A 50,606-nucleotide genomic window follows, 5' to 3' on the forward strand; every position below is an offset into this window, starting at 1 on the left:
ACAAGTTTGAAATATGGACAGTATATTCATAACGTCAACTACAAGAATGATACACATCTAGAGATAGCATAATTATAATCACCCAATCAGAACCTCTCCATAGACCCCATACACGACAACCTTTCTATAATATTGGCTGCAAATATAGAACAGTGGTCCCAACGGTGATCTATACAGTTACAGATTATGTCAATAACATCACAGGAGGTGACACGGCATCAGTGAGACTGATACTGGAATAGCCTCCAGTTTTGGTGTCCTCATTTGAAAAAGATGTTGTGAAATTGGAGCTGGGGCAACAAACAGCCACCAAACGTTCTGCGGGCTGGAGAAAAATGCCTTCTAGGGAGCTATTGAATGAGCTCAACCTGTTTAGCTTATCAAAATAAGATTGAAAGGTGACTTAATTGAAGTGTTGAAGGGCCTTAATCGAGAGAAAAGATTGGGTATTAAAGCAGAGAAAGGCATAACAAGCCCCAATGGCTGGAAGGTGAAAAGAGACAAATTCATATTACAACTAAGGCACAAATATTAACCAGCGAGGATGATTCACCACAGGAACAAGCTACCAAGGAAAGTGGTGGATTCTCCATCTCCTGATGTCATTTAATGAAGACTAGATGCCTTTCTGGAATGTGTTTGCCCCAAAAGTATCTCTTGTGTCATACAGGAGGCCTGTGATATGCAGTGGATCAGATTAGATGCTCTAATGGTCCCTTCTGGCCATAAAGTCGACTAATTTCTGAAATATTGAGTGTAGCATTGGGAGCAGCATCTGATGTTTTCCTGTCTCGCCGGCTTGCTTCCTAGAACGAACGCTTCTTGAGTGGGGTGATCCACAGGGAGTAGCTCAAACCTCCAAAGTGCCTGGGCAGGGGCAGGACATTAGCACAGCAAGGGAGGGGTGTGGCAGTGACATCACAAAGGCCTTTTGCAAGACCTCAGTTTATTGGTCAAAGGTGGTGGGGAGGTGGTGACCTCACAGAGAGATGCTGACATCAGCCAGGCACGACAGGGGCGAGGGGCCTGGGAAACCTCAGAGACCCCTGTGGCTTTGCTTCAGCAAGTCTCCTTCTCGAGGTCTCTTTTTGAGGACTGAGAGAGTATTCGGGTTCATGGACGTGAGCACCAGGAGGAGCCTCTTTCGACTTTTCTCCTTCCGTTTTCCTGATTTTACTAGAAAACAGCCATCCCTGTTTAGAAGGTAAGAGCCTCCTCAAGGTTTGAAACCTGTTCAGTCTGAGCCATCTGGTGACAGTTGAATTCTAGGCATGGAAAACACGAGCTTAAGGAGGCAGAATTTTATTCTGCACCTGGGATTTTGTCCCTTAGAATCACTGGGGACATTAGGGTTTGTCCTTTTGGTTTCACCTTTTCCTCCATCCATCCCTCCCTCCTTTCTCTTTGTCTCTTGCTTCTTTTGTCCTCTCTCCTGTTCCCCTCCCAAGACCAGGAGTTGTGTGTGTGCGTGTTATGGGGGAGCAGTGTGGTTTTTCCCCGTGAAGCCAGCACCAGACCTGGCACCACCCCCAGCTCTGCCCCCTTCCTGCCACTGCATCCCCATCTCACCTCCTGACCCTGGCTGGGCGCTCCTGGCCCCTCATAGCAGGGGGCTGTGCAGGGGGGTCTCCTTGCAACCATGAGTGGGTGTCTGGTGGGTGCTGTCACCTCCGCCAGAGACCCCCAAAGAAACTCACTAGCTTCCTCCGCATGCGGGGAGGGGCTCCTACTTTCTGATTTGGGTGGGGGAGATTCCGTGATGTCAGAGCCCATGGGGGGAGGGGTTCGAATCACGAGTCTGGAGTGGCAGGGCAACCCCCTCCCCCAGTCAGATTCTGCTAGGGGGCTGGGCTGGGCTCTGTCGGGAGGAAGACACAGGAAAAAGCAGCCGCCACAATGGAACCCAGGAGTCCTGGCTCCCGGCCCCCCTGCTATGACCTCTAGACCCACCTCTGCTCCCAGAGCCAGGGATAGAACCCAGAGGTCCCTGGCGCCCAGCCCCCTCCCTGCTCTGACCACTAGACACCACTCCCCTTTTAGGCTCGCTGCCTCTTCTATCCACCCACCCCACCTGTCCATCCCTTTGCTGCAGGTTTCTGGGGTGTCACCCCTGCTCTGCACTCCCCCAGTGCAGCCCAAGGCCTTTCCTCCCCCCAACCACACATCCTCTCCCCCTCGTGCTGGATCATCTGCTTGGCCCCCTGCCCCCTCTCAGGGTGCGCTGTGCGGCGTGGTTGGGGATTGTGCAATGGCCCAGCACCAGGCAACGCAGAACGTAAACCACAGGCCCTGCCCTGCCCCACCGCACTGGTGCTGCCTTCCAGGTGCATCGGAGCCCAGTGCCCTGCACCTGTGACCTCCTGCCCCACAAGGGGTGAGCTGCAGCCCCACCATGCTCTGCAGAGGGGAGAAGGGTCAAGCCAACCAGCCCATTTAGGATGGGGGAATCACCACCCTTTTTTCTGCACAGCCACTGACCATCAGCGGGATTCCTCCTTCGCCTCCCTTCTGTGCCTCATGTGACTAAATCTCCACACCTAGACAGCCGGTCCATCCGCTGCACCCCAGTCCCCCATGCCTGAGCCTCCCTGCCAAAGCCCTGCACCTGGCTACAGAGAATTAAGTCTCACATGTTGCTGGGAACTCAACTTCTGTGCCCAGAGAGTCTCAACCCCCGTCAGTAGATGACCTGAGTCTGAGAAACACAGTGTCCGTCTTCTCTAAAGAAGTACTTGGAGAAATTATATGTGGCCTAATGGATAAGGCATCTGCATTCGGATCAGGCAATTTAATGTTCAAATCCCTTTGCAGTTGTGTTTGTTCAGTTTTACCTTCGTGCTGAACATCCTGCTCCCTTCACGGCTGGAACCTCTTCTTGGCCGCTCAGGCCAATGCTCTGGCTTCAGCTAGAGCCCCGGGAAGCAGTTGGGGGGTGGGTGTCACAAAGGCTGGGGCATGAGCCCCAGGTGCTTCCAGTCTCGCCTTTGCCCTTCCTGACTTGCCAAAGAAAGTGGGCGGCTGCCCAGGCTGGAGTGTGGAGCAGTTTCCCTCTTCCAAGTGTGCGCCTGTCCCTGTGCTTGAGGGGGGTTGCTACATAGTGGCTTGGGAGCCTGGGTGTTTCTCTGCTTCTCGCCAGCTGGGGAAAAGCCTCTTGGGGAAAAATCTCCTGCCCCACTGCCAAAGTGAGCACCTGGAGTGGGAACAGTAAGAGGCCCCACCGGGGGGGCTGGCCCTGCTTTCCTACCGTCTTCTGATGTTGGCCATAGAGCATCAGCAGCCGCCCCGCATGCTGGTCTGTGGGTGGCCTTCAGTGGGTGTTTGGCATGGCAGGGAGCAGGCTGGCCAGGGGTCTTTGTCACTGTCCGCTGGCCACGCATAGGCATGGTCCTGCCCTCCTCTGAACAGCCAGAGTGAGTCTGTGCTTGAAAACAGAGACACAGGAGACTCGAGACAAGAGCGTGAGAAAGATTGAGAAAGGACCTATGCAGACAGCCCACACTACAGGGACACTGCCTGGTTAAGGGATGTGGAGGCACCAAATTGCCCCAAATTTCCTGGTGCCCTACGCAGCTGTGTACTGCTCCAGTGGTGAACTCGATCCCCCGGCTGGCTGAGCCGGCCAGGAAAGCTGCCCCTGCCCCTGCTCCAGCTCCACCTCTTCCCCACAGCCCCCCACCCCTGGTCTGCCCCCACCCCTCTCTTCCCACCCCTGCTCCACCCTATCCCCCCTGCCCCACTCTGCCCCTTCCCCTGAGCTACAGCCCGGTGGACGGCAGGAGGGATCAGGCGCACCCGGCACTCACCAGGCAGTGGGAAGTGGAATGACCTGGCCCCAGCCTGCTCTGCTCCACCAGCTCCCAGCCACGCCACTGGTGAGTGCTGGGGGGCGTTTCCCCCCCAACCCCCAACTTCGAAGGCTGGGAGCAGAGTGCAGCAGGCTGGGGCCGGATCACTCCACTTCCCGCCGCCCCCTGAGTGTGGGGTCGGGCCTGCCCTGCAATTACCGGGCGGCAGGAAGTGGAGTGACCTGGCTCCAGCCTGTTCCACTCTGCCAGCTCGGGCTGGGGGACGGGGGTGCCCTGTAGGGCACCAAAATGTCTAGGGACAAACCTGAATAGATCATTTTCCCACAGGGGCCAATGGCTGTTAGAATAGAGATATTCAGGCTGCCTGTGCAGGCCTAGACTTTAAGGACTTAGGTGCATTTTTATCACTTAGCTAGTGACAGGGGTATAAAACAAAGAACCAAAATCCCAGTCTGCCTGTGTTTGCGCCTTCTCTCCCTCAGAGAGTCTGAGCCCTTGTTTGTAGGCTAAGGCCTTTGGCTAAGCAGCAGGGGCAGCCATAAGCTGGGAAGCAAACGGTCCCATCCTCATCTCCCAAACCCATCACACTGAACAAGGTGGGGTTGGTCTGTTAGCCAGACGATCCTGTCTCGATAGTGCCCATCACCAGCAGATAACGAAACAGATCTTAAGGGAGCATCTGGTCTGCTTAAGAGAACAATCCTTTCTCAATGGTTGTGAAACCCTCATTTCTGTAGGATTTATCTTTCTGGCCCCCACTTTTCTATTGTCAATCTGTCTGGTTCTCTAATTATTTCTGTCTGCTGCAGACTAATGGAAACCAGTGCTCCAGGTGAGGCTTGAACTCACAACCTCAGCATAGCTCCTCTCAGCACTGCCCTATAAGTACTGTGCACTAACCAATTGTGCCACTGGAGCACTTGTTAGTTATCATTTTTTGAGACCTCACCTGTATCAACCTAGGGGTCTCAAGGAATCATAATTAACAGGTGTTCCAGTGGCACAATTGGTTAGGGCACAGCCCTTATAGGGCAGTGCTGAGAGGAGCTATGCTGAGGTTGTGAGTTCAAACCTTACCTGGAGCCCTGGTTTTCATTAGCTAAATGGCTTCAACCCCTCATTTGCACCTGTGGAATGTAGAGTTCCAGCCAAGGGGACCCTGAGGAGGGGAGGAGTCAATAATACCCCTTTCACTTATTACCTCCTCTCCAGAGGAGAGGTGAGAATCTACCATCCTTTCCCAGCCCCTGTGCCAGGATCCCTCAAGCAGAGCCTGGAGTCCTGCCCCTGGCGTCTGTACTATTGACACAGACTAAGTGACAGGGAGAAAACACTCAAATCCGGCCTGGTGCGGGGAGCCAGGTTTGCTCTTCAAATTCTGTCGTTGGTACATTTCCAGGTCTGGGAATGTCCCACAACAGCATTGAATGGGAAGCTGCCTGCAGAACAGTTACACTGCACAGAGCTCCTGTGGAGGAGGGGTGGGAATTAGTAACATTTTGAGGATCGTTTGGGAAATGAGCCTTTGCTGACAAAGTTTGTCTCTGTTCATATTTCACCTTCAGGTGTTATGTTGAGGGATCTTTAGTATATTTTTGTGAGGTTAATAACTATCTCCTCAACTTTATTTACTCAACTTAAAAATTGGTGTCACTTGATTTTTGCATCTCCCTGTGAAAATGCAACTGACACGTGTGGCTTTCTACAGGGGGTCATGATGTTAAAGTTGGGGAATTCAGTCTCTGTACTTCTGGGGGGTGGTGTTGCTTTTTTATAGCTGCCTCACTGCCAGGCACACCGGGCTGTTAGCTGCACCCACTGTCCTTGCCAGGGGCCCCTGCTGACCCCTGGGCGGCTGCACTGCAGTGCTGGGGTGACTCTGCAGGTGGAGAAGCTGCTGTGGAGCAATGTAGAGCAGGTACAGGAAGCAGATGGAGTCACTATTCACGTTCTGAACTGCACAGTTTTCACTCCCAGCCCTACCGGTGCCCCTCAGTCCCGACCCGCAGCCCCCTGCTTTCCCCCCAGCTCTACCGGTGCCCCTCACTCCCAAACCGCAGCCCCCTGGGCTCCCCGCTGAGCTCCCCAGTCACTGTGCATCTGGTGCCCCTCACTCCCGACCTCCTACCCCACACAGCGTGTGCCGAGGCCTGTGCAACTCACTGCCACTGGACAGCTACCAATGAGAATGGACCTTTCCAGGAGACCAATAGACATGGCCATGGCGACAGAGGGGGCTGGGCTCCCAGGTCTGACCCAGGCTGAGACTGGTTCTGACCTAGAGGGGTCTATCCAGCAGGGGGCAGCGTGACCCACACACAAACCCACCAGAAGCGCCTTTCTTAGCGGGTCCCCCAGACCATCCCCCACCTTGCCCCAGGTTGTGTAACAAAGGGGCAGTATGAGACTCTGGGCTGTGTCACAACCCGGCCCCAGCCCCTCGCTCCCACATGCTGGTGAGTTGGGTAACTGCCGAGGGATTGCACAAGAGAGAGTCAGAGCCAGGGAGAGAACCCAGGAGTCCTGGCTCCCCCCCGACACACACCCTAACCACTGGACCCCACTCCCCTCCCAGGGCTGGAGATAGAACCCAGGAATTCTGACCACCAACCCCCCTCCCCTGCTCTGACCACTAGACCCCACACTCCCCTTTTAGATTTTAGTCTCACTGCCTCTTCTATCCACCCACCCCATCTGTCCATCCCTTTGCTGCAGGTTTTTGGGGTGTCACCCCTGCTCTGCACTCCCCCAGTGCAGCCCAAGGCTTTTCCTCCCCCCAACCACACATCCTCTCCCCCTCGTGCTGGATCGTCTGCTTGGCCCCCTGCCCCCTCTCGGGGCTCGCTCTGCGTCGTGGCTGGGGATTGTGCAATGGCCCAGCACCAGGCAACACAGAACGGACACCACATGCCCTGCCCCACCTCATCTGAGCTGCTCTCCAGGTGCATCGGAGCCCAGTGCCCCGCACCTTGGGGATGGGAAGAACCCAGGAGTCCTGGCTCCCAGCCCCACCTGTGCTAAGCTACGAGACTCCACTCTAACCCCAGCGCTGGGACTGGAACCCAGGAGTCCTGACACCCATCTTCCTTTCCTCTAACCACTAGACCCCACTCCCCCCTTTTTAGGGAGCCAGGACTCCTGGGTTCTGTCCCCAACTCTGGGGGCGGAGTGGGGTCTAGTGGTTAGAGCAGGAGGAGCCAGGAGTCCTGGGTTTTATTCTCAGTGCTGCTGTTTGACCCTGGGCCTCAGTTTCTCCTCCCACTTTTTGGGTGTGGAGCCTGTAAACTCTCTGGGGCATGGCATGTATCTTGCTGTGTCTGGGCGGTGCCTGGCCCAACAGGGCCTGATCTCAGCTGGGGCAGGGACTGTCTCTGTGTCTGTGCAGCCCCTGGCACAACGGGGGCCTTGATGCTGCCTTGTCAACGGCAGCGCAGAAAGCCCTAGTGCCAAAAGAAGATGGGGGGGTGGGGAAGCTTTGCAAAAATCGGTCACACCAATCGGAAACCAGCCCCAGCAGTTTGTGACTTAACTTCCCAAAATTCAAAACACACACACACACACAGAACCCTGCTCAAACCACCCCCTTTGCCAATGCATCACCTCACCTTGTCCAGGGCGGTCTAGGCGGGAAGCTCCGTGTGGGAGCGGTGATGGACGGCACCATCAAGGTAGGTTCTGGAGATGGTCCTCCACGTGTGGGCGTCTCGGCTCCAACTGGCACTGGGCTCATGCTGGGCTGCGTTCACTTCCTCTCTCTGGTGTGCGCCCCGGCTCCGCAAACACCCCCGCCCCCTGCTCTTTCCTTCTGGTACTAAAAATATCCTCTTCCTTCGCCCCAGAGAGAGACACCCACGGTGCTGCTCAGCACATGCCTTCCCCCCAGCTTCCCCCCATTCCCAGGAGCGTGCGGGAAGGGGGTTGGGATTGGGGAGAGCCCGTGTCCCGAGGGGAGGGTATGGGAGGGGCTTGCCCCCTCCTCGGAGCATGGGGGTGCCAATAGGCACCTATGGATGGTCCCCCCAAGCAGGGCCAGGACGGAAATGGGAGGCCTGTTCCCCCAACATGGAGAATCTGGGGTGCAACCTTACTTAACGGGTCAGTCTGTCCTTTCTCTGACTGTCCCATTCCAGCTTCAACTAGCGCTTGTGGTTCATTCGTTCTTTTTCATTCCTTTCCTTCTCTAGCTTGTATGTTCTTGCTTTCTTTTTTCCCCTCTACCTTTCATGCTCTTCCTTTCTTTCCTTTTTTTTCTCTCCCTTTATTTCTTTCTCTGCCTTTCACGTTCTTTTCACTCTGTCTCTCTCGCTGGTTATTTTTTTCACTCCCTCATTTTCCTCGCTCCTTCCAAGCCAAGCGAGTTCTCCTCGCACACAGATTTTGACGGGTTTTCCTCCTGATCAGCAAGTGGATTAAGCATGTCTTCAGTGGGGGTCTGGCATAGCAGGGATCAGGCTGGCCAGGTATCTTTGTGGCCGTCTGCAGTTCATGCATAGGCATGGTCCTCCCCGCCTCTGGCCCTGACCTCGGTTGCTCCGTAGCTTTGAAGCCTTCCCTTGGAGCTGTCAGCACCAACCCCCTCTGCTCTAGGTGCCCAGAGGAGGAGAGGTGCTGGGCTCCAACCTGGGACTCTGCCTCCCTCCTGCCTAGCCCTGGCCCTCCTTTCTTCAAGTGCCAGGTGGACAAGAGGTAACATGTGGCTGTAAGCAAAATGGCCAAACTTGTGGGCCTCATGTGAAGCAGCAAGAATCCCAACCACCTGGTCAAAGCACAGGCATCAGGGTAACAAGTTCTAGAGCCCCAACCAATTTTGGCCATTCACCGCCCAAGACCTGGCTCCAGTGGGCAAGTCACCCAGCAGGAGGGGAAAGATTTGCTCTTGCACAGCTGGAGACAGGAAAATTGAGCACTGTGAGCTCCAGGGTTTTACCACAAGCCAACACAAAGTCCCTCTGAGATTTGAACTCAGATTACAGGATTCAAAGACCTGAGTGCTGCCCATTACACCATGGGACCAGCTCATGCTGCTTTCTCTGCACAGTCATGACCCTCATGGGGCTGGCTCCTGGAAAGGACTGTTGGCCCCTTCTAAAACTTAGTGGGGTTTTTGGTTGGCTAGTTCCCAGTCCCAGTAGAAGGGGGAAGGGCCAATGGGCAATCAGGCCCCTAAGACTGACAGTCCCCAGGGGCAATGGGGAGAGGCCAAAGCTCCAAGGTAGCCGCACTGACAGGCCAGGCAGTGTAATGAGGGAGTCACCAGGCCAGGGGGTCCCATCCTCCGTGGGAGCTGGAACTGCCTGGGCCAGAGTGGGGCAGAGCTAAGGAGAGAGCAGGAGCCCGAGAAGAGCCAGGGAGCAGAGCTGCACCAGCCAGGGAGAACCAGAGCAGATCAGTGCTGGGAGCCAAGCCACAGCAGCACGAGTCGTAGAAGCTGCCCAGGGAGCAGATCTGTGCTGGGAGAAGAGTTGCAGCAAGCGGAGCCAGAGAAGCAGCCCAGGGAGCTGGAGGCAGAGCCGCAGCAGCACTGGGGCTGGAGGTGGGTGCAGTGAGCAGCGTGGGAGAGCGAGGGGGACCTTGGGCAGAAGGCCCAGTGCAAGGAGATGCCACCCGACAAGAGATCTTGCAGGCCAGACTTTTGGGGGTGGGGGGATCATATCCCCTACATGGGGGCTGACACTGGGAACAAGGGCCTGTTACCTAGAGCATGTGGCCACTGCCAAAGCAAGTGTCCAGCCCGTGGTGTCCCTGCAGCACAGCCAGGGCCTGGGGAGGAGGCCTGGGACATGTGAGGGAGAGACTGTGACCTGCCCTGACCCTCCAGAGACGCTGGTTGTGATCTCCTTGCACCACAGAACAGGGTGACGTGTTTTCCTTTCCCATCTTTCCTTATGTTTTACATTGATTGCTGAGTAATAAATGGTGTTTGCTTGAAGCACATGCAATGAGGAGTGGGTCAGGGAAGTGCCCAGAGTGGAGACACTGTAGCCCCGTTCAAGTGATCATGACACGATTGGGGGTCATCAAAACCCCCAGGATTCCTGGGCCCAGCCTTGTCGGGGTTACGAGGTCTCTTCCTCCTCCTTCCTCCTGTGCCTCAGTGCGACTAAATCTCCGCACCTAGACAGCCGGTCCGTCCGCTGCACCCCAATCCCCCAGGCCTGAGCCTCACTGCCAAAGCCCTGCACCTGGCCCCATAGAGTTAAGTCTCACGTGTCACTGGGAACTCAACTTCTTGTGCCCAGAGAGTCTCGGCCCCCTCAGCAGATGACCTGAGAAACACAATGTCCCCCTTTTCCAAAGAAGGGCTTGGAGGGGTTTTTCTCATGTGACCAGGTGGCTTAATGGATAAGGCGTCTGAGTGTAGATCAGAAAACTGAGGTTTTGAGTCCCTTGGTGGTTGTGTTTCTGCAGTTTTACTGTTGTGCTGAATGTCCTGCTCCTTTCAAGGCTGGAACCTCTTCTTGGCCGCTCAGGCCAATGCTCTGTCTTCAGCTAGAGCCCCGGGAAGGAGTTGGGGGGTGGGCGTCACAAAGGCTGGGGCATGAGTCCCATGTGCTTCCAGTCTCGCCTTTGCCATTCCTGACTTGCCAAAGAAAATGGGTGGCTACCCGGGCTAGCGTGTGCGCCTGTCCCTGTGCTGGAGGGTACTTGCTACATAGCGTCTTCGGAGCCTGGGTGTTTCTCTGCTTCTCGCCCGCTGGGGAAAAGCCTCTTGGGGAAAAATCTCCTGCCCCACTGCAAAAGTGAGCACCTTGAGTGGGAACGGTAAGAGGCGCCACCAGGGGGCCTGGCCCTGCTTTCCTACCGTCTTCTGGTGTTGGCCACAGAGCATCAGCAGCCGCCCTGCATGCTGGTGACCTTCAGTGGGTGTTTGGCATGGCAGGGAGCAGCCTGGCTGGGTGTTTTTGTGCCTGTCTGAAGGCCACACATAGGCATGGTCCTGCCCTCCTCTAGCCCTGCCCTCAGTTGCTCTTTGGCTTTTAAGTCTTCCCTTGGAGCTGTCAGCACCAGCCGCCTCTGCTCTAGGTGCCCAGAGGAGGAGAGGTGTTGCTGGGTCACTTTTACAGATGCCTCTTCCCTGCTACTGCCCTTGCTCAGCTGGGCAGAGGAGCTTCCATCCCCAATACCTGCCTGTCTCTGCCCAGCAGCCCTCTGGCACCATTCCTGAGGGCTGCTCTGCCTCACTCTCTTCCTGCCGTGTTGGGAAAGACAGCTCCCATCTCTCCTTGGTAAAGATCAGGTGGGCCAACTAGGGGCCGAAGCCCATTTTATGTTTTCCTACTGCAGAGCCCAAGCTCATGGACTCACCTTGGGTGCAGGCACTGCTGTGCTCCCAGAAAACAAGCCACCCCTGCACAAAGAGGGATGAAAGGATCTGCCAAAGCCCAGGATTGGGCCATGGATCTTTAGATCTTCAGGCTAACCCTCTCCCAACTGAGCTACTTTGGCAGCTACACAGAAGTATTTTGGCCTGTTGCTTCTCTGTCCGGGATGTTTTTGTCAGCAGTTGCACACAAAAAGGACAGGAAAACGAACGGCTGCTCCACACCCCCACCGGAGGAACCCGACACCCTTAGCTGTGGGGAGTAAGAAGTGGCTGTTGGCTGACAGGGCCTGTCCCCGAGGAGCTGGAACAGCAGCTGCCGCCTCCCCCTCGGCTCCAGGCTGTGGGAAATGCTCATTGCCTGGCTGCATGGGCGGCTGCTGCTCCGTGCTCTGGAGAGCGTCTGTATTGCTCTGCCAACCCCCCGTCTTCACTGAGCCAGTCTGGTAAGGTCCCAAGTGCCCCCTCTGGCCTGGCAGCTGAGAGTCTATGCAGACATCAGCCCCCCTGCCAGCCCCACAGGCAGCAGCAGCGCCAGCCCCCCAGTACCACAGGGGCACTCAATGCACTTCCTGTGGGGAAATGGCTCCTTGGCGTCCAGCTGCTAGAGTGAGAACCAGGAGAGAGCAGTGTCTGGCTCACCATGGGGGAGAGAAGAGACCTGGTGAGTGCGGATCTCCCTCAGCCTCCCCCGCAAGGCTGGTCAGTTGTATTGTCACTGTGATAGTCGGTGCTTCCCTTCAGGGCCGGCCCTAGAGGGGTCTGTGACAAATCCCCCCTTTCCTGCCCAGGCCCTGCCCCCACTCCACCCCTTCCCCCAAACCCCCAACCCTGTCCCATCTCTTCCCACCCTGCACCTTCCTGCCCCATTCCTCTCCCTCCCCCACCTCTTCCCGTCTCTGCTCCTCCCCATTCCCCGCCCAGCCCCTCCTGCACCCCACTGAACAGCTGATCACTGGCAGGTGGGAGGTGCTGAAGGGGAAAAGGAGGAGCTTGTCGGCAAGGCCTGTAGTGTGTGTGGGGGGAGCTGCCTGCCAGTGGGTGCTGAGCACCTATTTTTTCTATGTTGGTTCTGCAGCCCCCATGGATTCGCTGACTCAGCTCCTTTCGCACCCTAGAGAGAGGAGCAGAAACAGGGCTATGGCTGATCTATGGGGCACCAGATGAGTGGCAGAGGCTTCAGGTGCTGAGAGTTTGCCGGACCCCTCAGGGACACAGTGTGAGGGGGTGTCCCAGGGATCTCCATGAAAGGAGCAGAACAGGATTTACTTGGGGTGGGGAGAGAATTGAGAGTGTCTCAGGGGGTTGTACAGAGGTATTGCCTGGGTGAGAGACTGGCTAAAACACAGGCCTCGCTGTGAGCAGGATTCGAACCTGCGCAGGGGAACCCTATTGGATTTCAACGCCAGCACCTTAACCACTCGGCCATCACAGCTGTGAGCACAAAATTGCCCCAGTGCCAAAGAAACTGGCAAAGAATCACAATGCCCAGGCTTGAAGTCATCTGAAGTACAGAATTCCCACCGCAAACCTGGCTCCCAAAGCACAGGGGGGATTGGGGGTTTGTTCTCTTTGCTTAGCCATGTGCAGTCGCACAGAGAGCGCGTTGAAAAGTCTCCCCTCCCACAGAGCGGGAAGGGGAAATGATTCTCAACTTGAAGCCTGATGTAGGGTGACCAGACGTCCTGATTTTATCGGGACTGTCCCGATATTTGCTTGTTTGTCCCACGTCCCGACCAATGTTTGGTTGGGACACTGGACAAACAAATATTTTTGCCCTTTTCTCCGGCACACAGGCAGAGCCCGGAGGGACAGTCGCCCCTCGACTCCGCCCCCTCCTTCCCCCATTGGATCCCTCCCCAAATCCCCGCCCTGGCCCTGCCTCTTCCCCAAGCAGGCGGCATCCTCCTCCCTCCCAGGTTTGCAAACAGGCCATGGCCATGGCTGGGAGCGTAGCATGGAGGCTGCTCCAGCCCTGGAGCCTGCAGGGCAGTGCAGTGGGGCTGGGGGCAGTGCGGAGCGGGCAGGACCCATGTGGGCGGGGGGCGGAGACACACGTGGGGCAGACACGCTCCTGCTGGGAGGGCCCGGGTCCGGCTGCCTGGTTCGCCCCTTGCCCGGGAGCTGCAGGAGGGACCTGGGGCACGGCTCGGCTGCAGAGCTCGGAGCCCAGGCTGGGCCCAGGAGCGAGGGGATGGGGGAGCTGGGGGTGTATTGGGGATCGGAGCCGAGAATTGGGTGGAAACGGGGCTGTGCCACTGCCGCCTGGTGGGCGGGGCGGAGCCTCCGGCTTTTTTTTTTTGGATGTGCCGCCGGCTTTTTTTTTTTTGCTCCGCCCCCCGCGTCCTGATATTTCATCTTTGACATCTGGTCACCCCAGCTTGAGGTGAATGAGGATGTCTGGACCAAGGGGCCAGGGACTGGCCTTTGCTAGAGAAACCACTGTCAAATTTTAACCAATTAGGACAAGTCAGCAAATAAGAACAACCTCAGGTGTCAGTAACTGCTGCAGCAAAGGTAGCAAAGTCCTACAAGGAGCAGTTTCTGGCACTACACCTGCGCAGCTCTGCTCCCCGGCTCTTCTCGGGCTCCTGCTCTCTCCTTAGCTCCGCCCCACTCTGGCCCAGGCAGTTCCAGCTCCCACGGAGGATGGGACCCCCTGGCCTGGTGACTCCCTCATTACACTGCCTGGCCTGTCAGTGCGGCTAACTTGGAGCTTTGGCCTCTCCCCGTTGCCCCTGGGGACTGTCAGTCTCCGGGGCCTGATTTCCCATTGGCCCTTTCCCCTTCTATTGGTGCTGGGAACTAGCCAACCAACCCCCCCCCCCGACACACACACACTAAGTTTTAGTAAAGGGCCAAGAGCCCCCTTAGACGAGCCAGCCCCGTGACGGTCACCGATGTGCAGAGAAGGCAGCATGAGCTGGTCCCATGGTGTAACGGGCAGCCCTCAGGGCTCTGAATCCTGCAATCTGAGTTCAAATCTCAGTGGGACCTTGTGTTGGCTTGTGGTAAAGCCCTGGAGCTCCCAGTGCTCAATTTCCTTGTGTCCAGCTGTGCAAGAGCCAGTCTATCCCCTCCTGCTGGGTGACTTACACCTTGTAGAGCCAGGTCTTTGGCTGGGAAGGCCACAAAGGGTTGGGGCTGTGGAACTTGCTACCTTGATGGTTGGGCTTCACCTGCTGCCCACAAGTTTGGCCCTTATGCTTCCTGCCACACTTTTCCTCTGGCCCACATGGCGCTTGAAGAAAGGAGGGTCAGGGCTGGGATTGATAGTCAGGGCTTGGCAGGAGGGCGGAAGAGCCCCAGGCTGGAGCCTGTCACACGGTCCCTCCTCTGGGCACTGTTCTCTATTTGGTTGTCATGGTTTTTGTTGCTATGGCAACTGAGTTAGATTATTAGGGGATAGCCCAGCCTGTTTCGGCCGGTTGGGTGAGCTGTGTGTCTGTAAATAAAATGGTAGTTTTGTTAGCTGTCTGCTGTCTGGCCTCAAGTGATTTCTTCCTAAACCGGCTGCCCCCAAGGATATAACAGTAGACATCTTGGCTCAGGCTCAATACTGGGCTCTGGGAGCCCTCAAGGTAGGGAGGGAGTTTAGCAAGCAAGAAAGGTAAAATGGCAGTGGAGTGTTACCCTGGACTCGACGGCATTTCTCCATTGGTCTGTCTGCTTTGGGGCAGGGACAATAACACGTCCTGCTGCTTTTGTTATTTCAAAGGGCGGTTTAGGATTTTCAGTCTCACACACGGTGCACAAAGCAGGACTCAACCCTCGGTGCAAACTAAATGAGTTGCTCACAGATTCTGGCAGCCACAATGAGCATTTGGTGTGAGAGCCCAGACCTGCCCCTGTCCCAGAGAGAGGGGGGTCATCTGTGACAGGCTGGACCACTGACCTATCAGCTCTTAACTCCCAAACTTTCAGTAACTCTATCATCAGTGCCTGTGAGTGTAATTTAAACCATAAAAACAGCTATACTGGGCTGGACCAAAGGCCCACCCAACGCTCTGTTTTGTTCTCTGACAGTAGCTAATACCAGGTACCCCAAGAGTTACTCAACAAGGCACTACTGGTAGTTGAACCTAGGCTCTCCTATTTATAAGGCAGGTGCTTTAAGCCAGCTAAGCCATGGTGCCTGCTTATAACCGAGGCTTTGGCTACACTTGCATTTCAAAGCGCTGACGCGGCAGCGCTTTGAAGCGCTAAGTGTAGTCAAAGCGCCAGCGCTGGGAGAAAACTCACCAAACGCGGGTCAATCCATCCTCATTGTCGTAACCGCTCGTTATATTCCACACCCGAACGTAGCCCTCATATGGACAACATACCCTCCTAACTCAGTATCTGTACGTTAACCTTTTACCCCCCAGTCAGGGCTATTGTAGATTATGTATTCCTTATGCCACCCGATCTTAAACTGAATTTTGCATCCCTTGGGTAAGCTGTACGTTGTTCCCTGAGCACCAGAAACTTCTATGCCGAAACTCTGTACTGTACACTTTTTTTTTCTTTGAACGTCATCTTAATAAATAGTTGACTTTTGTTCGAGATCCCGGCTCCTGTTCCTTTGCAAGGCGTGTGCGTTTGCTCCGGGTTTTAGTCTGCTAATACAGCGGGTGGGGGGGGCGATTGAGCCAGACGCGCTTGCCTGCTGCAGACACGGATCCAAGGCTGAACCTCGTCCCCCACAAGCTTGAAAGCTTAACTGAAAACTGTTTAAGAAGTGCTCCCTTCTCCGGCACTCAGCTACCCAGCTCCCAATGGGGTCCAAACCCCAAATAGATCCCTTTTACCCTGTAGAAGCTGTAAAATCCTGTGACCAGGGTAGCTGCCTAGCAGCCTGCGCATCTGCCTGCCAGCACGAGAGCGCGTAAGGCACTAATCTGGATAGTGGTGGCTAGGTGGCAGGGGGAGGGTGTGAAAAAGCAGCAGAGTGGCGCAGCGGGAGCGTGCTGGGCCCATAACCCAGAGGTCAATGGATCGAAACCATCCTCTGCTACGCGTGCGCTTGTTTCTTTTCCCTCTGGGCCTTCAAGCGAGCCGGTGACCAGCAGAGCACCAAGAGCCTAGGCCATGAGGCAAGAGGTGGCTGAGGCGAAGCGGCCTGCCAGGGAGCTCCCCGGCACCTCTGGCTGCCTGGGCTGAAGGCAAGAGGCAGGCCTAGGCGTGGTGAGGGCCTCCTGTCCTGGAATGAGGCTCCTGTGCTTCCTGGTCCCCTTTTCCCACCAGCCCGGCAGGCGGCTGCTGCGGGAGAACACGAGGGAGGCTCTGGGGGCGCTAGGCAGCGCTGTGTGTGTGGCTGTCAGGGGAAAGAGCCGAGGCTCCGGACTCGACCTGCCATTGACTCGCGTGGCTCTGCGCGCCGTCAGCCGGGGCGGGGCGGGCCAGGCTGCGGACGTGACTCAGGCTTGGGCCGCATGGCCGTGCTTTCCTGACGAGGCATGAGGCAGGCCAAGAGCTTTGCACAGCGTACAGGGAAGTGGGAGGGAGGCGTCTTTGAGCCGGCCTGTCTCCTCCGCTTCTCCCTTGCCGCTTGGGCGGAGGCGGGAAGGGAGCGAAATGTTCCCAGCTGAAAGTTTTTGTGCTCGGCCTTGAGGATTAAGCCTGAGCCTCCGGCACGGCTGCTGGCAGATGGGTTTCTGAATGGCATCCAGCCCGCTCTTTGGACCACCAGCTGAGGGTTTTTTGCCCCACTTTTCCCCCCCCCCCCCCGGGTGTCCCTGCCTAAAAGTGGCGGCCACCAGAGTCCAAGCAGTAGCCCCACCCCTTCCACTTGAGGCCACGCCCCAGCACCCCCCCCGCCCCACGGCCCCCCGCCTACACTGCCTCATACCCCAAGAACCGTCCTCCCCCTCACTGCTCTCCGTCCCCTCCCCCCCTCACTCACCATTACGGTCTTTACAAAGTGGCAAGGCTGAGCCCTCCCATTTTTTAAAGTCCTGCGGTGTTGTTCCCCCCTGTTCCGGCACCCCTGGGGCCCTGCACTTCACACAGCTCTCCCTGATTTCAGCTGTTAGTGAGGGAGCCTCACTGCTAGTGCAGACTGGGCAGTTCCTTGCATGAGAGACACTGTCCCAAAGCAGGACTAATGCTTAGAGCTGGTTATCAGTGACTTCAGATCTGTTGGTCTGTAGCAAGACTCTCCATTGAGTCTTAATCAGCTCTGTTATTACACAGGGAAGAACAAAAGGGTCAAATGGTGCCTGGAACCCTTAAGAAGAATCCACCCCACCGAGTACAACACTTGTCGCTACCTGCTCTCAACCCCACTGAGAATGTTTTGGGGTCACCCGTCGCGTGTATCAACCTAGTGGCGCAATTGGTTAGCGCACAGTACTTATAGGGCAGTGCTGAGAGGAGTTATGCTGAGTTTGTAAGTTGAAACCTCACCTGGAGCACTGGTTTTCATTAACCAAGTGGCATCACCCCCTCATTTTCCCCTGCGTAATGTAGACTTCCAGCCCTGGGGACACTGAGGAGGGGAGGAGTCAAAAATGCCCCCTTCATTTATTACCTCCTCTCCAGAGCGCAGATGAGAATCTACCATCCTTTCTCCCCCACCAGCCCCTGTGCCAGGATCCCTCAAGCAGAGCCTGGAGTCCTGCCCATCCTTGACCCCTGAGCCTGGAGTGAGAGGAGCAAGGAGCCATTGTTACAGGGCTTTCCCTTCCCCTGCCCACTTCCCTGGCTCTTGTCACGCAGGCAGCAAGCAGCAAAAGACCAGAAGTCGCACACGCAGACAAAGGGATGTTTACAAGTTTCCAAGCAGGCAGATTCCGAAGCCCTTCACACCAGTCGGGCTTATCTCTATAGACCGACAGTCTGTTCCCCAGTGTCCCCTTTCCCAGCTCTGACACCACAGAGCGTTTACCCCACATCCCTACAGACAATTCTTTCCTGGGTGTCTGGCTGCTGAGTCCTGCCCACATGCTAAGGGTTTAGCTGATCGCCATATTTGGGGTCGGGAAGGAATTTTCCTCCAGGGCAGGTTGGCAGAGACCCTGAGGGGTTTCACCTTCCTCTGCAGCATGGGGCACGGGTCACTTGCTGGAGGATTCTCTGACCTTGAAGTCTTTAAACAACGAGTTGAGGACTTCGCTAGCTCAGACATAGGCCAGGGGTTTGTTACAGGAGTGGGTGAGTGAGAGTCTGTGGCCTGCGTTGTGCAGGAGGTCAGACTAGACGATCACAATGGTCCCTTCTGACCTTAAAGTCGATGAGTCTATGAGCTCTGACACTGCAGAGTGTTTACCCCACATCCCCCTTCCCAGCTGTGACACTGCAAAGCCTTGTCTGTGTCCCTGTTCCCCGTTCCCTATTCCCATCCCCCCGTTAGCATGATTCCAATTTCCTCTTCCACTTCCTGTCTGACCCCAGTTTATACAGTAATATTCTCAGCTAGACCTTAACCAGTCATTGTAACTAACCAATTCTAACCTATTGTAACAGAATTCTCTAACCAATTACATCCCACTCCCCTAATTAACTTACACCCAGCAAAATTAATTCTGCAGCAGACAGAAACAATTAGCGAACCAGACAGATTGACAATAGAAAAGTGAGGGCCAGAAAGATAAACCCTACAGAAATGAGGGTTTCACAACCACAACCATTGAGAAGGGATTTCTTGCCAGACCGGATGCTCCCTTAAGATCTGTTTCGTTAGCTGGTGGTGATGGGCACTATCGGGACAGGATCGTCTTCCTAACAGCCCAACCCCACCTTAGTTCAGTGTGACGGGTTTGGGAGGTGAGGATGGGACTGTTCGCTTCCCAGCTTATGGCTGCCCCTGCTGCTTAGCCGAAGGCCTTCGCCTACAAACAAGGCTCAGACTCTCCGAGGGAGAGAAGGCCCAGACGCAGGCAGACTGGGATTTTGGGTCTTTCTTTTATAGCCCTGTCACTAGCTAAGTGATAAAAATACACCTGAGTTCTTAAAGTCTAGGCCTGTACAGGCAGCCTGAATATCTCTAGTCTAAAAGCCATCGGTCCCTGTGGGAAAATGATCTATTCAGGGTTGTCCCTAGACATTTTGGTGCCCTACACGGCACCCCCCGTCCCCCAGCCCGAGCTGGCAGAGCGGAGCAGGCTGGGGCCAGGTCACTCCACTTCCCGCTGCCCGGTAATTGCAGGGCAGGCCCGACCCCACACTCACGGGGCGTCGGGAAGTGGAGTGATCCGGCCCCAGCCTGCTGCACTCTGCTCCCAGCCTTGGAAGTTGGGGGGGAAACGCCCCCCAGCACTCACCAGTGGCGCGGCTGGGAGCTAGTGGAGCAGAGCAGGCTGGGGCCAGGTCGTTCCACTTCCCACCGCCCAGTGAGTGCCGGGTGCGCCTGATCCCTCCTGCCGTCCACCGGGGTGTAGCTCAGGGAAGGGGCGGAGTGGGGATGGGGTGGAGCAGGGGTGGGAAGAGGGGGTGGGGCAGACCAGGGTGGGGGCTGTGGGAAGAGGTGGAGCAGGGGCAGGGGCAGCTTTCCTGGCCGGCTCAGCCAGCCGGGGATCGGGTTCCCGCTGAGCAGTGCACGCTGCGCAGGGCCCCGGGAAATTTGGGGCAATGTGGTGCCTCCACATCCCATAACCAGGCAGCGTCCCTGTGGTGTGGGCTGTCTGCATAGGCCCTGTCTCAATCTTTCTCACCCTCTTGTCTCCAGTCTCCTGTGTCTCTGCTTTCTAAGCACAGACTCACTCTGGCTGTTCAGAGGACGGGACGACCATGCCTATGCGTGGCCAGCAGACAGCGACAAAGACCCCCAGCCAGCCTGCTCCCTGCCATGCCAAACACCCACTGAAGGCCACCCACAGACCAGCATGCGGGGCGGCTGCTGATGCTCTGTGGCCAACATCAGAAGATGGTAGGAAAGCAGGGCCAGCCCCCCCGGTGGGGCCTCTTACCGTTCCCACTCAAGGTGCTCACTTTGGCAGTGGGGCAGGAGATTTTACCCCGAGAGGCTTTTCCCCAGCTGGCGAGAAGCAGAGAAACACCCAGGCTCCCAAGGGGCTATGTAGCAACCCCCCTCCAGCACAGGGACAGGCGCACACTTGGAAGAGGGAAACTGCTCCACACGCTAGCCCGGGCAGCCGCCCATTTTCTTTGGCAAGTCAGGAAGGGCAAAAGCGAGACTGGAAGCACCTGGGGCTCATGCCCCAGCCTTTGTGACACCCAACCCCCAACTCCTTCCCGGGGCTCTAGCTGAAGCCAGAGCATTGGCCTGAGCGGCCAAGAAGAGGTTCTAGCCCTGAAGGGAGCAGGACGTTCAGCCCAAAGGTAAAACTGCACAAGCACAAAGGGACTTGAACTCTCAACTGCCTGATTTAAAGTCAGACGCCTTATCCATTAGGCCACGTGGTCACACAAGAAAAAACTCTCCAAGTACTTCTTTAGAGAAGACGGACAGTGTGTTTCTCAGACAGGTCATCTACTGAGGGGGGTTGAGACTCTCTGGGCACAAGAAGTCGAGTTCCCAGCGAGATGTGAGACTTAATTCTCTGGAGCCAGGTGCAGGGCTTTGGCAGGGAGGCTTAGGTACGGGGGACTGGGGTGCAGCGGATGGACCGGCTGTCTAGGTGCGGAGATTTAGTTGCACTGAGGCACAGGAGGGAGGAGGAATCCCGCTGATGGTCAGTGGCTGTGCAGAAAAAAGGGTGTTGATTCCCCCATCCTAAATGGGCAGGTTGGCTTGACCCTTCTCTCTGCTGCAGAGCATGGTGGGGACTGCAGCTCACCCCTTGTGGGGCAGGAAAGCACAGCTGCAGGGCGCTGGGCTCCGATGCACCTGGAGGGCAGCTCCGGTGGGGTGGGGCAGGGCCTGTGGTTTACGTTCTGCATTGCCTGGTGCTGGGCCATTGCACAATCCCCAGCCACGCCGCACAGCGCGCCCCGAGAGGAGGTGGGGACCAAGCAGATGATCCAGCATGAGGGGAGAGGATGTGTGGTTGGGGGAAGAAAGGCCTGGGGCTGCACTGGGGGAGTGCAGAGCAGGGGTGACACCCCAGAAACCTGCAGCAAAGGGATGGACAGGTGGGCTGGGAGGATAGAAAAGGCAGTGAGCCTAAAAGGGGAGTGGGGTCTAGTGGTCAGAGCAGGGAGGGGGCTGGGTACCAGGACCTCTGGGTTCTATCCCTGGCTCTGGGAGCAGAGGGGGGTCTAGAGGTGAGAGCAGGGGGACTGGGAGCATCTTCCTAATTCACAGGGTAGTTTTCTTCCCAGCTCGTGCGAGGGCGGGAAGCGCCACCAGCCCCATTTCCTGGATAGGAGAAGAGAGGCCCAGAGAGGCTGAGTGATGTGCCCAAGGACACTCGGGAAGTCTGTGGCAGAGCACAGCATGTTTCTCCCCCTCCCGCCCCGCGGGGTCTGGCCTGCTACTGGGTGGTGCAGGGGCGGGGTCTCAGGAGAAGGAGCAGTGGGAGGGCGGGGTCTTGGGTGAATGGGTGGTGCAGGGGTGTGGTCATAGGGGGAAGGGGCAGTGTGGGGGCGGGGACTCAGGGGGAAATGGGCAGTGTGACACTGGGGACTTGGGGGAAGAGGCGGTGTGAGGGTGGGATCTTGGGGCAAAGGGGAAACATGTGGGTGGGGTCTCGGGCGATGCAGGGGCAGGGATTAGAGGGAACAGGTGGTGCAGGGGTGGGGTCTAGCGGCAATGTGAGGGGCAGAACTTTGGGGAAGGGAGGCGGGGCTTTGGGGGCAGGCACAGCGAGGGGCAGGGCTTTGGGGATGGGGACAGTGGGGGCAGGGCTTTAGGGGAAGGGGGCAGGGCAGGGGCAGTCCTTTGGGGAAGGGCACAGCGGGGGCAGGGACAGGGCTTTGGGGGCAGGCACAGCGAGGGGCAGGGCTTTGGGGATGGGGACAGCGGTGGGGCAGGGCTTTAGGGGAAGGGGGCAGGGCTTTGGGGCCAGGCACAGCGAGGGGGTCGGGGCTTTGGGGAAGGGGCAGGCACAGCGGGGGCAGGGGCAGGGCTTTGGGGCGGGCACAGCGAGGGGTCAGGGCTTTGGGGAAGGGCGGGCACAGTGAGGGGCAGAGGCAGGGGCAGGGCTTTGGGGGTGGGCACAGCGGGGCAGGGGCAGGGGCAGGGCTTTGGGGCAGGCACAGCGGGGGCAGGGGCAGGGCTTTGGGGGCAGGCACAGCGAGGTGGCGGGGCAGGGCTTTGGGGCGGACACAGCGGGGGCGGGGCAGGGCTTTGGGGTGGGCACAGCGGGGGCAGGGGCAGGGGCAGGGCTTTGGGGCAGGCACAGCGGGGGCAGGGGCAGGGCTTTGGGGGCAGGCACAGCGAGGTGGCGGGGCAGGGCTTTGGGGCGGGCACAGCAGGGGAGTGGGCTGGGGAAGGGCGGGGCAGGGGCTGGGGAAGGAGCAGGGCTCATTCAGGCCGGGCGGGTCTGTCTGGGGTGTCACTGTCCCTGCAGCGGGTGTTTAGAGCCGGGCTCCCCCCGGGAGGGGGCGGGGCCGGGGGCAGCGGGAGTCGGGGGGTGACACGTGGCCGGTGCCTGGGCCCGTCGGACCCACCCAGACCCGCTCACACCCAGCCGGGGGGGGGTTACAAGGGGCGCTGGAACAGACCAGCGGGCGGACACGGGGATCCAGTCCCCGGGCAGAGCCAGACCCGGCCCCGCCCCCGCACGGACCTGCCCCCGCCAGGGGTTGGGGAGGCTGGGCGGGGAGCTGCCCCCGCGCCCCGCCCCGCCGCTTTATGTAAGCGGGGGAATGGTCCCGCTATTGTGGGGAACTTTCCTGGCTTCTGTGTACCCCGGTGAAGTGGGCTAGCGAAAGGATCTGAGTCCTCGCTCCCACTTCCTTTACCCAGAGGCCTCCCTGCCCTTGAGGACTCTCCTGTTTGGCAGAGTTCTCGTAGCCCCAACAAGACTGGGCCCAGGATTCCTGGGGGGCTCAACCCCCAACCCTGCTGTGGCCACCTAGGACAGGGGCTAAGGTGTCCCCACTCCGGGGTACCCTCTCTGCACTGGGCACCTCCCTGACCCACTGATTATCCCATACAATTTAAAGCAAATACAAGTTGTTTACTTAACAATCAATTTAAAGAAAAGAATAAGAATAAATGGGAACGGTTACAGGGAAACACATCACCCTGCTCTGTGGCAGGGAACATTCAAACAATGTCTCTGGACATCAAAGCACTTTGCAGTCTGTTCGTTGTAGGCCCCAGGCCTCCTTCTCAGGCCCTGGCTGTGCTGCAGGGATGCTGTGGGTGGGACACTTGAAATGGTGGTGACCACACACCTCCGGGCTTTGGGTGGTGGGATCCTTCTTTCCAGTGCCAGCCCCCCGGCAGGTTAAGGTCCCCCTCCCAGCCTGGCCTGCATGGACCCTTGGCTGGAGTGTCTTTCTGCGCTGGGCCCTTTTACCAAGGTTCCCCCCTTGGCTGGCCCCAGTTGCTCACCACACTCTGGCTCTCTGGCTGCAGCTCTGCTCCCAGCACAGGATCTGCTCTCCCTGGGATGTGCCTCTGGCTCTCTGGCTGCAGCTCTGCTCCCAGCACAGGATCTGCTCTCCCTGGGCTGTGCCTCTGGCTCTCTGGCTGCAGCTCTGGCCCCTCTGGATCTGGCCTGGCTCTGTTCTCCAGCTCAGCTTAGGCCCCTGCTTCCTCCTTAGCTCGGCCCCACTCTGTCTGACTCCGGCACATTCCTGCTCACACACGGAGGACGGGACCCACACTGGCCTTCTGTCTCCCTGATTAGCCGGCCTGCCCTGTCAATCAGGCTGACCTGAAGCATTGGCCTCTTGCCATTGTTCCTGGGGACTGTCAGTCTCAGGGTCCTGATTTGCCATCAAACCCTCCCCTTTTAGTGCTGGGAGCTAGCAGCCAAAACACCCCCACTGAATGTTAGTAAGGGGGCAACAGTCCCCTTACATTCCCCCCTGCTAAAATTCTGCCACAGCCACAATAGTTACACCGGTACATCCAGTCCCCATAACAACAACATATATCCACATCATATTATATTAAAAACCCATTAACAATTACGAAAAGAACATTTAACATAGTTAACACTCCACATCTACTTCTTAATACTATACATAACAATATTCATCAACACACTACATAGAACCAATAAAATAAGTATCTCTAAGTCTAACAGGAAGTACACCTTTATTAGCCCTCTGGGACCTCCTTAAAACTGGTGGTTCGTTACCCATATTTTCTGTTTCCCTATCCTCGGGTAATACTGGGTCAGTTTGAGGATCTGGCCATTCTCGTTAGGGTTTGGGTTTGCCCCACTCTGTCCCCCTCTGTATTTGGTTTGTGGGACTAGAACCATTTCCCAACTGGTTTCAGCCTCCTCAGAGTGTACTGATCTACGCCTCCTATGGTACCTGTCTGGACTAAGAGTGCAATTTTTCAACTGGTCCCTGTGTACTACTCTCTCAGGACCTCCTCGTTCAGGCCGAATGGTGTAAACTGGTAGCTCGGGATTGGTGTGAGCAACTACAATGTGGGGCTTTGACTCCCACTTGTCCTGTATTTTATTACGCCCCCGGTGTCTATGGTTACGAACTAGTACACGGTCACCGGGCCTGATGAGAGCCCCACTGGACTTGCGATCATAAGTCCTTTTCCTACTTTGGGCAGTGTCTTTAGTTGTATTGAGAGCAACTTCACAGGCTATCTTCAGCCTGTCATGGTGACCTTTGACTTGGTCATCATAATTGGTCACCTCATCCTTAGAAAAGATTTCTTGATGTTTCTCTGGCAACGCCCTTATGTTAGCCACATGTGCAGGAATCAGCCCTTGGCGTGCCACGTGAACAGGAACTGGCAGTCTCCCATCACATCTTTCTGGAAGAAAGGTAACTCGTCCTCCCTTCTCCCTCATCATCTGCAGCTCATTTTCTGGTACACAGCGGTGTTCATCAAGGATCTTCCCTTTCCACGGAGGAATAATGGTCTTCTGTTTTCTGCCCACTTTAACATTTCCAAATGAGGGGAAATGGGGCGAAGCGGCGCAGCACGTTCCTGCGCGGGGCAGCGTCACACCCGGCACCGGGGGGTGGGGCTCCCTGGGGGGCGGGGCGGGGATGAGGAGTTGCGTTGGGGGGAGGTGTCAGGTTGACCCAGGGACCCGCCCTCACCTGGGCTGGAGAGGACGGAGGCGCCCCGGGGCAGGCTGGGAGTTGTAGTTCCTGGCTCTTCTCAGAGCGGAAGTGACGTGATGGTTGCTCAGACAACGCGCCCCCTCCCGGTGCACTCTGGGAAGCGTAGTTCTCTCTCTCTCTCTCTCTCACACGCGGCCTCTATTGGAGGAGGGGCCGTAACTCGTCACTTCGCCGCGCCCCTCCCCGCTCCCTGATTGGCGGAGAGAGCGCGGGACAGAGACTCGGCGCGTGGGGGGAGGCCCTGGGTCCCTCGCCCCGAGGCTTCGCCGCCCCCCCACTCGGGCGCGCTGCGGCCGTTGGGATTCGTATCCCGGGCTGTAGCAGCGCGGAGTGAAAGGGCTTCACCCCTCCCCCCCGCTGTGACCCTCCCGCCAGCCCCGCCCCCAGCGTCCCCTCCCCCACACTGTCCGCTCTGCCCGGCCTTTCCCTTCGCCCCCTGCCCTCAGCGCCCCGCCCCCCCCCCACCCCCATCCCCGCCCTCAGCGCCTCCCCCCAACCTCCTCCCCTCTCCCCCAGCGCCCCACCCCTAATGGCCTCCAGCCCATTTCTCCACGGCTGGGCCCCATTTTCCCATCCCCCCACTGCCCCAGTCCATCCCCAGGGTGGGGGGTTCCTCATCTCCCATCTCATAAATGATCTGGACAAAGGGGTAAACAGTGAGGTGGCAAAGTTTGCAGATGATACTAAACTGCTCAAGATAGTTTAGACCAAAGCAGCTTGTGAAGAACTTCAAAAAGATCTCACAAAACTAAGTGATTGGGCAACAAAATGGCAAATGAAATTTAATGTGGATAAATGTAACGTAATGCACATTGGAAAAAATAACCCCAACTATACATACAACATGATGGGGGCTAATTTAGCTACAACGAGTCAGGAAAAAGATCTTGGAGTTATCGTGGATAGTTCTCTGAAGATGTCCACACAGTGTGCAGAGGCGGTCAAAAAAGCAAACAGGACGTTAGGAATCATTAAAAAGGGGATAGAGAATAAGACTGAGAATATATTATTGCCCTTATATAAATCCATGGTACGCCCACACCTCGAATACTGTGTACAGATGTGGTCTCCTCACCTTAAAAAAGATATTCTAGCACTAGAAAAGGTTCAGAAAAGGGCAACTAAAATGATTAGGGGGTTAGAGAGGGTCCCATATGAGGAAAGATTAAAGAGGCTAGGACTCTTCAGTTTGGAAAAGAGAAGACTAAGGGGGGACATGATAGAGGTATATAAAATCATGAGTGATGTTGAGAAAGTGGATAAGGAAAAGTTATTTACTTATTCCCATAATACAAGAACTAGGGGTCACCAAATGAAATTAATAGGCAGCAGGTTTAAAACAAATAAAAGGAAGTTCTTCTTCACGCAGCGCACAGTCAACTTGTGGAACTCCTTACCTGAGGAGGTTGTGAAGGCTAGGACTATAACAATGTTTAAAAGGGGACTGGATAAATTCATGGTGGCTAAGTCCATAAATGGCTATTAGCCAGGATGGGTAAGAATGGTGTCCCTAGCCTCTGTTCATCAGAGGATGGAGATGGATGGCAGGAGAAAGATCACTTGATCATTGCCTGTTAGGTTCACTCCCTCAGGGGCATCTAGCATTGGCCACTGTCAGTAGACAGATACTGGGCTAGATGGACCTTTGGTCTGACCCGGTACGGCCTTTCTTATGTTCTTATGTTATGTTCTGCTACCCCCCAAACCTGCCGGGTTCCCCTTTTCAGCCACTGTGGGGTCCTCCAACCCGCCCCCACCCATCCACTCTGGGCTCTCTAAATCCCACATTCCCACAATGCACCTCGGTAACCCCACCCTCCTCTGTCCCTAATCCCCCTAGTCCCTTCCCTGGGGTCCCCCTGGACACCTCAACCCACAGTCCGGCCCCCACATACATCCCAGTCACTCATCACACGCTGAGCTAGTCCTTCAGGGGACCCCACAGCCCACCAAACTCCTCCATCCATGAGACCCCTGGGCCTGTGGCCGGGAAGTGGGGGAAGCTCCCACTTTGGCTGGGCTGGGTGTGGGTGTTAATCTTTTCCTGGCTTGTGTGTGCTGAGCTCACAAAGGCTTTTTGCTCCCTCTGTCCTCCCCTTATGCAGCCCAGGTGGGGAAAGTGACCTGGATGCAGGGAGCACTGATGTCGCTCCTTGCTCACCCCTCACAGCCCCCTAGGGGGGCACGGAGGAACATTGGGGGAGCAGTATCCGCTCATCACCGCTATCTCCCCCTTCTCTTCCCCTCCCTCCCCCCATGCTCCTATGCCAGGAGGGAGCAGGGAGAAATCTGGGCACCACCCCAAGCAGCACTCCCCTGCCAGCCAGGAGCAGTTTCTGACTTTACACCAGCAGCACACACCTCTCTGCTACCGTACAGCACCGCCCTTGACCATGGTACCCCTGGGCAATTCCCTGGTGGCACCCACCCCTAAGGCTGGCCCTGGGTATGGGCTTCAGAGGAGTGACCAGACCAGGCGGCCATGGAGAGCTCCAGCCCCTGTTCTCCCCTCCCAGCTTCTAGCAATCAGAGGCCAGGGACATGCTTCCATGCTGATGACAGGTACTGCTCAGTAACGAGCCAAAGTACATTCATATTCCTCATCTGAGTCAGATGCCACCCACCGAAGATTGATTGTCCTGTCTAGTGGTTGAGGTTCTGCAGTGTCTGCATCAGAGTGTTGCTCTTTGAGGACTTCTGACAACATGTTTCACACCTCCTCCCTCTTGGATTTTGGAAGGCTCTTCAGATTCTTAAACCTTGGGTTGAGCGCTGTAGCTATCTCTAGAAATCTCACATTATACCTTCTTTGTGTTTTGTCAAATTTGCAGTGAAAGTGTTCTTAAAGTGAACATGTGCTGGGTCATCACCCAAGACTGCCATAAAACGAAATATACGGCAGAATGCGGATAGAACCATGGAGCAGGAGACATACAGTTCTTCATCAAGGTCTTCAGTCACAAATTAATGCATTATTTTTTTAACAAGCGTTATCAGCATGGAAGCATGTCCTCTGGAATGGTGGTTGAAGTATGAAGGCATAATGATGTTAGCATATCTGACACGTTAATACCTTGCAACGCTGGCTACAAAAGTGCCATGAGAGAGCCTGTTCTCACTTTTAGGTGACGTATATAAGACACAGGCAGCATTATCTCCAGTAAATGTAAACAAACCTGTTTGTCTTAGCGATTGGCTGAACAAGAAGTAGGACTGACTGGACTCTAAAATTTTACATTGTTTTCTTTTTGAGTGCACTTCTGCAACAGCAAAAAAAATCTACATATGCAATTTGCACTTTAATGATAAAGAGATTGCACTACAGTACTTTATATTTTACAGTGTAAATATTTGTAATAAAACTATATATAGTGAGCACTGTACACTTCGTATTCTGTGTTGTAATTGAAATCAATATATTTGAAAATGTAGAAAAACAAAATTAAATTAGTATTCTATTGTTTAACGGTGCGATTAAAACAGATTAATCATGATTTTTTTAAGTTAATAGCGTAAGTTAACTGCGATTAATTGACAGCCCTAGATTTGAATGTTTCTGTCCCATGCAGGACAAGCTGGAATATCCGTGTGCAGGGAAAGAGCCTGGGGGGAATTGTGCTGTGAAATTATTTCCTGTTCTGACATGTCCCCAGTTGCCCTTTTTGCCCTAACAGGCTGCAGCGCAACATCCATGTTTTGCTCCAGCTCATTCCGTCCTCCCAGGGGCCGGGGAAGGGAAATGGCTGCGGTGGAGCCAGTTGAGGGAGGGATGATCAGGGAGTTGCTGGCGGGTTCCCTTGGCGGAGAGAAAGGGCAGTAAATACATAGGGGGTGGGAACTTCCAGGAAGGTTGGTCTGGGTGGGAGAGGGCAGGAAATCCCCAGGGTGGGGGACAGGGTGTGACAAACCTGCTGGGATTTGTTTACTGTGAGGCTCCAGCATTTCTCAAATGTGGCCACCAGGGGCTTTTATTGTGGCCACAGCCTCCTGGGCTGTAACTGAGGGAGTGCGGTGGGGCTCAGGCTTCAGGCTTCTGCTCTGGGATGGTGGGCGGCAGGCTCAGTCAAGATACATGGAACGTAGGCTGGGTGGGGAGAAGTCTGTGTAACTCATCCAGTTATTGATATACATGTGACTCAAATATTACCAATCTGTGTGTGTGTCCCCCCCCACACACAACCCCCCCCCCAACCAACCATCTCCCAAACAGACCCTCAGTCCGGAAAGCATTCATCCCTCATATTGTTAAAAAGATTCAAAGGAAACAGAAGAATCCCAGCTTTTAAAACAATCCTCTAGCAAGACAAAGAAACTCACATCTGTAGACTCGGAAAACACTCCCAAGAAATTTTAACAATATGTTGTTATGAAGAAACCAAAGTGATAAAGAAACCTGATTTTTCAACTACTTTAAAAAAATCTTCTCAAATCAGCATCTTTAAAGTAAAACTTTTTTCTGCTTTTTAACCAGACAATTCTCCCCAGAAGGAGAGGCACTGGTCCTGGAGACACTGCAATACCAGGTCAATGCATGGGGTGGACAGAGCAAGCCCTTATTCCATCCCCTTGTTTCAAAAATCAATTTAATATACAGTCCTTAAATAAAGGACCTATCAGATATTAAACTGATAAGAACAGATTTAAATTTTATTAGAGAATATTTAAAATAAACGATACAAAGTGTTTGAAGCGTCAGTTATTGTGTCATTGGGGGTAACATACAGGTTGTGGGGGGATGTTAGCGTTTCGGTGTTAGGCAGCATATACATATACACAGTCTGTCATGTCCCCAATGCGGGGTATATGGTGGGAGAGTTCAAGGTACAGCCAGCAAGCAGTGAGGGCACATCACTCATACAAACAGGTTATGGATAGTCGTGGGCGTGAGTAAATGAGCGGACTGGGTAATGGTGATAGGGTGCCCCTCACAGGGCAGAGTTCAGTTTGGTTGGTTCAGGGCTCAGGGGATAAAGTCCAACAGAGGAAGTTGACAGGTCTCTTCCCCCTTGCGGGTGCATGGAGACACGCCGGCTCACTCTTGGTATTGACGGTGGTCGGTGACGTGCTCTGTGTAAATGTCTCTGGACCACCGAATAGCGTCCGAGACCATTAGGCATCTCATGAGCCGCGCGTAGCGACGGCCCACCCCACAGGCCCGCAGTACTCGTTCATTAAGGGGGTCCCAGGCGCCCAAGGCCCCAACGATCAGAGCATCGGTGTAGACCTCGTAGCCCTTTGCTCGCAGGGTGTCAGCCAGGGGAGCGTACTTTTCGAGTTTGCGGGCTCGGGCTTGGCGGAAGGCCGCGGTCCTATTCTCGAACGGGATCGTCACGTCGACGAGGATGATCTTTTTCCGGTCCTCATCCGTGATGACGATGTCCGGGCGCAGCAGGCTGTCGGTGCCGGGGATGGCGCGATTGACAGCGATCTCTCCCAGGTGCGGGGCGATGGCCTTCACCAGGCGGTCATGGACGGCATTGTGGCGCAGCTGCCAGGCTCTGCCGTGGGGTCTGCAGCTGCACAGGACGTGGGGCAAGGTCTCCATGGCGTACCCGCACCTCCGGCAGCGTTTGTCCGGGTTCCCATGGCGGATGGCTCTGTTGAGGGGGACACAGTTCAGCCGGGCGCGGTGTATGAACCGCCAGTCGGCGAAACGGATGAAGCTGCCTGAGGGGAGGAAGTGGTTGCTGGAGTCCCACTTGCTGGTGACCTCAAAAGCCTTGCCCTGGTCCGGCTTTTTCTTCAGGGTGTCCACGTAGAGCGCGCGGGTGGCGGCCTTCAGCGACCTCTCCAGCATGCCTCTGGCTCCAGGTCTGACGATCGTGTTGTCCTCCGTCCCGATCTGCGGTATCAGGACTCCTAGCTCCCGCCGTTCCTCGCTCCATACCCAGCGGCAGCCCAGTCGCTTTCCCAGTCGGCGGGTGGCGTTGCGGGCGCGGGTCCACAGCGAGGCGACGTCGCCCCTGAACGGGCCGAATTCTCCATCCAGGGAGCCGCTCAGGAAGGTGGCCACGTCTTGGTCGGAGGGGGGTCTGCCGATTCGCCTCGCGGTGGCGGCGCGCAGGGCGGTCGTCGCGATGTTCTTTACCGTGGCGTCCGGGCACGTCAGGAGGCGGAAGGCGTGCGTGATTACCGCGATGTCGCAGAGGTCTCCCATGCGGGGGACGTTGGCGCCCCCGTGCCGGTGGGCGATGTAGACGAGCTCGTTGCTGGCTCTCTGGGGTAGGGACAGCCACTTCTTCACCAGCTGCCGGATGGTGTTGTCCGCCTTGTTGAGGGGCACCTTTGCTACGGCGGATCCTCTCAGGACGAAGGCGATGCCGGGGATCAGGAAGGTGTTGAGGGCATTGATTTTCTGCCACGGCGCCAGCAGGGATGCGTCGATCTTGGCGGCGTCCTGCAGGATCTCCCGGATGGTGTCCTCGGGGGTCTGCCGGATGCGGAAGCCCGTCGGCGTGCCGAGGTGCTGGTACGCCTGCCCCTCCGCCATGGGGACAACGGACTCGCCCTGGATAAGGAACTCCGTCGTCAGCACCGAGTCCCTCTTGTTCCCGTCAACATGGAGGGACGCGCACTTCTTGGTGTTGAAGCGGAGTCCCGTCCAGTCTGCGGCTCTCCCAATGGTGTCGAGGATGCCCTGGAGTCTCTCGGGGTCGTCCGCGATCAGGACCAGGTCATCCGCGTAGGCCAAGACGCTCACTCTCTCGCCATGTAGGTCGAAGCCGTCAGTGCTGTTGGAGATCGCCCGCAGGAGCGGCTCCATGGCGAGGTTGAAGACGATGGGGCTGAGGGGGCAGCCCTGCTTCACGCCGCTGCGGATAGGAATCTCGGCGGTCTCTCCTTCCACCGAGCGGATGGTGGTGCTGCAGCCCTCATAGAGTTCCCGGATCAGGCGAAGGAAGGTCTCCGGCATCCCGAACTCCCGTAGCGTGCTGAAGATGTGGTGGTGGGGGATGGACCCGAAGGCGTTGGCCAGATCGAGCCATGCTACCGTGCACTGCTTCCGCTCCCTCCTGGTCAACTGGAGGACGGTCTGGAGCAGGAAGTTGTGCTCATAGCACACCTCCGACGGCATGAAGCCCTTCTGGGCCGGGCTGATGGCTCCCCCCGTCGTCGCCCACTCCGTGATCCTGGCTGCCAAGCAGCTGGCGTACAGTTTGTACATCGTGGAGCAGAGGGAGATGGGTCTCCAGTTGCTGGGGTCGTCTCGCTCGCCCTTTTTGTGGATCAGGACGGTCATGGCCTTCTTCCAGGAGGTGGGCGACCGGCCGGGCGCCGACACAGGTTAAAGATGCCGGAGAGCACGAGGCAGCCGGGGTCTCGCTTCTTGAGGAGGCCGTAGGGGATGCCATCTTTTCCGGGCGGTGTTTTTGGTTCTGGAGAGCCGCGCCGACACCTCTTTGGGCGTGAAGTCGGCCTCTAGACCGTCTGCGTTGGCGACGCGGGGCAGCGGACGGAGGCACTCCGGGCGCTGCACGTCGTTCCGGGGCGGAAGCAGAGGCTGAATGAGCTCCCCCTTCACATCTAGTGAGGAGCTGTGTGAAAGACTTCAGGAACAGACCATGTTTGCATAGACACACCTACTCTGCCTAGCTATGCAGCATGATGGGGCCGCTTTCCCAAAATGACCAGTTTTGGCTGGTGGCAGGTTACAAATCACTTTAGGATTGAGTGGAATGAAATGTTGTTATCCTTCCTGCATGAGTGAAGGGCAGCAGAACATACCTAGTCGGTCCTGATGGAGGGGTAGGTGGGTGAGGAATAGCTTTCATTGGACTTCATAGAAGTGATTGAGAATGTCACCCTAAAACAGTGGTCCCCAAACATTTCACACTGTGCCCTCTTATCCAGTTGGGGAAGGGCAAAACCAGAGCTTGAGGCATTCAGCCCTGGGTGGTGGAGCTCAGACTTTTGGCTTCAGCCCCAGGCACTAATGCCAGCCCTGGCAACCCCATTAAAACAGGGTTATGACCCACTTTGGGGTCCTGACCCGCAGCTTGAGAACCACTGCTCTATGCTGAGGGGAGAGAGTTTTCATGTGGGTGCAGTTAATCCACTTCCCAAGAGGTGGCAGCTATGTCAGTGGGAGAAGCTATATCGGTGGGTGTGCAAGCTGTGGTGTTCACCACATTTAAGAAGTTTAATCAAACCCCATTTTTAAAACCACTTCTGGTCTGGGAATGGCAAAGGATCTCGAGGAAGCAGGGTCTGTCCTTCAAAGTCTTGGAGATCATGAGTCCATGGTCATGGGGGTATAGCTTAGTGGTACAGTGCTTGATGGTAGATCAAGTGATCCTTGATTCAAGCCCCAGTGTTCTCTTATAACCTTCTTTCTTTTTTTTTAAAAAAGGAAAACATTTTCATTTCCATTCTTCATTATGTTCAGGAGCTCCACTATACAGGGGTGCTTGATATGAATATAAACACTCAACATTTCACGGTCCAAATGCACAAAAACCTAGCAAAGCTGTCCATCAGCTGAAATCAGTTCGAATCCTCTAACTGTCTAGTTTATGTTTTCATCAATTAAACAAAGGTATCATATGAATGTACATTTGAAGATCCCTCTTCTCCAGGAGCTATGTTGTGCAGAAGAACAAGAGCCACATCCAGCTGCAGTTCAGGAGTCTAATGACCAAAGAGCCAATAAATGTTCTGAGGGATGGAGAAAAATGCCTTCTAGTGAGCTCAACCTGTTTCGCTTATCAAAAGAAGATTGAAAGGTGACTTCATTGAAGTGTTGAAGGGCCTTCATGGAGAGAAAAGATTGGGTATTAAAGGGCTCTTGAATCGAGCAGAGAAAGGCATAACAAGACCCAGTGGCTGGAAGGTGAAAGGAGACAAATTCATATTACAACTAAGGCACAAATATTCAACAGCGAGGATGATTCACCACAGGAACAAACTACCAAGGAAAGTGGTGGATTCGCCATCTCTTGATGTCATTTAATGAAGACTAGATGCCTTTCTGGAATGTGTTTGCCCCAAAAGTAGCTCTGGTGTCATACAGGAGGCCTGTGATATGCAGGGAGTCAGATTAGCTGCTCTAATGGTCTCTTCTGACCATAAGGTCGACTAATTTCTGAAAAACTGAGTGTAGCATTGGGAGCAGCGTCTGATGTTTCCCTGTCTAGCCGGCTTGCTGCCTAGAACGAACGCTCCTTGAGTGGGGTGATCCACAGGGAGTAGCTCAAACCTCCAAAGTGCCTGGGCAGGGGCAGGACATTAGCACAGCAAGGGAGGGGTGTGGCAGTGACATCACAAAGGCCTTTTGCAGGACCTCAGACTATTGGTCAAAGGTGGTGGGGAGGTGGTGACCTCACAGAGAGATGCTGACATCAGCCAGGCAGGACAGGGGCGAGGGGCCAGGGAAACCTCAGAGACCCCTGTGGCTTTGCTTCAGCAAGTCTCCTTCTCCAGATCTCTCTTTGAGGACTCAGAGAGTATTCGGGTTCACGTACGTGAGCGCCAGGAGGAACCTCTTTCGAGTTTGCTTCTTCCCTTTTAGTGATTTTACTAGAAAACAGACGTCCCTGTTTAGAAGGTAAGAGCCTCCTCGAGGGAAGGGGTGTCATGGCGGCGTCACAGTTCGGATGCCAGTGCCTCCCCCAATGTATGGAAGTTCCCGCCACCTTGCTCTGTGTTCGCAGAGCGGGAGAGAGCAGCATCCACGGCAGTGATTTGCTCCTGGCTGCCGGAGCAGAGCAGCAGGCTCAGCTGTCAGAACTTCCCAGAGCGATGAAAGGGGAGGGGCCCATGGCTCTGTAGCAGGAATGCAGGGCAGGCGAGTTCACGGCGGGCATTGTGGGATACTGGAGGAGGCCAGTTATGGTGATATAATGAACAGCAGCGTCTACTTTGTCACTTTAAGTTTGCTGCAAAAAGCTCTAGACCTCTCATCGAAGTCGTTTTATTTTGTCACCAAAACAGGGCAGTTTTGTCGCCAGACGTGGCATTGCACTGTGTGCACCAGCCACAAGCTGCCGACCGAGGGAGTGTTGTGTGTTTTTCACACACCTGAGCAATATAATTCTGCTGAAACAACTTTGTAGTGCAGACCTGGCCAAAGATTGACTCACACACAACTTTCAAGGAAAACCTCACCTGCTCCTCTGCTTTGCAGAATCCAAACACAAGCAAAGCTTGTCAGGCCCCTGTAAAGATGGCAGAGAGTCAGGTGTGGGCAGGGCCGGCTCTGGCTTTTTTGCCGCCCCAAGCAAAAAAAAATGGGGTGGGGCCACCGGAGCAACAAAACCGGGGGGAAAAAACGGCACGGGTGGAGCGGCAAAGCGGGGGTGTGGGGGGGGATACGGCGCGGCTGTGGTGGCAAAGCGGGGGGGGACCCGACGTGGCTGGAATGGCAAAGTGGCGGGGGACAACACAAAAACGGTGGGGCTGGAGCAGCAAAGCTGGGGGGGAGGGACACGGCACAGCTGGAGCAGCAAAGTGGGGGGTGGGGGACAACACAAAAACGGCGGGGCTGGAGCAGCAAAGCAGGGGGATGGGGGGAAAGACAACGGCGCGGCTGGCAAAGCAGGGGAAAAACAAAATAAAAAACCCACAGGGTGGCCAGAGCCAGGGGACTCCCTGTGCTGCAGAGTGCGCGCCCGGTCTAGTGGGGGGGAAGGGGAGGGAGCGGGAGAGAGAGAAGGGGGGCGGCCAGCGCTTCAGCGGGACACTCACCACGTGGCCCCGACCGCCGCGCCGCCTGGTACCCTCACTCCTTCTCTAGACTAACCAGTCCTAATATACTGTAACATGGTTATATTCCACCTCCTTCACTGGTTTACACCCAACAAAATGAATTATACAGCAGACAGAAACAATCACAGAACCAGACAGAGACCATGCAAATAAACATACAAAACAATACAGAAGGGAGGATTTCACAACTACATCTATACAGACATAAGGGTTTTCCAGCTGTGTCTATTGATAAGTGAGTTCTTGCCAGACAGGATGCTACCAAACTAAGTTTCCCTTTCTCTGGAAGTGATGGAATATCAGGGCAGGATTGTATTCCTAACAGCCCAATCGCACCTTATTTCAATGTGACTAGTTGGGAATGTGTGAATGTGACCATACACTTCCCAGCTTATGGCTGCCTTTGCTGCTTAGCCGAAGAACCAGGCCTCAGACTGTCACAGTAAGAGAAGGCCATTACACAGACAGACAGTGATTTTTTATTCTTTCTTTTATATCTTTATAACTAGCTAAGTGAAAAAAATACACCTAAATTCTGAAAGTACAGGCCTTAGCAGACTGGCCTGAATCTCTGTATCCTAACAGTCCTCGAGGTCAGGCAGCCTCTGGGTAAGGGGGTGGGGACTCAGATCCTTCCACAGGCCAATTCCACCAGGGTCATGTATAAACCAGGGAAGTTCCCCACAATAGCCAGACCAGATGCCCCCTGTACACTGTCCTCATTGCTTCTCTCTCTCCTTTCCCCCCATCTCTGCTGCTCCCCCTCTGGGCTTTCTCAGCACCTGGCCCCACAGCGCTTCCTGGCAGCCAGAGACTGCATGTTCTAGGCCTACTCCTGTGGATGTGGCCTCTCTCCTGATTGCTGAGGAAAGGAACCTTTCCAGGAAATGGCCACAGCTTCTGGGAATCCCTGTGTGGCTGTGAACAGAGTTTGGCTCCTGGCACACAAGGCAACTTAAAAGCTGAGCACCGAGACAGGGGCTTGAACCCTGGACCCTCAGGTTAAGAGCCTGATGCTCTACCAACTGAGCTACCTGGGCTTGTTAGGAAACAGCTTCACCATTCACCACAAGAGTGATTATCAGAGTGAGCAGGCAGGCAAAAGAGAGGCAAAAAAAGTCCCAGGAACCCCTCCTCTTTTTCTGCACAGCCACTGCCTGGCAGAAGGATTCCTCCTCCTCCTCAGGGAGACTAAATCTCTGTGCCTAGACAGCCGGTCCATCCGCTGCACCTCAATCCCCCATGCCCAAGCCTCCCTGCCAAAGCCCTGCACCTGGCTCCATACAATTAAGTCTCACTTGTCGCTGGGAACTTAACTTCTTGTGCCCAGAGTGTCTCAGCCCCCTCAGTAGATGACCTGAGAAACATCAGCAGCTGCCCTGCATGCCGGTCTGTGGGTGGCCTTCAGTGGGGTTCAGCACAGCAGGGAGCAGGCTGGCCCTGTGGCTGTCTGCTGGCCACACATAATCATGGTCCTCTCCTCCTCTTGCCCTGGCCTCTGTGGCTTTTAAGCCTTCCCCTGGAGCTGTCAGCACCAGCCGCCTCTGCTCCAGGTGCCCAGAGGAGGAGAGGTGCTGGGCTCCCACCTGCCCAGCCCTGCTTCCTTCAAGCACAGTGGCAAGTGCCAGACTTGTGGGCACCAGGTGAAGCCGTGAGAATCCCAACCCTCAGGTGTCAGTTCTAGAGCCCTGACCCATCCAGCAGGAGGGGAAAATATTGCTCTTGCAGAGCTGTAGACAGGGAAGTGGAGCAGTGGGAGCTCCAGGGCTTTACCACAAGGTCCCACTGAGATTTGAACTCAGAATGCAGGATTCAGAGTCCTGCCCATTACACCATGGGACCAGCTCATGCTGCTTTCTTTGGCCATCAGTGACCTTCATGGGGCCGGCTCATGTAAGGGACTGTTGGCCCCTTACTAAAGCTTAGTGGGGGTTTTGGTTGGCTAGTTCCCAGTCCCAGTAGAAGGGGAAAGGGCCAATGGGAAATCAGGCCCCTGAGACTGACAGTCCCCTGGGCAATGGGGAGAGGCCAAAGCTCCAAGTTAGCCGCACTGACAGGCCAGGCAGTGTAATGAGGGAGTCACCAGGCCAGGGGGTCCCATCCTCTGTGGGAGCTGGCCCTGCCTGGGCCAGAGTGGGGCAGAGCTAAGGAGAGAGCAGGAGCCTGAGAAGAGCCAGGGAGCAGAGCTGGGCAGGTGTAGTGCCAGAAACTGCTCCTTGTAGGATTTTGCTACCTGCAGCAGTTACTGAGACCTGAGGTTGTTCTTATTTGCTGACTTGTCCTAATTGGCTAAAAGTAGACAGTGGTGGGGGATGGAAGCATAAAGGCTTCATCCTCCAAACGACCCTGCCTGGTGTCCATCTGTATCTATTACCTCTTAATACCGAATTGTAAAAAAATAGAGTGAGGTCATTTAAGCATCATTTATTTTGCAGCTTCATTTACTGTGCTAACAATGTAGCATCCTGACACCGATACTTCTGCCCACGTGCCCTGTGGGTTGGATTCATTTTAGTGGGACACGGGACATGTGGAGGATAATTTAAACTCTTAATTTCCTTATGGTTTCCCTTTAATATACTTCTCTGCTGGTGCAATTTCTGACCATTGCACGTCTATGGTCATTGTAACTTTATTACAATAGCACAAGTAAGTCACACAAGTGACATAGTCTAGGGGCTTGGCTACACTTGCAAGTTAGAGCACATTAAAGCAGCCCCGGGCGCCCTAACTCCTGAGGTGTCCACACTCGCAAGGCACATGGAGCACCTGGGCTCTGCAGCTGGAGCGCTCCTGGTAATCCACCTCCATGAGAAGTATAAAGCTCGCTGAGCCCTGCTGAAACGCCCTTGCAGCAGTGTGGATGACGTGTTGCATCACTGCACTGTGATTGGCCTCAGGAAATGTCCCATAATCCCCTGAAGTCAAGTGCCCATTCTGGTCATTGTTTTGAAATCGGCTGCAGGCATGCGGATATCCCCTTTCAAAGCTCCGTTTCCGACAGCCGGCTGCTTATCTGCTCTAGGACAAAGCAACCATTAGTGTGGAATGCTGCTGTTGTGAGTGTGTATGAGGGGAGGTGGGGGTCTGCTGCTGTCTGAACACACAAGACAACATGCTAACACACTCTCAGCCCCCCCAAACACACTGCCACTCCCCCCACGTACACACAACACACTCCCTGTCACACTCCACCCCCGTCCCCCGTTTGAAAAGCACGTTGCAGCCACTTGCACACTGGGATAGCTAACACAGTGCACTGCTCTCTGTGGCATTGCCAGAGCTGCTAATGTGGCCACTCCAGTGCGCTTGCAGCTGTCAGTGTGAACACATGGCAGCGGTTTCCCTGCTGTGGTTTAACTCCCAGCGCTCTACATCTGCAAGTGTAGCCAAGCCCTAAATTTGCCAGACCAACCGAACTCAGTAACTGCCCTCCACCACCATGTGCAGTGAGTAGGGGCACCGTGGAGCACACGCCGCACTTACTGGCTCAGCCTTGTGCATGCTGGGGTGGCCACCTCCCCGTTGATGAGACCTGGTCCCACTGTCTCCGTGGAGCTCCAGTCTGCCCTGCTGCCATCCCTGTCTGTGTTGTCTTCTCTAGCAGTTGACTGGAAGGTGAGTACTGGCCGCATGCCATGTAGCCATGTTGTCTCCAAGGGCGAAAGCAGGAGGAATGGTGCCTTCATAGCCCACCTAATATTCCATAACCTAGTTAAGGAAAATATTTCTCAGTGAATTCTCAGTAAAAGATCAGAAGCAGCCAGTGTCCGCATCAGTCTACGAGCATTGGTATTTTCTTGAAATTTGTCAGACCAACCTAACTAACACCTAACACACATTTGAACCTCTTTTCACACTGTTGCTCATTCTCAAGGTCTGCTTTGTCTCCAGACAGATCCATTCTCTTTCAGAACAGCCTTGCTCTTTCACTGAGGTGTCGGAGTAAACACTTCCCTTCACTCTATTCTCAGACAAACACTAGTATTAAGTGATTGCTACTGATGGGTCTAGAAAGCATTTTTCAAGTGGAAGATGCTATTTCTGGGGGATTGTTCCCAAGCTGCAGTACTTTGTGTTCCAACATCTCCCAGCTTCCTTGGTGAAAATAAGACCAAGGTTTCTTTACAATATACAAGAAGGAAGGAAGTTTTCACCCCAGATGGGACTTGAACCCACAATCTCTGGCTTAGGAAGCCAATGCTTTATCCATTAGGCCACTGGGGCTCTTAATTGTGCATGAAAGAGGGATGGAAATTCCCTCTCATAATTGCACATTACTCACATTCACTCAGGAGCCAAATACCCCATTTAATGGCCTTACAGAAACGTCTGCATCCCCTGGCAGCGAGGCAACTAGGCAGGTGGCTCTCAGAGCTGAGCACCACCTTTCTGCCAGCCATCGTTAGAGAAGAACCCCACCCTAGAGTCACCCCTCCCTCCTTCAGCACCTCCACGGCTGTGGCTCTGAGTGGCAGTAGGATGATTAGGGGGCGAATCCGGGGCTGGAAAGGGGGGTAAGGTCGGCCTGTAAGGAGTAACCAGGTGGGGCAGACCCAGGGGGAGGCTGTGGGCTGCTGGTCAGTTGTTGGGATCCAAGCTCTAGATCAAAGCTGGGCAGTGACCTGACACCCAGGGTTATAGGGCCGACATAGTGACCCCCTTACTGGCCTTAGTGAACCCCAAACCCTTGTTACTAAGGGCATTGAGGAGTCTCTGTCCCTTAATAACTTCTGGGAGCTCCCCAGCAGGCTGCGGGCATCAGCCGCCTCCTGCCACACAGGTTAGACTCTTGGCGCTGTGCCAGCCGCCCCCTCGCTTGCAGGCCCAGTGTAAGAAGCAGGAGGCCTGGTGCTGGCAGAAGAGGGTTTTGATTATGGGCACAGGACACTTCCACTCAGTAGCACAGCTGGGGGGGAGCAGGGGAAGCAGCTAAAATCGGGGAGGGGAGGCTGAAGCCCCACTTCCCTCCCAAAATGATTCCCATTGGGGGACACCAGGATGGAGCGGCAAGTGGTGGCCAGACTCTCACCACCAGGGTCTAGTCTAGCTCAGGGTCCAGCTCAACCTCCTCCCCGCGCCACTGGCCTCCAGCCCCTTCCACTGCCAGATGAACCCAAGAACTCAGGCAGGAACAGGGTGAGAAAGGTAAAACTGCAGCAACAAAAGCACAAAGGGACTTGACCCCGCAAGTTCTTGATTCAAAGTCAGAAGCCTTATCTGTTAAGCCATGTGGATGCCTACTTCATGCACTTCTTTGGAAAAGGTGGACACTGTGTTTCTTGGGTTACCTATTGAGGGGGGGCAAGATGCTGGGCACAAGAAGTCGAGTTCCCAGTGAGATGTAATTCTATGGAGCCAGGTGCAGGGCTTTGGCAGGGAGGCTCAGCCATGGGGGATTATCCCGATCTAAGCACCATTGTAGAGAACGCTTTCTCCACCTGCTCCTGTGGATGTGGCCTCTCTTCTGATTGCTAAGGAAAGGAACCGTTGACCACAAGAGTGAGCAGGCAGGCAAAAAGAGAAGCAAAAAAAGTCACCAGAACCCCTCCTCTTTTTCTGCACAGCCACTGCCTGTCAGCAGGATTCCTCCTACTCCTCCCTCCTGTGCCTCAGTGAGACTAAATCTCCCCACCTAGACAGCCGGTCCATCCGCTGCACCCCAATCCCCCATGCCTGAGCCTCCCTGCCAAAGCCCTGCACCTGGCTCCAGAGAATTAAGTCTCACGTGTCGCTGGGAACTCGACTTCTTGTGCCCAGAGAGTCTCGGCCCCCCTCAGTAGGTGACCCGAGAAACACAGTGTCTGCAAAAGCAGCAAAGAGTCGTGTGGCACCTTATAGACTAACAGACATATTGGAGCATGAGCTTTCGTGGGTGAATCCCCACTTCGTTGGAGGCGTCAGTGTCGGCCTTTCCCAAAGAAGTGCCTGGAGGGACTTTTTTCTGTGTGACCACGTGGCCTAATGGCTAAAGCATCTGACTTCGGATCAGGCAATTGAGGGTTCAAGTCCCTTCGTGGTTGTGCTTGTGCAGCTTTACTGTTGTGCTGAACGTCCTGCTCCCTTCAGGGCTGGAACCTCTTCTTGGCCACTCAGGCCAATGCTCTGGCTTCAGCTAGAGCCCCGGGAAGGAGTTGGGGGTTGGGTGTCACAAAGGCTGGAGCATGAGCCCCAGGTGCTTCCAGTCTCGCCTTTGCCCTTCCTGACTTGCCAAAGAAAATGGGCGGCTGCCTGGGAAGCCTGGCCCTGGCCCTGCTTCCTTTAAATGCCATGTGGGCAAGAGGAAGAGCTGCAGCTACAGGGACCAAAGTTGTGGGCATCAGGTGAAGCAGCAAGAAACCCAACATCAGGTCAACCCGCAGGAATCTCTAGCCAGACTGTTAAGTTCTAGGACCCCAACCTCTAGCAGCCCAGCTGGACCAGAGACCCATCTCCCAGTGGGCACCAGTGACCCAGGAGGAGGAGAGAAAAAATCACTCTAACTCAGCTAGGGACAGGGTAACCGAGCACCTTGAGCTCCAAAGCTTTGCAGCAAACCACCGTACCTGCCAGAGGTCCCACTGAGATTTGAACTCAGATTCCAGGATTCAGAGTCCCGAGTGCTGCCCATTACACCATGGGACCTGCTGCTGTTTTGTTTTCTAGACCCCTGTGACTCTTGGCTGGTTTGCACTCTGCACTTATTGCTTCCCACCATCAGCTTCCTCTCGTGGGACTCTCTCTCCTCCTCCAGTGACTGTGGTCCTGCTCTACCGGATCCACGGGTCCTGCCCTGAGTCCCCCGTAGCCCCCTGCTTTGTCTCCATTCCCTGCAGGCTGCAAAAATGTCAGGGGAGGCCGCTCCTCCCTTCACTCGATGCTCCCGCTCATATCGGCCAGCTGCAGCCTCATCTCCTGGAACTCGGGCAGCTGGCGCTTGATCCGGTCGTACAGTCACAGGCTGACTGGCTCCCCTGCCTGGATGCTCTTGTGGAAATCCCACAGGTGACGCTGCAGGACTTGGCACTGCTGGTTTCTTTAATGTTGTGGTGTTTGCCCGACTGCCGGAACAAAGCCCCCAACTCCTCTCTCACCGACTCCCACCAATCCCCCTGGTTGCCATAGGACCCTCTGATGCTTTCCCGTTCTGCCAACACCACCAGGCCTCACCCCCCTGCTCCTTTATCTTGCAAGCTCTGGATGTTCAGCTTCACTATCCTCTGCCCTGAGTCAGGGACAGGGGCGGCTCCAGGCACCAGCGCAGCAAGCTGCGGGGGGCGGCCTGCCAATCGCTGTGAGGGTGGCAGTCAGGCTGCCTGCAGGAGGTCCCCTGGTAATGTGGATTAGGTGGCATGCCTGTGGGAGCTCCGCCAGTCCCGCGGCTTCAGCGGCAATTCTGCGGCGGTTACGCTGAAGGCGCGGGACCGGCAGACCTCCCGCAGGCATGCCGCCGAATCCGCCTTACCAGAGGCCCTCCGGCAGGTGTTGGGATAGATCTGTATTACATTATACACTAATGTTAGATGTGTAGAAAGTGTGACTAGAAAGGAGCAGTGTGACAGTGCTGCCCGTGGGAGCCAGCTGAGGTCACTCAATCAGGGTGAACTGCAAACAAAACGGGGCAGACAAACCCCAGTGGTGATTCTAATACTTAGATTTACCATCCAGCACAAAACAGCTTCTGTAGCACCTCACTGGTTACTCAGAAGTCCAAACAACGCAGTTCCCTTAAAGTGCCCAGCCTCAGGCCTCCGTCCAGACACACACGTCAGATATGATGATGATTCCTGAAAATCTGATCACATCATATAAAAGAAAAGGTTCTTCCAATCCCAAAGTATCAGCCACATACCCAGGTCCAATTATAACTTAGATCTTACCCAAAATACAGGCTACAGCCAATTCTTATTAACTCAGCTAAAATTTATTAAAAAAGAAAAGAGAGAGCCAGAGTGTTGGTTAAAAGATCAATATACAGACAGACTTGAATTCAATTCTTGAGGTTCAGATGCATAGCAGAGGTGAGCTTGTAGTTGCCAAAAGTCCTTTTAGAAATGGTCGAGAGGTTATAGTCCAATTTCCATATTCAGGGTGGCTCCAGTCACTGACTCGGGATCTCAATCCTTATGGCTTAAGATTTCCCCCTCTTGAAACCCAAAGCAGATCTGAGATGAAGCAGGACCATGTCCCAGGGTTCTTATACATTTCCAGCAGCCTTTCAGCCTGAGAAAACAACAGGCTTAACTTCTTCTCCCAAACATCCTGGCAATTAGCACAGGGTAATTTATCCATTAAACAGTTCAGATCCAGGTTACCACAACCTTCAAAGAGACACAGAGACAATAATGCTATTTCACTCAAGTATCATCATAAATATTAATATTCCTTTTCTGATCTTTGAATTAAAACTACAGCAATAGACAAGACTTGTTTGCTGACATCACAAGCCCTGAGCAAACATCTACCCTTGAGATGTCTAACAATGCAGACTTGCATTTCAAAGCTCTGTTCATTTATAGATCTTCCTAACCAGTCCTTAAGGTTCACCCATGGATCAGGTCAGTGGGTGAGGTGAGTTAATTAACTCTTTCTGGCCCTGTCACCTTTCAATGAAATATATTACACTCATAACGTCACAGGAGGTCAGGAATGGGATAGCAAGGGCTGCGGGTCGGGAGTGAGGGGCACTGGTAGAGCTGGGGGAAGCCCAGAGGGCTGTGGGTCGGGAGTGAGGGGCACCAGCAGAACTGTGAGTCTGGAGGTCAGGGCTGGGATGGCAGGGGCTGCGGGTCAGGAGTGAGGGGCACCAGCAGAACTGTGAGTCTGGAGGTCAGGACTGGGATAGCAGGGGCTGCGGGTCGGGAGTGAGGGGCACCACTAGAGCTGGGGGGAACCCAGGGGGCTACAGGTCGGGAGTGAGGGGCACCAGCAGAGCTGTGAGTCTGGAGGTCAGGACTGGGATAGCAGGGGCTGCGGGTCAGGAGTGAGGGGCACCGGCATCGCAGTGACTGGGGAGCTCAGCGGGGAGCCTAGGGGGCTGTGGGTCAGGAGTGAGGGGCACCAGCAGAACTGTGAGTCTGGAGGTCAGGACTGGGATAGCAGGGGCTGCGGGTCAGGAGTGAGGAACACCACCAGAGCTGGAGGGAGCCCAGAGGGCTGCAGGTAGGGAGTGAGGGGCACTGTCAGAACTGGAGGGAGCGCAGGGGGCTGCAGGTCGGGAGTGAGGGGCACCAGCAGAGCTGTGAGTCTGGAGGTCAGGACTGGGATAGCAGGGGCTGCGGGTCGGGAGTGAGGAGCACCACTAGAGCTGGGGGGAACCCAGGGGGCTGCAGGTCGGGAGTGAGGGGCACCAGCAGAGCTGTGAGTCTGGAGGTCAGGACTGGGATGGCAGGGGCTGCGGGTCGGGAGTAAGGGGCACTGTCAGAGCTGTGAGTCTGGAGGTCAGGAATGGGATAGCAGGGGCTGCAGGTTGGGAGTGCAGGGCACCACTAGAGCTGGGGGGAACCCAGGGGGCTGCAGGTTGGGAGTGAGGGGCACCAGCAGAGCTGTGAGTCTGGAGGTCAGGACTGGGATGGCAGGGGCTGCGGGTCGGGAGTGAGGGGCACCGTCAGAGCTGGAGGGAGCGCAGGGGGCTGCGGGTCGGGAGTGAGGGGCACCAGCAGAGCTGTGAGTCTGGAGGTTAGGACTGGGATAGCAGGGGCTGCGGGTCGGCAGTGAGGGGCACCGGCAGCACAGTGACTGGGGAACTCAGCAGGGAGTCCAGGGGGCTGTGGGTCGGGAGTGAGGGGCACCAGCAGAGCTGGAGAGAGCGCAGGGGGCTGCGGGTCGGGAGTGAGGGGCACCAGCAGAGCTGTGAGTCTGGAGGTCAGGACTGGGATAGCAGGGGCTGCGAGTTGGGAGTGAGGGGCACCGGTAGATCTGGGGGAAGCCCGGGGGCTGCGGGTTGGGAGTGAGGGGTGTAACAGAGTCCCCGGGCGATGCTCTGGAGCTGCTCCCCACAAAGCCAGTCAGGACTCTGGGGAGCCTCCTCTCCCTTGGAGCAGACTGTCTGCAGGGCAAGAAGCTCACACGGCTTCACCTCCTGGGTCTCTCCTTGGAGCATTCAGCATCCTCTGCCCCTCCGTGCACTTCCCCCAGCAAGTCCGCCCAGGCGGGATCCTGTGGGGGCCACAGGGTCCTGCCCCCCCACTGCGCAGTCAGCCGTGACTCTCAGCCAGCCAGTAACACAGAGGTTTATTTAGATGACAGGAACACAGTCCAAAACAGGTTTTGCCGGTACAGACAACAGGACCCCCGTTAGTTAGGTCCATCTGGGGCCCCAGGGAGGCCACAGCCCAGTTGGGAGGCCCGAGCCCCATGGGGGCTCCCCTCCATTTCCCAGCCAGCTTCCAAAACTGCCAACCCACCTCCAGCCCCTCCTCTCTGGGCTCTGTCTCCTTCCCAGGCCAGGAGGTCACCTGATCTCTTTGTTCTCCCACACCTTTAGCATCCCCCTGCAGAGGGGACGGGCCTGGCCATTAGTTGCCATGGAGACTTCGTCACATGACCCACTCTAGACGAAGTGAGGCAGAGTTTGGGCCAACGTCAGTTTGGAATAGCCCGACTGAGCCCGGCAGTTTTCTCCAAGTATCTGCTGCCGTAAACCGCATGTCATGTGGACGTGCGAACCCCAAAGGTGTCTTTCATGTTTGATACATAAGGCCAGTTACGGGGAGGTTTCCATGGCCAGGCTTGAGGGTTAAGCAGCTGGGCTCTAACAGCTGCCTCCTCAAAAGGAAAAGGGGCCTCAGCACCCATAAAAATAACTGGTTGCAAAAATCAATCATCCTGCATCCATCACCACTTTAAATTCTGACCTCTCCTGCCCGACGTGTCTTTGTTTAGCAAACACGCGAACTGGGGAACTCTGTGGCTGTTACCCTCTAAGTCAGTTGAAAGTTACACAAGCTATATTCCTCTTCATAGAATATTTATTTTAAAGTTTATCAAAATAAATTCCATTTGAAATAGAAATAATTACAGTCTACACTGGGGCTCTATTTTCATACATGCTATTTCTCTCCCATGTTCCCCCACTCTAATTCCTTTGGAGTGAGGTTTTACTTTCAAGATTAGCCACCATTTCCAATATAGTAGGAGGGGCAGGGAGAGAACTAGAAGAAAACCTGAATTATATTGTAACCCTGCATCTTATCACATGATCAGCCTCTTACTTTACACTAATTAACTTCATGTTTAATTTCATTGTCGCTGGTAACAACTTATTCAAAGATTATAAAATATAAACCTATAGGGCAGTTTTCTCTTAATTCCCATTTCCACCCAGTGAGCTTTGTGTGAAATCACATTCTACAATAACCTACGAGCCTTCCATTTCTGTGAGTTCATTTCGCCCTGGGTCTTCTCCCAAAAGTGTGGGTGGAAGGGCTCACATGCTAGTGGGTAGGTTACATCATGAGAAAACCACCTGTGCTCTATTTCCACACTTTCTAATCTTTCAAAGTAGCAGGAGGTGGAGAAGTGATACAAATGCTTAAGACTTAATAGCAAAACTAAGGGACCAAACCACAGAGTCAGGACTCAGAATTCATATATCCTGCTGTCTGAACTTGGAATCTGATACATTCCCTCATTGGCTACCATCATTTGCCCAGCATGGAACTGCTTCTTGTCCAGCAAGTCAGCCAGATTGGGGCCCCTAGGCATGGAATGGCTCGGAAGGAATCAGCTGTTTCTCTCTGTGCTTCATGAAACTTTGGATCCAAATGGTAAAAGACAGTTGTTCCCAATTTAATCATGGCGTCCTTTAGGAGTGTGACCAATGCCACTTAACTAGGGAGCAGCGTTCTAAAAATAGTTTACCTGGGCCACAGGTCACCATAGCTTCCATCTCTAGGGTGAAAATCAAAATCTGCAGTTTCTCCCTGAGTTCTTGTCAAATCTTTGACCTTTCTTGGAGTATTTTTACGTGTCTCTGGCATAGAATTCTTCACCAGCCACACAACATATCAATAGTGATAGTGAGGTACAACTCTCCCAAATATGCCCTTTCATTTCTTTAATCTGGTGGCACAGATTTAAATTAGGGACTAAATTCAGGTGCGGTTTAGAATCCTTGTAAAACACCAAATGTCAGGTATCTATTGAAAACAGGTCTCTTTCTGCAGCTATGCCACATTCAACACAAATTTCATTTTCTACATATTTGCATCTCCCAGGGGTGAACTGAACAGAAACATCACTTCCATTTTCCCCATCCCTACCTAGATAGGAATTGCATTTCCCAAATAATAGGCAACACGCACCTGATTAGGAAGGCGATATCTTCAGTAGCAACCTCCTGCAGGGCCTGGCAACAACTGCTTTGGGAGCCAAATGCAGGAGTATTTTGCTTAGTTCCAAGCCATTTGCTAGGGACTAGTCTTGCCAGCCCTTTAGAAAAAATACTGACCTAACCAATTGAACAACAGGGGGATTGGGATGGTGATGGGGAATAAAGAACAGGGAGCTGCAAAAGGCAGAAGCAGGCAACTCATCTAGGGGAGCTGAGAGACCACGGGGAACATGGTGCAAAGGTCACTCGGTGGGAACTTTCAATTGTGATTTTTTAAAAAATAATCTTTGGCCAGCCGGAGTCAAGGCATTTATTACAGGTCTCTCATATGTGGATTTTCTGATGTCTTATAAGGCTGGAGCTCCGATTGAAGCCTTTCCTGCACGCAGAGCACGTGTAGGACGTCTCTCCACTGTGGATTCTCTGATGTGAGACGAGGGCTGAGCTATAACTGAAGCGTTCCCCACACTCAGAGCATGTGTAGGGCACCTCCCCTCTGTGGATTCTCTGATGTGTGATCAGGGCAGAGCTCTGCTTAAAACTCTTCCCACACTCAGCGGATGTATCAGTCTCTTGTGGTGCACTTGTTAAGTGTGTGGGAAACCCCCCCCATGCCATTCATCATTGTCTATCAGTCTATATAAAAGGTCATAGACATAGGCGTGGGTACTCATCTACTTAAGTAACAAAAGCTATAGGTCAACTTTGCTTTCTGAATAAAAGGTCTTAATCTAGAGATGCTAACTTTGCCTTAGCTTAACATACAGGATATGGCCTGTAGGTCTCTTGCATTACAGGCAAACTTATTTTAATATAAATCTATAAACCTAATACAATACATCAAATAATAGATATCTATATATATACACACAAGCAATTTAGTCCTATAGGCTACAGCACAAAGCAGGGCTCAACCCTCAGCATAAACTAAATGAGCTGCTCACAGATTCTGGCAGCCACAATGAGCCATTTGGTGTGAGAGCTCAGACCTGTCCCAGAGGGAGGTGGTCATCTGTGACAGGCTGGACCACTGGCCTATCAGCTCTTAACTCCCAAACTTTCAGTAACTCTGTTATCAGTGCCTGTGAGTGTTATTTAAACCATGAGAATAGCCACACTGGGCTAGAACAAAGGCACATCTAGCTCTGTATTTCGTCTTCTAACAGTAGCTGACACCAGGTGCCCCAAAAGCCCCAGGTACCACTGCAAGTTGAACACAGGAACTCCTGTTTAATAAACAATTGCTTTAACTAGGTAAGCCACAGTGCCTGCCCACACCTGACTCCCTGCCAGACCCCACCTGGGCTTGACAAGCTTTGCTTGTGTTTGGATTCTGCAAAGCAGAGGAGCAGGTGAGGTTTTCCTTGCAACCTGTGTGTGTGTGTGAATATTTGGCCAGGTCTGCACTACAAAGTTATTTCAGCATCATTGCTCAGGTATGTGAAAAACACACAACGCTCCCTCGGTCGGCAGCTTGTGGCTGGTGCACACACTGCAATGCTACGTCTGGCGACAAAACTGCCCTGTTTTGGTGACAAAATAAAACCACCTCGACAAGAGGCCTAGAGCTTTTTGCAGCAAACTTAAAGCAACAAATTGTCAGTGTAAATGCTGCTGGTCATTATATCACCATAACTTGCCTCCACCAGTAACCCACAATGCCCGCTGTGAACTCACCTGCCCTGCATTCCTGCTACAGAGGCTGGGCCCTTCCCCTTTCATAGCTCCAGAAAGTTCTGACAGCTGAGCCACTGTCTGCACTGGGGCTGGGTTGATATAACTGCATTGCTTGGGGGGGGGTGTAAATTTTTTAAACCCCTAAGTAATGTAATTACACCGACCTAATTTTGTAGCGTAGACCTGGGCAAAGAATCACTCACACACTGTGGGAGTAAACCTTCCCCTGCTCCTCTGCTTTACACAATCCAAACACGAGCAAAGCTTGTCAGGGTTCAGTGGGGATTGGCAGAGAGTCAGGTGTGGGCAGACATGATGCTTTAAATCACAGCAGGTGCCATGGCTTAGCTGGTTAAAACCTCAGTTTTGTAAACAGGAGAGCCTGGGTTCAACTCCCAGTGCTGCTTTTGGGACACCTGGTATTTGCTACTGTCAGAAGACAAAATTCAGAGCTAGATGGGCTATTGGTCTGGCCCAGTGTGGCTGTTCTTATGGTTTAAATTACACTCACAGGCACTGACAATAGAGTTACTGAAAGTTTGGGAGTTAAGAGCTGGTAGGTCAGTGGTCCAGTCCCCTCAATGCGGTTTCACCATTTCCACTCGCTAAACTCCCTCCCACCCTTCTGGGCTCCTGGAGCAGGGGACTGAGCCTGAGCCCAGACACGGACACTGCAACTTTACAG

General features: G+C 54.7%; 6 non-coding genes across 6 annotated transcripts; all 6 read right to left on the reverse strand.

Annotated features, from left to right (window-relative positions):
- Positions 1 to 4,630: 4,630 nt before the first annotated feature.
- On the reverse strand, positions 4,631 to 4,724 carry TRNAI-UAU. The gene is made up of 2 exons: positions 4,687 to 4,724; positions 4,631 to 4,666 (listed from the first exon to the last, which is right to left on the reverse strand). It is a non-coding gene; the product is annotated as a tRNA-Ile (tRNA).
- Positions 4,725 to 12,480: 7,756 nt separating this feature from the next.
- Positions 12,481 to 12,562, reverse strand: TRNAS-UGA. The gene has a single exon. It is a non-coding gene; the product is annotated as a tRNA-Ser (tRNA).
- A 17,151-nt stretch (positions 12,563 to 29,713) lies between these two features.
- Positions 29,714 to 29,898, reverse strand: LOC120376397. Its single transcript, XR_005587277.1, has one exon. It is a non-coding gene; the product is annotated as a U2 spliceosomal RNA (small nuclear RNA).
- Positions 29,899 to 36,898: 7,000 nt separating this feature from the next.
- Positions 36,899 to 36,971, reverse strand: TRNAK-CUU. The gene has a single exon. It is a non-coding gene; the product is annotated as a tRNA-Lys (tRNA).
- A 3,114-nt stretch (positions 36,972 to 40,085) lies between these two features.
- TRNAR-CCU lies at positions 40,086 to 40,158 on the reverse strand. Its single transcript has one exon. It is a non-coding gene; the product is annotated as a tRNA-Arg (tRNA).
- Positions 40,159 to 42,483: 2,325 nt separating this feature from the next.
- On the reverse strand, positions 42,484 to 42,555 carry TRNAQ-CUG. Its single transcript has one exon. It is a non-coding gene; the product is annotated as a tRNA-Gln (tRNA).
- Positions 42,556 to 50,606: the final 8,051 nt, after the last annotated feature.

This window comes from Mauremys reevesii, linkage group 12 (assembly GCF_016161935.1).
Source record: "Mauremys reevesii isolate NIE-2019 linkage group 12, ASM1616193v1, whole genome shotgun sequence".
Taxonomy (NCBI): Eukaryota; Metazoa; Chordata; order Testudines; family Geoemydidae; genus Mauremys; species Mauremys reevesii.